General features: G+C 36.6%; 1 protein-coding gene, 3 long non-coding RNA genes and 1 pseudogene across 4 annotated transcripts; all 5 read left to right on the plus strand.

Moving 5' to 3' along the window:
• The first annotated feature begins 15,887 nt into the window (after positions 1-15,887).
• Positions 15,888-17,347, plus strand: LOC145109946 (uncharacterized). Its single transcript, XR_013709355.1, has 3 exons — positions 15,888-16,328; positions 16,687-16,788; positions 16,894-17,347. It is a non-coding gene; the product is annotated as an uncharacterized LOC145109946 (long non-coding RNA).
• Positions 17,348-17,816: 469 nt separating this feature from the next.
• Positions 17,817-19,808, plus strand: LOC145109954 (uncharacterized). The gene is made up of 3 exons (XR_013709358.1): positions 17,817-18,223; positions 19,141-19,254; positions 19,597-19,808. It is a non-coding gene; the product is annotated as an uncharacterized LOC145109954 (long non-coding RNA).
• A 6,289-nt stretch (positions 19,809-26,097) lies between these two features.
• On the plus strand, positions 26,098-28,001 carry LOC145167723 (uncharacterized). The gene is made up of 3 exons (XR_013741387.1): positions 26,098-26,437; positions 26,557-26,715; positions 27,703-28,001. It is a non-coding gene; the product is annotated as an uncharacterized LOC145167723 (long non-coding RNA).
• A 5,995-nt stretch (positions 28,002-33,996) lies between these two features.
• On the plus strand, positions 33,997-34,794 carry LOC145130951 (uncharacterized). Its single transcript, XM_079065699.1, has one exon. It carries the CDS (start codon positions 33,997-33,999, stop codon positions 34,792-34,794), a length of 798 nt encoding a protein of 265 aa, XP_078921825.1.
• Positions 34,795-55,233: 20,439 nt separating this feature from the next.
• On the plus strand, positions 55,234-55,725 carry LOC145130957 (secreted RxLR effector protein 161 pseudogene; annotated as a pseudogene).
• The last annotated feature ends 16,364 nt before the right edge of the window (positions 55,726-72,089 follow it).

Raw genomic sequence — 72,089 nt, forward strand, 5'->3', positions numbered from 1 at the left:
AATGTAAGAGTAAAAGTGTCCTACTCTTGTACATTTGAAATTGGTAAGTTGTGATGTTTTGGATAAAACAAAGACCAACTAAGGCCAATTGTGTGAAGTGTTTGTCTTGATAAAGAATCTGCACTATCTCTTGAATATTTGGCAAGATAGTCTTATATGACAAGAGGATAGTGGGAGTCTTAATGATCCTAAAAAGAATTTCAAGAACTAATCAAGAATAAAACCTGAGGTTCTTCACTAGCACACGACTTGAGGTTTATAACCTATCGTGTTGACATATTCTGTGCCCATTCCAGTTAAAGTTGGCTTTGCATAGGAGTTCTGAAAGTTCTCAATTGGTTACATAACAACTTGGAAGCAATGGCAGGCCCTGTACTGCCAGGTGGCAAGAAGTTCAGATTGCATAAGTTCAGTCCATATGAGTTTGGATTTGTCATTATCCTTGTCTTGTGACTATGGTTTTGACGATTCACATGGATAAGAACACATACACCATAAAATCTAAGGGTCATAAGATTTCTCTCCGATTCATGAAAATGATGGTGAGGAAACACTTCCACCAAGTAGATTTGAAGCAGATGGCAAAAGGTCTAAACAATTGAGACTATGATTACGGCATCCCTTTTCATAGTTCTGAAATTTTTTAGACACACATGCATGCTATCTAAGGAAAGGTGTATGATTTTGATAAAGTTTTATCAAAGCATCTCGTATCAGAAATCTGAACTTTGGTAAGAAAGTCAATAAAGTATTGATTTCTAGAAGTCCAGCTGATTTTTGAGTACATGTCAAAGCTAGTGGGAGCATAAGTTTTATGCTAATAATCATCATGTTAGTGGGAGCATGATAATTATTGTTAGTGTTGCAAGTTAGCAATGTTAATTATAGAAAACAAAAGTTTCAATTCGTGAGGCTGCAGGGATTGAAAAAGTTGTTTTGCTATAATTAAGGGAGAGGATATACTTCATTTCAGTTCTAAAGGCTTAGATTGAGACCTTAATCATCTTTAGTCAAGAATATATATATGAATTTCATGTTGGATTGGTTCAACTTAAGGAAATTCTATATATTGCGTTCTCAAAATTCGATTATGATTACGGCATCCCTCTTCATAGTCAAATTTTGAAAACATTGCAAATAAAAATATTGTAGCAAAAGACTGGTCTAGAATCATGTCTTTATGTGAGACATCATGAATCGTGTACCATTTGCTTTGGGTACAGGATCGATTGCATGTGCTATAATATTTGTCATTTCTAAATTTTTCCAAATGCCCAGAGGCATTAAGAAGGGAAAAGGTCTAGAATTGGATATGACTAAAATGATTAAGCAATTGTCGAGGACAATCTGAGGTTTACCAAAGATTGGTTGCTCAGGGACAGTTGGAAGTATAGTGCTAATTTTGGAAGGACCATATTGACATATTCTGAAAAGAGGCATCTCTTATTCAGAAGTGATAGTCAAAATGAGAATATGGAGTTGTCTCCATAGGTGGAAGTTATCTATGTAAGATTAGAAAACTTAATGCAAGAAAAATGTCCAAAGCAATGTACTTTGAATATGAGACTTAGTTTCCATGGAGTTGATCTCCATTGGAATACCTTATAATGACTGTTGACAAGTCTTTGTGACTTTGTACATATTCATTACAGGAGGGTCAGTGCATATAAGTTTAAAATCTAAACAGATTTCGATAAATGATAGGAATTTGAAATTCTCATATTTTTCGATAAGGATTTGGGAGTGTGAAATTAGAATCATTGAAATTATGTTCAATTGGTTTATTTCACAAAGTAAGGATCATAGACAAACATAGAGTGCATACTTGGTGTATGGCAAAGCTATTGTTTAAGAAAAACATAGTGTACATGCTTGGAGCATGGGACAACTACTGTTTTTAATTCAAGTATAAAGTTGATAAAACCGAAACAATGAATAATGAGTAATCAATATGGTGATAAATAAAAGTGTTTATTTATATTCATAGGGTTTGATACCATATTTGATTCATTTATTCTTGTGTTTCACTTTGCATGTTTTGACTTCCAGAATAACTAAGTCGCTCTTCCTGAATGATTAAGTTATTCAAACCATCCACAGTCGGTCATATGTTGGAAGTAGATATGAATCAAGACTGTCATGGGTTGGTTTGTAGAGGTCCAAGTTGGTGGACAAAGTGGTGCTACAACACTCATGAGTGCTCATAAGTTCTAAGTATTGGACTCAACCCGCGCTCATTTGAATCACTTCATGGATTTTATCACGAGTGATCATGAGACGATAATATCTTATATTCTTCAAACCTAGAGATATGAGTTGTTACTATGAGTTGGTTATACATTGATTGCACGAAAACGCATTTGGTAACTCGATGTTATACAACGTGCCTTTGTGTATGATTCAACAAGTAGTAGAACAAGCCATATGAGTCGAAGTTTATCCATTCCTTTTACCTTCGGGATAAAAGCGATATATGTGGGCCCCTCGATGATTTAGCGATGACACATGTGAGTGCTTGGCCAAGCCAGGTCTGATTTGATTTGTTCAATCAATCAGTCATCATAAATCAAAAATCGAGAAACAACAAATGGACAGAGAGAATGATTATAATCCATGTCTCAGTCCATATGATATCTAGAATGGAGGAATATATGATCCCTTATCTAATGGACAAGTCATTGACAAGGTCAGAGTTCGACAGCGGCTTTAAGAGCTACGATTGCCAGTTAGGTTTTGAAGTCATACTCAATAATAGTTTTAGACTTATCCAAGTGGGAGACTGTTGGATTAATGTCTAAGTCCATAACTATATTTGGTATGTACTTGACCCGACCCGGCATGGTCTATTTGGGTTGCACTTCACCGGCACAATTTATATGCATAGTCTTTTGAGAATAGTATATTTATGATTTATATTAATATATTATAAGTTCTAATATATTAATATGGAATCATATTATTTAATTAGTATTGATCAAGAATTAATTTAGAATTAATTAAGTGATCAAAAAGAACTAATTAAATATGGACTCTTATATATATGGAATGGGCCAAGTTCATTTAGGTTGGGCTAAGCTTTCATGGATGGTCCATGGAGCTTTTAACCCATGGATCCTATGTAAATGAAAGGTCATGGGTATTAGGGTTTACATGGATGTAACCCTAATCCTCCATAATATATAAAGGGGTCCTTGGCTCACAAAATTGGCACAAGTGTGTGAAAAATAAGAGTGGGCCGATTTTAGTGTGCATACATATTCTCTCAAGTTCTTCCAAGGTGTTTTGGTGATTTGTGATTCCATTTGAGGCTTCCACACTATTGGGGCTAAGCTCTTAAAGCTTGAAGACATCAAGCTACATCAAAAGGTATGTCATCTAACTAGAAGTTTGTAGTATAGGTGCCTCATAATATGCTAGTTAGGATGAAACCTTGGAATAGTTAATATTTGCATGTATAATAGAGGAAACATAGATCCAAGGTTTATAGGGTTGCATGTACACCATAGGAGTGTTAGAATGCTCAAAACCCAACAGAACGGACCTTTCATGACAAAGTATATCGGCATGGTGAAGGCTTAACCAGTCCATACCGATGATGACATCAAAGCTTCTGATAGTGATCAGCATTAGATCGATTTGGAACGAGTGTTCATTTAAATCTAACGTGCAGCCTATGTACATATCGTTTGTGCTTTCTGTTTTACAGTTTGCCATTTCTACTGTAAATATCTTATAGAGTGCTTGGGGTTTTTGATTAAGTAAGTGTTTGAATTTATGACTCACGAAACTTCTCTCCGCACCACAGTCAAAGAGTATGCATGCATAAATGTTGTTGAGGAGAAACGTACCCGTAACCACTGTGGGATCGGCTATTGCCTCGTTCTGCCCTATAGCCAACACTCTTCCTACACCGCCAACATTCCTTGCCTTAGGGCAATCCCTCTTGTAGTGCCCAGTTTCCCCACACCCATAACATGCCTGGCTCAGTCCAGTACCAGGAACTTGGGTGATTGGTCGCGCCGGTGCCTTACAGAAACGGGCAGTGTGCCCTTTCCTGTCGCAGTTTTTATAGTGCATCTCCCGGCAATTCCCGTTGTGATGGTAATTGCATTTGTTGCACTTTGGTAGGTTCCCAGCATATTGTTTTGCCGGTGTAGGGGTAACAGGGACAGCAGTGGGGGCAGTAGCAGCATGGACCGCTACTATTTGTTTTTTGAGGGTTCTTGCGAAGTTTGACCTTTCCTCTTGTTCCAAAACTTCTTCTAGTTGTTGTTGTTGGCATTGCTGTTATTGTTGTTGCTTCCTTTGGTTGGTTCCGGGACGACGGTCGTGACATCTTGGCAGACCCCATGATCGACGAGGGACTGTGCCAGTTGTTTGGCACTGTCGAACGTCGTGGGTTTGGAAGCTAGCACACTTCCTCGAAGCTGGGGCGACATCCGCCAGACATACCTTTCCACCTTCTTGCTTTCTAGGGCCATCATCCCTGGGCAAAGTATTGTCAAATCACTAAACCTATTCGTATAGGTTGTGATGTCCGAGCCCACCATAGTCAATCCCCAAAGCTCCTGTTCAAGCTTCTGGATCTCGCCCCTTGGGCAGTACTCTCGCAGTAGCATTTGCTTCAGGTTCTCCCAACCCATGGAGTTTGCCACCACCAGAGTTAGTGACTTGACATGGCCATTCCACCACGTTAGGTCTCGTTCGGAGAAAGTGCAGGCGGAAATTTTACTTTGCTCTCTTCAGGGCATGAGCATATCTCGAAAACGGCTTCTGTTTTCTCTATCCATTGGGATAGAGCCATTACTCCCCCAGTTCCATTAAAGGGGATGGGTTTGCTGTTGGAGAAGTCCATATAAGTACATTCCCCGGAACGACCCTGGTTGTGGCCATTAGTAGAGCTATTTATTCCTCCTCCTGATCCGTTGTTACTCATTTGTGCCATTGCTGTAGTTACGGCAGCTGTTACAGCAGCCTGAAAAGTAGCAGCATCCATCGATGGAGGTGGTGGTGGAGGTGGTGTTGGTGCTCCTGTAGTATTGAAGCGTCGAGGATTCCTTCTTGGTGGCATGATTCTGCCATAATTTAAGATACGAATTCTTGACAAGTCTTCAGAAATGATTATGGAAAGTCTTAGTATCATATGCTTTGCGTTCCGAACATTACCGAAATTTGTAAGTAAATGGAAACTTTCAATAATAAGTATATGATTTCCTTAGTATCTTAAGAACTTAATGGTATGCTTAAGGAAATAACAAATGTGTGTCATTCTCATTGATATTAATACTTGATACAACGATCAGGAAAATTTGACCTTACATGGGTCTAGGGTACATCAATGATAAAGGGAAAATTTGACAGCATTCGGGCCCCCGAATTGTACACTCACAATCTGTCGGGTTTACATTTAAAAAGAAAGAGTAACGCCAACACTTAGTCGATAAGTATATATACATAGCGCCAAAAGTACGCGCTCTACTCCGAGCGGGTGGCACGCTGCGGACCATGGCATGTGGTTGTGGAAGTCTGAGCTTGGGCTACTTGACGTTCAGCCTCGATGATGCGCCTCTAAATTGCGGCTTGATTCTTACGGAATTCCCTTACTTCGGCTCTAGTAGCAGTAATGTCCTTCTGAAGGGAAAATGTGTGCTCTATTGTCCGCTCATGTTCTTCGTCCAGACGACGAAGACGTACCGCAGTGACAGCAACGGTGGCCCCAATATCCAAGAGTTGGCCGACATTCACTCTTGCTTGCTCGCCTTGGTTGGCAATGCGACGAACCATGACAGGGAGTGCCCTGTCAACCGAACCCCCGTTGCTGAGGTTATAAAAGCCTCGTCCCATGTCGTAGGGTGGTTATGCCCTTGTTCCCTGCTCCATCGCTTCAGATCCACAGCCCAGCGGGGCGCCGGGCCCTGGAAGTTCCTTTGGAGATTTGCTGCTCCTCGAGGAGGATTGTAGATCTCGGGTTCCGAGTCAGTGCTCCCACCATCTCCTTCCTCTTCTGACTCTTCATCTGGGTCTTCCTCGGGATCCTCTTTGGAATCCTCTTCTGGCTCCTCCTCGGGAATCTCTTCGGGATCTTCCTCTGGATCCTCTTCAATCCAGCCTCCATTACCCCGGTTAGGGTAGTAGGGATCCCCGGGAATGTGAAATCCTGCCATTTTGACTAGTCGAGAAATAAAGGCAAGAGAATTATATAAAATCTTGGGAGTAAAAAGGAAAATTTTTGATAAATAAGATTTTTATTTATTTGACGATTCCTAATTTTAACTAAATATCGAGGTTCGCACGATTATTATAGTTCTTATGGTTTTATAAAATACTCCTATATTATTTCAAATTTGTAAGTTTGATTCTAGTATTTTCTTTGGTAAGTTTTCGACTTGTTGCTCACTACGACCATTCCTCGACATACGTTGGTCACATCCAAGATAAATATAGTTGATCAGGCTATATTTATTCTCGATCTGATTACATACCCCGAGGCCTAATCGTAGTGTCGCAACTTGCCTTAATACTTTTGTAAAAGTTTTGCTATGATACGAGACCGATGCATGCGTGTATTTATACTTTTATATATAAAAAATATATATCATTTTAATTTATTAAAAGTATCGTTTATGAGAATATTTTGTCAGAGGGTTTTGGTCCCTTTGCATTTATAGTTTGTATATCTTATGTGGTTCGATATACTTAGTTCACTATAAACAATTCTCTGATACCAATCTGTCACACCCCCAAACCAGAATGGCGGAAACATTCGGGGGTGGATGACTTCACGTAGTATCATAACAGTTGAATATTTGTAAAGTAAGTAACCCCAACCATCATAAATATAATAAAAGTTACATCGTTGCATGTAATACATGTTTCAAAAGAATATTACAAATATGATGATTTAAAATGTTTTGATTACAGACACCTTAGCGTTCCTTCTCCAAAAGCTGATGGTTACTTGTATTACTGATTCCCTGAGAAATACAAGTAGTTTTCAAAAAGTGTCAACAATTAAGTTGGTGAGTTCATAAGCTTTTTTGTACTAAAATTTGTATGTCTTTCGGTAAAATAACTGAACGTGTTTTCCAGAAAATCCAATATTTTCTATGTATGTGTGATAGTTTGAAAAAGTACCAAAGGCTGGAATGCAATAGTATCTTTTATGCTAAAATGGTGAAAGTGGAATTATACATATATAATGTAACACTGAATGCATTTAAGAGTCTCGTAAATCAAAATATTTTGATATTCCATGTGAGATTTATAACCATGCTATTGACCCAGACTGCCTGTAACAACGTTCTTCAGGCGTTGCAGTGTTATGACGTTTGTCACCCCAGACCTGTCGGTCTAACTGTAGCTAACAGTTTAGGTGCGGGATTGTCAATCCCGTATAGATCTATACACAAGTATCACGCTCTCCCTATAAGAGATTATGGTTCATAATACAGGACTTGAAATGCGTACTTGAGAGTACGGTGAAGCCGGATGTCTCACAAAACTTAGTATCAATAGATTTATGGAATGAAAGGTCCACATTACTTGTAAATAAAAGTATTTCCTTTTTATCATGTTTATGTAAAGTTCTCATGAGTATTTCATAAACTATACCTATTATAGTTTTTCAAAAGTGTGTTCCATTTGGTGATAAATACATGACGTAATACCAACTTTGCATGTAAAGTGTAACGTGGGTATTAATGTTGTTTAACATTTATAAACAGGATGTAAGTAAAATATTCGAAACCATATAAAACGGTGCGTATTTGAACATAAGTTTTTCTCGTGTTTCACTTGTATTCCCCCCCCTAAAACATGAAAAAGATGTGAAAATGTAGGGGTATGAACTCACCTGGAAAGTGTGATGATTTGATGAAAACGAGACTTTACTCGGGTAGCGCTTCGACCGGGAAGTGGTAAGTTTCTTGGGATTCTCGGAGCTTCGGACCTTCGTCGGAACTTGGATATGTAATCAGGGTGTCGGGGTCGTCTCGGGATGCTAAACGTAGAGTAGAAGTGAGAGAGAAGAGGGAAATGAGCAAGGGAAGTCGGAACCCTCGCATCTTATTTATAGGGGTTGGACCTGGTGCGAACGCGGGGTGTTCCTGCTGGGTACGCAGGGCGTTCCCCTGAACGCAGCGCGTTCCAAAGCTGAATTACGTCATCACTTATGAACCTCGGATGGGATGGCGAAGAGTCAAGTCTGCGAGCACAAACGCGACGCGTTCCCTCGGAACGCAGGGCGTTCCCTTCGGACCCGCCTCGAAGTGTGTGCCCAAAACTTGTAAAATCCGTAACTTTCGCTTACGAGCTCCGTTTTCGACGTTCTTTATATGCACGAGAAGGTGAGAATATATTCTACAACTCTCGTTTAGACTTCATCGGCTAATTTTGACTTTATTTTTAATAATATATTTTTAACAGGCCGGGACTGGAAAAGTCCGTTAAAAATCCATAACTTCTTTATCCGATGTCCGTTTTCGTCTGTCTTTTTACCGTTGTACTACTATTGTCGAGACCTTCAATTCTCGTTTAGGTTGTGTCGGCTAAAAATCGCTCGATCTTTATTTCAAGTTTTTAGCTGTCTACTGTTGTTCCGAAGCTTAGAAAAATTATAACTTCCTCATATGAAGTCAGATTTCGGTGTTCTTTTTATGTACGTTCACGGTTTAATGATATCTACAACATTCGCTTAGATACCAAAGGCTAAAAAGTGTTTTATTGAGATTTCACTTTTTACGCTTAACGGTGTTTTACCGGTTGTGTCGCGGATTTTTGATTGGTCATAACTTCTTCGTTATAACTCGGATTTGAGTGTTCTTTATATTTCTGAAATACTTGACGCGATATCTAACACTTTCTGTATCCCAATTGAGACTTTAGAACACTTCATTTTTTACGCTATTTTATTACATCAAAATAGTTCATAAAATTTGAGTTTTTGAACATTACATTGACTCGAAATATCGGGTTGTCACAGTGATCTCCGTTGGAATACTCTGTAATGTCTGTTAACAAGTCTTTGTGACTAGTGTGCATAATCATTACAAGAGGATCAATGCATATAAGTTTAGAATCTAACAGATTTCAGTAAATGGTAGGAATTTGGAGTTCTTACATTTACGATAAGGATTTGGGGTTGTGAAATGAGAATCATTGGAATTATGTCCAATCGATCTATTTCACAAAGTAAAGATCATAGACAAACTTAGTGTGAATACTTGGTGTATGGCATAACTAATGTTTGGAAAAACATAGTATGCATACTTGGTGTATGGCATGACTAGTGTTTAGAAAAAACCATAGTGTACATGCTTGGAGCATGGGACAACTATAGTTTTAATTCAAATATAAAGTTGATAGTTTGAAACAGTACGCAATGGATAATGTGCAATCAATATGGTGATAAATAAAAGATGTTTTATTTATATTCATAAGTTCTGAGACCATATTTGATTCGATTATTCTTGTGTTTCACTTTGCATGTTTTGACTTCCAGAATAACTAGGTCATTCTTCTCGAATGACTAATTTATTCAAACCATCCACAGTCGGTCATATGTTGGAAGTAGATATGAATCAAGACTGTCATGAAGCTGGATTGTAGATGTCCAAGGTATGAGACATAGCAACACTTGGATAGACTAAATGAGAGAAAGCAAACAGTTGGTCTTGTTAAAACTCAACATTCTACTGTGATCAAGTGCTTTAGGTGTCACTTAGGGGTGAATATGTTGGATTAGGTGTCTAAGTTCATAACTATTCCTGGAATGTACTTGACCCGGTTGGCATGGTCCATTTGGGTTGCATGGCATTGCAATACTTGGATAGACTAAATGAGAGAAAGGACACTTAAGGATTATTAATATATTATAAGTTCTAATATATTAATAATATTATTTAATTAGTATTGATCCAAGAATTAATTTGGAATTAATTAAGTGATCAAAAGGAGACTAATTAAATATATGTGGTTGATTGTGTAAATCATCTATTCTTGTATAGTGGGCTAATGATCCATGGTTTGTATGGATTGGGTTAAAACCCATAAGGTGCTCCATGTATAATCCATGGAAGTTACAAACCCATGGATCATGGAATATGGAAAGCCATGACAATTAGGGTTTACATGGTGTAAACCTACTTGTGCCACAACTATATAAAGAACCCTATGCAAGCAAAATCGGCACTATGACTACTACTTGTACAAGAAAGAAGGCAAGCCGATTTTGAGGTGTAAGTGAACTTCTCTCAAGGTCATTCCAAGTATTGTGGTGTTGTGTGAGACATTTGAGCCATCACACTTGAGGTGCTAGGCTCACAAGGTTCTCAAGGAATCCAAACCACAAAAGGTATGCTCTTCTTCTAGCATTTATGTTTAAAAGTTCCCCGTGCTATGCTAGATAGTTAAAGAACCTTGGAAAATCAATTTTGCATGTATCTTAGGAAAACATAGATCCAAGGTTTCTAGGGTTGCATGTACACCATAGGAGTATTAGAATGCTCAAAACCCTTCATAATATACCTCTATTGATTTTACTCAGTTACTTGCTTCTGATGGTACCATACACCAGTCATTATGTACTAACACTCCTCAGCAAAACGGTGTGGCAGAACGAAAACATTGTCATATTGTTGAGACAATCCACTTATTGCTCCTGTTTACGCAGGTCCCTAGTGCCTTTTGGGGAAAAGCAGTCCTAACTTCTGTTTATGTGATTAGTTGTATCCCTACTCTATTGAATTCAGGAATGTCTCATTTTGAGAATCTATATGGTCACCTAGCAGACTACTCTTCTTTGTGAGTTTTTGGATGTACTTGTTTTGTTCTTCGTCTTCATGTTGAGAGGAACAAGTTGGGGCCGAAATATGTTATTTCTGTATTTTTGGGGTATGGTGTTGGACAGAAAGGATACTGTTGTTATGATCATGTGAGTCATAAGTTATATGTATCCCGACATGTCACTTTTTTGGAACATATTCCTTTCTACTCGATTCCTGGTACATCCTACAATGTAACGAAGTCAGATCTTCTGCATATTGATCCTTTCGATGAGGAGATAGAGGCTCCAGACCCATCTACGCCACCTGATCCTTCAGCTCATGACATACCCACTTCTTCGGAGAGTTGCTTGCCTCCTCCTGCTCTTGAGTCTGCCCCTTCGACTGTTGAAATTGAAGATCCACCTCCACCACCACCCCTCAGGAGGTTTACTCATCCTATCAAGTCCACCAAGCTTCCAGATTTTGCTTACTCTACATACTCAGGACCATTTGTTGCATTTATAGTGAGCATCCATCATCTGTCTGAACTTGAACTGTATAGAGAAGTTGTTTTAGATCCTATTTAGCAGAATGATATGGCTGAGGAACTCACTACTCTTCATCAGACTTATACATGGGATTTGGTTTCCCTTCCTCCTGGGAAACATATGATAGGTTGTCATTGGGTGTACAAGACAAAAAAAAAGTTGATGGGTCTGTTGAGCGGTACAAGGCTACACTTGTAGCAAAAGGGTATTCCCAATAATACGGTTTTGACTATGAGGAGACCTTTGCCCTAGTCGCAAAGATAACGACAATCCGTATTATGATTGTAGTTGCAACGGCTCCATAGTGGAAGATCTTTCAAATGGATGTCAAGAATGCATTTTTGAATGGTGGCCTCCATGAAGAGGTTTATATGTCTCCTCCCCTAGGAATTCAGCACCAATCGGGTGAGGTTTGTCGGTTTCGCAAAGCTTTGTATGGACTCAAGCAAGCACCTCGTGCTTGGTTTGAGAAATTCTCCCCAGTGATTACCTCTCTTGGATTTGTCCAGAGTAATCATGATTCAGCTTTGTTTGTTAGATGCTTAAGTGCAGGACAGATTCTTTTGTCCTTATATGTGGATGTCATGATTATTACTGGTGATGCCCATGGTGGTATTCAGTCTTTGAAGCATGATCTAGCTCATCGATTTGCTACGAAAGATTTGGGCTTGCTGCGTTATTTATTGTGTATTGAGGTAGCTCAGTCTAAGAAAGGGTATCTTCTTTCTCAAACTAAATATATATTTGACTTGTTTACATGGGCAGGCCTTTCTGACAATCGGACTGTTAATACTCCTCTTGAAACCAATGCACGGTACTCTCCTACTGATGGTGTTCCTTTGTCCGATCTGAATCTTTATCGCACTGTTGTGGGAAGTTTGGTTTATCTCCCAGTTACTCGTCCGAAGATTGCTCATGTTGTTCATGTTGTCAGTCAGTTTGTTACTCCTCCTACCTTTGTTTTTTGGGGAGCTGTACTCCGTATTCTGAGATATCTTCATAGCACTCAGTTTCAAACCCTCTTGTTTCCCTCGACGTCTTCTCTTGAGTTACGTGCCTATAGTGATGCTGATTAGGATGGCGATCGTCACGATCGTAAATCCACCACCGGATTTTGCGTATTTCCTGGAGAGTCTCTCATTTCATGGAAGAGCAAGAAACATGACATTGTCTCTAGATCTTCCATGAAGGCTAAATATCGTGCTATGGCTGTAACTACATGTGAGATGATCTGGTTACGGTGGCTGCTTGCGGATATGGGAGTTCAGAATTCTTCACCTACTCCCCTGCATTATGATAACAAAAGTGCGATACAAATTGTGAAGAAGTCTGTTTTCCATGAGCAGACGAAGCACATTGAGATTGATTATCACTTTACCCGTCATCACTTACAGCTCGGAACCATATCACTTCCGTTTGTTTCATCAACCTTGCAGTTTGCAGATATTTTTATGAAGGCTCTATCGGCTTCTCAGTTTCGGTTCTTGTGTGAAAAACTCTCAATGCTTATTGATGTGACATTGTGAGTTTGAGAGGGGATGTTAGCCTATATATTTTTAGCCCCACATGTTTGTGGGCCCTTAGTCTTTTATCCTTTTAGGATTTTGTCTTGCTAGTATTTATTATCCGCTTTATTCTTTGTAACCTTTATGCTTTTCATTGAGAATCTTATAATTGCTCTCTATCATAATCATAGGACAATGTTATCAGTTTAAAGACCTCAAAGCTTGACAAAATTTTCAGAAGACACCATAGTGGAATAACTAAAAAATGGAGTTTGAAACTAGTTTAAGTTGTCTTTATGCTTGCAATTTAATGTTTTTTTCTATTTTATTTTAGTTGTTTTTTTTTTAAATTATGTAATGTTTTTTTTTAAATTATGTAATTTTTTTAGTTTAATAAAAATCTAGTTAAAAAAACATGTTTTGTATTGTATTTGGATTTTGTATGTATTTTTGAATTAAGTTTAATTAAAAAAATGAGGTGGAATGGTATAATATATAGTGGTGGGTATTCCATAGCTTTAGTGGTGGTTAGTGGTGATAATGTAGCACCAACCACTATAATGGTTAATGATGGGTACAACGAATTGTCTAAATGGAAAATATCATGTGATGCATTTACTATTTACGATATGTGTCAACTGTCCGGATCTACCAAATTTTGTAAAAATATATGATTGATGATTAGGTTTTCTTACTATTGAAATTATAAATGATATGAAATTAATTTGTCTAATGCATATGGTGAATTATGTAAGTAATGTGCATCGATTGATGCTTTGATACTCTATTAGAATTGAAGTGGGTTTGTTATTTTATTGCTTCATTTAAAAGCTACACAGGTTTATGTGATACACTTTCTGAATGGATTTGGTTTTTTATTTCTTTCGTTATGTTGTGTTCTACCATTTGTTTATACGTTTTGTTAATTTACTTTTTTTACCCTAAAACTTCTTTTACATATGCTCATACCGTTCTTGGATTATCGTTTGGTTATTCAGATCTTTTGTCATTTTATTCTCCTCCCATCCTATATTGATTGCTCAATTATAAATAAAATCACTATTGATTTCATACGATTTTAGTCTCATCTGATTCAGGTATGAATTACATATCAATTGCTTAATGTTGTTTAACTGATCATCGATTTAAATAAAATGACTAATAAATTTGGTGATTGAACGATTTCTTATTGCCTAACAAGTGTTTGGCTAAATGTCTGAGAGATAATATGGAGAGACCTAAATTTGACAAGATGCTAAATGATATGACTGCTGATTTCAGGAGACTAAATTTGACAAGGTAATTTTTCTATTTCATTATGTTACATTAGTATCAATACCTCTATGATGAGCCTAATATTTTCATTTGCAAAATGTGTCGCTTCCTATGCAAAAAAATATATTGCCGGATATCATCATAGGTAAAACCATGAATTCGTTTTTTATAACGACTCGAAATGCATATATTTGCAAAATGAAAATTTAAAAAATTAGGTTAGTATTTGACCTGCTATAATTGCGATAGAATGGAATTAAATGACAAAAGTTCTCTTTTGTTGTTTGATGGAATGGGATAGATGTTATTTTTTATTAATATCATCGAATCGAATGATATATTTCAATACAATCCATTTTTATTTATTTGATTTTCTAATGAAAAAAATATTTAAAAAAAATCCACGTAATTTTAGTTATGTCACAATCTTATTTTTAAAAAAGTAACTAGAAAACTTATTTTTCATTGTAACCTTATTTGGATTTGTTGAGGTTTTAATCTGGTTAACATTTTTGTATCTTTGTAAATAATAAATTCATTGATTATAACTAATTAATGTATACAACAGAATTAAATCATACAATTTACATATAATATGAGAAATTTGTATAAGAACAAATTTAATTACTATAGGCCTACTAAAACATGCTAATAGAAAAATATGTCAATAGTTTTCTGGATATTGAAAACAAAAACTTTGCTTTCAAACCGCTGTCAACATTTTTTAAATTTTATTGGTTCCATGAGATTTTTTAATGACCAAAAGATTCAAAAGAATTTCATACTTTTAGTTATTTTGTAATACTATTTTCAAAAATATAACTAGAATACACATTTTCCATTGTAACCTTATTTGGATTTTATTGAGCTTTTAAATTGGCTATTTTTTATTTTAGTAAATAATAAATTCATTGATTATAACTAATTAATGTATAAAGCGGAGTTAAACCATACAATGTTACATATAATATAAGAAATTCGTATAAAGATAAATTCAATTACTATAGGCCTACCAAAACATGCTAATGGAAAATATGTCAGTTTGGATATTGCCTATTGGAAACAAAAAATTCACTTTCAAACCTCTGTCAACGTTATCTCAATTCTATTGGTTGCATGAGGTTGTTTAATGACAAAAAGATTTAAAAAATATTTCATACTTTTAATTATTTTACAATATTATTTCAACAAAATAACTAGAAAACACATTTTCCATTGTAACCTTATTTGGTATTGAGTTTTTAAATTGGATATTTTTTTTTATCTAAGTAAATAATGAAATCATTAATTATAACTAATTAATGCGAGTTAAACCATACATTATATTTACATATAATATAAAGTTTTTTGTATGAGAATAAATCCAATTCCTATAGGCTAACCAAAACATACTAATAGAAAAAATGTGGATTGTTTTCATGCAATTGGAAACAAAAAATCTTTGCTTTCAAACCCCTGTCAACAATTTCTCATTTTTTTGAGTTAACTACAACTGAAATAGATTAGCTTACAGTTTGTTAAGCTATTATTGTTGTGATAGATGCAAAAAACAACAATGTATTATGCTAAAATAATACGTAAAAAATAGAATGTTGTAATAGAAAAAAATAGAAACCAGATACTATAACAAACCAATATAGAAAAGCATATTGTAATTTCCAACATATAATCCATAAGGCTTAAATTTGTCATTTTTTTCTTCTATATATATATATATATATATATATATATATATATATATATATATATATATATATATATATATATATATACTAAATAAGTGTTTGGACTTTTAAAGTGACATTATATCCGCCAATTTGTATATAAGAAAGCCCAAAAGCTAGATACCATTCGTCAAATACTATATGCCTTAAAGGCTTAAACAACAACAATGAAAGTTTTCATTGTATTTGTCTTTCTCATAGTTATCATCAGCCGATCTGTTTTAGGTATTCCTCTAGCCACTAAATTTCAAACTCCAGGTAATTTTAAGCAGTACAACATATCGATCAACGATGAGGGACTTTGGGCACTTGGATTCGAATGTCAATTAGAAAGTGGTGAAGAAGAATTCCATCTGATTAATCCTGGAGATGAATCTATTATTGAGGTTCATGTTGAGGACAATGATGTTACGTCTGTTCCTTGCCTTTTCTATTGGTCTAAAAAGGATAGGAATGTTCATGTCTTTGACCAAAACCTAAAGAAACACTGTGGCGATGATTTGGTTAATACGTGTAAGTGGAAGATATCAAGTGATGCCTTTTATATTTACGATGTGAGTCAGGATCCACCAGATTTTGTAAAAATATATGATTGGTGATTGGTGATTTGGTTTTGCTACTGGTGAAACTATAAATGATATGTAATTAATTTGTTAAATACATGTGGGCGAATTGTATAAGTAATGTGCATCAAGTAATGTTTATATAATCTATCAAAACTGAAATGGGTTTGTTATTATATATTGCTCCATTTAAAAGCTACACATGTTTATGTGATATAGTTTATCCTTTTTGTGAATTCACTTTGTTTACCCGAAAACTTCTTTTACATTTGTTCTTACTGCTCTTCGATTATGGTTTGTTTATGCAGATTGGTTTTCATGTTGTTCTCCTACTTTCCTATACTGATTAATTTCTCAATTACAAATAAAATCACTATTGATTTTATACAATTTGGTCTCATCTGATTCAGGTATGGACTACATATCAATTGTTTAATTTTTTTTTAACTTATCATTGTTCTAAATAAAATGACTAATAGATTTCGTGAATGAACGTTTTCTTATTGTCTAACAAGTGTTGGACTAAATTCCTAGAAGATACTATTGACAGACCTAAATTTGGCACGATAAGTATACTGATTGATAGAGTCAAGATGCTAAATGATATGAATGTTGAAGTCGGGAGACTAAATTGACAAGGTAATTTTTATGTTTCATTATGTTACATTAGTATTGATGCCTCTATGATAGAGCCTAATGTTTGCACTTGCAAAATGTAAATAAAAAAAAATTTATATTGTTGGATATCATAATAGGTAAAACCATGAATTCTTTTGTTATAACCATTCAAAATGTTTGTACATAGAATTGGTGATAGAATGTAATTGAATGAGAAAAGTTCTTTTTTCTGTTTGATGGGATGGAATAGATGTTATTCTTTATTCCATCATTGAATTGAATGATAAATTTCAATACCATATGTTTTTATTTATTTGATTTTGTAATGAGAGCAACATTTTTATAAAGTCACGTATTTTAGTTATGTTCCAATATTATTTTCAAAAAAGTAACTACAAAGCATATTTTCCATTGTAACCTTATTTAGATTTTGTTGAAGTTTTTATCTAGTTAATTTTTTTTATCTTTGTAAATAAAAATTCAACGATTATAACTAAGTAATGTATAATGCGGAGTTAAACCATACAATATTACATATAATATGAGAAATCCGTATAAGAATAAATCTAATTACTATATGCCTATCAAAACATACTAATAGACAATAGTCGATAATTTTCTGGAAATTTAAAACAAAAAACTCCACTTTAAAATCTCTATCAATATTTTCTCAATTCTATTGGTTGCATGATATTTTTTGATGACAAAAAGATTAAACAATATTTCATATTTTTAACTATTTTAATATATATATATATATATATATATATATATATATATATATATATATATATATATATATAGAGGTAGGTTTAGGTATTTAAACTAATTATTGTGTTATTGTATACACCAATCAGATTTTAGATAAATCAAATTATTTAATAAATAATATAAGGGTATTATAGTAATCTTATTATTAGTTAATTATGGTAAAATAGATATATAATTGGATATTAGATGTATTCCTAGTAAGTCTCAAGAAGTGGCATCAAGATTCAAAACCCTAAATTGAAGCCAATATCGTTCCTGATCCACCGTTTTTATGGATCTCAAGCACATCTTCCTCCTCTGGTTAAGGAGGTAACATTTGATTGACCACAGTTACCTAAATCGCGGAATCACCAATGGTTCCCTCTGTATCAGAAAATCAACACAGCCGGCACCATCATGCGCCACTGTTTTGTTCAAGCAACCATCACCCTTTTCTTTCAAAAAAAAATTATGAAGGTATTTTAGTGTTATTCGATTCTAATGTAGTGTTGTTTATTTATGAATTTTTTATTCAGTTACAATCCTTTCGATTCTATTATAAGTTTTGTTTAATTAGTTTCAAATCACATGACAATATGAAGAGAATAGATGTTTATTGTGTTTATATAGTTTTCTGGATTTGTTAATAACAATACTTGAGAGATTGCTTGTGTAATTACCAATCAACTTATTCTATCTCTAAATACCCTCAAAATTACATTATGAGAATAATTTTGAGGAAAAAAATATGCTTACTGTTAATGTCTATTTTAGTTATCCTAAATCAAAAAGTAATTGATAACAGATTTGAATGATGCTTATCATTTTGACTTTTATGATGCCTATTTGGTTTGATTTCTTTTACATATATTTTATATATTTTAGTTAGTATTCGAATCGATGCAAACAACGTTGATTCTTGTAGAAATAAATCATACAAATTCACTAGCTTTAATTTTATATATTTATTTCTACATATATTTTATATATTTTAGTTGGTGTTTCTCCAAATTCACTAGCTTTAATTTTGCTTTATTTCCATTAAATTTGCAGAATATGAACAGCAAAGGATTGAACACATAGGGTTTAGATGTATTTGATTATTAATATTGTATATGATAAGTTTAAAACAGTGTTTTTCCGATGCCGAAACTAGGTACGAGTTAATAGTAAATTTACTTTGGCATTTGGCTTTTAGTCATTCAACTTTGAGATTAGGGTTTTGATCAAACTTTCGACTAGAAACTGTTCATATTATGTATTCATGCTGTGGCACTATTAATGCTCATCGTTTTTACTGTATTTATATTACGGATTCATAGAAAGTTCCCAGTAAGTAAACACACCAAAAGTATAGTCCGAAATTGTGTTATAAATATTTGTTTTTTGATTAGGAATCGTTAGAGGAGGGATTGGAGTAGCATCAAAACATTGAAAGGTTCACGGCCTTGCAAACATGTATGCATCTTATGCCACTAATCTTGCCATAGTCATCGGTTGCTGTTGTGGTAAACAATCAGTATTCACTTCTCCTTTTTGCTGTCAATGATCAACAATTGAGTAAACTACTTTCTAGTAATCCCTTAGTGGTTTGTCTATTTCGTACAATTCCAATTCTATCGGAATGGAAACACGAATTCAAATTCTATCGGAATGAAAACACGAATTCTAATTCTGTTGGAATGGAATATGGATATTTTCTCATTGATTATACATGTTCTACAATTTTTGGTTATTGGTTTTGGTGCAATTAACAAGTCCGCATATTTTTCCATAGGAATATAGTTTTTTATTTATCATTTGCTAATGCGTTATTGGATTCTAAACTACAATTGGATTTGTTTTCACAGAAGTTGATGCTTGAAGAACGGACAACAAAATTGAAAGTGTTTCTTAGCAACATTATTCTTTTAGAATGAATTAGTGTATTTGTTAGATTTTTGATTTTTTTTTCCCGATTTAAAAGTTTTTTTGTTTTATTCTTTTACAATAAATGTAATTCTTAGAAATTGTTACATGTATTCTATAAGAATTAATGTAATTTTTTGTTTTAATTCTTCAATTGATGGTTCGAGAATTTTGTTATTCTACAAGAAATTTTTAAAGTCATGATCAAGAAATATGTTCAAGAATATTTTTATTATTTTATGGTTCAAGAATATTTTTATTTTTGAACATACTCAAACATATTCTGTCAGAATGTCCGAATTAAAAACCTTATAATTCGTAAAATCGGATTTTTAAAATTAATAGAATGTATGATTCCTTAAAATATGCAAATTTCCTTTATTAAATCTATATTAATTGACTAAAATATCATTCTAGTTAAATTAGATGGTATTTTTCAATTATATTTAATTCAATAAATGTATTAATCATTTTCTTAAAATAAGTAAAATTAATTGACCCACATTTATGAATACAATAACACAATAATTATTTTGAATAGAATAATCTAAGCCTATATATATATATATATATATATATATATATATATATATAGAAAACACATGATTTCCATTGTAATCTTATTTGGATTTTATTGAAGTTTTAAATTGGTTATTTTTTTATCTAAGTTTTATTTTTTATTTTTTAACGACAAATCTAACATAATGTTAAACTACTTTTTAAATTCATCTATGTTAATGACGGGACTTGAACTCTCAACTTTAAAAAAAGAACAACTCCGGATACCGTTGGGTTAGAAACCTTTTGATTACAATAAATTCATTGATTATAATTAATTAATGTATAGAACGGAGTTAAACCATATAAAACATACTAATAAAAAATATGTGGATCGTTTTCATGCAATTGGAAAAAAAAATATTCTCTTCCATACCTCTTTCAACATTTTCTCAATTTTATGAGTTAAATACAACTGACAAAAATATACAAAAGCTTCTAGTATGCTAACCTATTATTATTATTGTGTTAAATGCATAAAACAAAAATGATTTTTGATAAGAAAAAACGTAAATAATAGAATGTTGTAATAGGAAAAATGGAAGCCAAATACTATCAAAAACAAATGTAGAAAAGCATATTGCAATTTCTTACATATGATCAAGGAGGCTGAAATTTGTCTTATTTTTTCTTATTTATAGATAAATATATTTTTGTCAGATCTTTAAGCTTCCTGCTTGCTGTACGGTTAGTCAAATTTTTACGCATTGCTCGAGTTCTAGAAATAATAAGGGAAATTGTCATAAAAGCCCTTAAGTTTTCCAAAAAGTGACGGTTTTACCCTTGGATGAGTTTTGGGGGCATTAAAGCCGGATACTTTCATTAAACTTATCAAATATCTCATATAACAAGTTGGACCCTTTGTAGCCGGTTACCATGTGCTGATTTGGCACTTAATTGACATGTCAAACAACGTGGGCCCCAACCCTCTCCCCACATAACCCTTCCCCACCCCCCTGTTTCTTGCATCCTCTCGCACGGCAATATCCCACGCAAAATATTCTCGCACGCAAAATGCCAACATCTTCTGCAAAATCAAGCTCGAATTCACATTCACGATTCAAGAAGAAGATCGAAGTGAAGTGTTGGTGTGAAGATTTATGCCCAGTGTTTGTCTACCTATCCATTCAGGAGTAACCATGCAGCCAAGTTTGAACTTCCTACCACAAACATGAGTAGCTTCTAAAGTCTTGATTTGAATAGATCTTTCATTGAACATCCATGAGGCATATAGTCTAAAAGGGCAACAATTATCCTCATTTCTTTTCCCACATCTTACAACTATTCTTGTACTGTCACACTTCTCAAAGTAGAGTTGATACCCATTGTGGACTGCGTAGTTTTGGATACAAAACTTCAGTTGTGTAACATTCTCAAAAATGTCACCAAGTTTTGGTTCCATTTTGTCCCATCTTGTTTTTGGATCATGTAATATGTACTTGTTTATCACCTGTTCTTGCTCTTCTTCCTCTTCATCACTTTGCAAGTCACCACGATGATACACTTGTGCTCTTACATCATTAGTCAAACTAGAGTTTCTAATATTTTCATCACTTAGTAACACATTAAGAAATGCATCCTTACACTTGTCCAGTGGAGTAATGAACTCTTCGTCTGGTTCATGATCCATGTAGATGCCATGAAGCTCAAAATCCATCTCATTAAGACCAGAGAAAGGCTCGCGTAAACCAAAAAATGGGTCTGTGTTACCTTCGTGTTCTGAATCCCAATCCATCATAACAACCTAAAAAAAACACAAACATATGTTGTCGTTATTCCTTAACCTTTGAAGAACAAAGAACTGTAATAACACAATCTTCAAAGAAATTACACATACCCTGTGAAATCGACTCTCTAATAACCTAATCTTCTTCAAAAACCATAAGCCCTAATTTTGAGATGAATGATATCGACTTTTTGAAGGATTCTGAGAAAGTGTACGTATATGTGCAAAAGGGTGAGATTAGTTGGTGGGTAAACGGACGTAACGGAGTAACGTCCGTTTTGACATGTCAATTAAGTGCCAAATCAGCACATGGTAACCGGCTACAAAGGGTCCAACTTGTTAAATGAGATATTTGATAGGTTTGATGAAAGTATCCGGCTTTAATGCCCCCAAAACTCATCCAAAGGTAAAACCGTCACTTTTTGGAAAACTTAAGGGCTTTTATGACAATTTCCTAAATAATAACTATAAAAAATTGAAGAAATAGTGAAAGAAATATAGAGCTGTAACTTTGATAATTAGTGGATGATGTGAACAAAATGAGCTCCATACCTTGATACATATGTGTTCATTATGGTTTTATTAAATTTGGTTATTACCATGTACATCTTTTGTTTGTTGGTAAATAAATTAGGGTCTACTCACAGTTAAATGTACGTATATAATTGTTTATTAAATTTGTTGTTTGTATTTTCTTGAAACTTTTCCACCTTTAGATGTTGGTTTAGTGTGAGCACTACTAGAAAACCTGGGGTTTTCTTACGGAAAATAGCTACGGAAAATTTCCGTAGCTAATTAGCTACGAAATTGCTACGGATCAGCTACAGAATGGGATGCCCTAATTTAGTAACGAAATAGCTACGGAATAGCTACGGAATAGCTACAGATGCTACGGAATATGCTTTCCGCTAGAATTCCGTAGCTAATTAGCTACGGATTTGCTACGGATTTTTCTTATTTTTGATTTTTCGGGCACCAAACGCCGTTTTTTTCGCTCCGTTTTTTTCACACCTCTATTATACATGATTATCTATATTTTCACCAATTTATAGCTATTAATATTATTTATAAAGGCGTGTATACATACGGGATCCATTGCTCGCTTAGTGGTTTAACACTATAATGCTTATGAATACGTTCACATACATCTCACAAACTCATATACATCATCATCATCATCATCATCATCATCATCATCACCATCATCATCATCACCATCATCACCACCATCACAACCATCATCATCATCATCATCACCATCACCACCACCACCATCATCATCATGATCATCATGATGATGATCATCATCATCACCACAACCACCAACACCATCATCACCGTCATCACCATCGCTATCACCGTCATCACCATCACCATCACCATCATCACCATCACCATCACCATCGCCATCGCCATCGCCATCGCCATCGCCATCGCCATCCCCACCACCACCACCACCACCATCACCATAACCATCACTATCACACCATCATCATCACCATCACACCATGACCATCATCATCACCATCACTATCACCATCACCATCACCGTCACCGTCACCACCACCACCACCACCACCATCACCATCACCATCACCATAACCACCACCATCACCATCACCATCACACCATCACCATCATCATCACCATCACACCATCACCATCATCATCATTATCACGAACACCATCACCATCACCACCACCACCACCACCACCATCACCATAACCACCACCATCACCATCACCATCACCATCACCATTACCATCACCATCACCATCACACCATCACCACCATCATTACCATCACACCATCACCATCATCATCACCATCACCATCACCACCACCACCACCACCATAATTATTATTATAATAATAATAATAAAACGGAAGTGTAAGTGTTCAAAAAGGATAATAGACAATGTTAGTATGGATGTGGCATTCCCAGCCTGATGGACATTAGTATGGTTATATTCGTGGATGAGCCGAGTTCGATTCCTACTGCCCTCTTTTTTTTTCTTTTTTTTTTTCGCCATCTCAGTTTAGGGTTTCACATCTCTTTTTTGTCCGCCTCCATTTTAGCGGGCTTGAAAATGAGGCGGCCTTGAAAATGTTTAATCTTTCGCTTCTCCTTTCCTTCATACGTTTCGTTTTCCCTATTCTCTTTCATTCGCACCTCCGGCTCACACCACCTCCGACTCACACCCTCTCCTTCTATCCTCTCTTCTTCATTTTCCAGCCGATGAACCGCCGGACTTACATCTTTCTGTCGCCGCTGACAATGGTGTACATCAAGTTCGCTGTCATCTTTGTAGGAGTTACTTCTTTCCGCTGCCGCCGGTGTTACTTGTCGTCGCCGTCATCGAGTTCGCTATTGTCATCACCGATTTGTCGTCGCCATCATTTGTTTCCCGTCGCCATCACCTGCTTGCCGTCGCCGTCATCTGCTTGATGACTCATCTATGTTTCAAGTAAGCTTTTTTTCTTTTGGTTTAATTCGACTTACGTTTTATTTTTGGGTTAGGATTAATTTTCAGTTTTTGTAACTTGCTTATGATTATTGGTTATAGAATAGAACAACGTTTTTGTAACTTGCTTTTTGATTATTTGTTTTGATTTAGGGTTTATTTTGATTTTGGTTTCAATATGATAAAATGGTTTATGTGATTTACAAACTTTGTTGAAAGTAGATTGTCAAAATGGTTATAAGATAATTAATTTCAAAGGGTTTTGACAATCTAAGCAATGGTTCTTCTTAAAAACAGGTTTGGCTATGAAAAAAATGAATCTATTTGTTGTAATAATAAAAGTTTAATATGAACAATATGTTTTAGGATTTAGAGAATGTATAGAAACAACTTTTGTTTAGGGTTTGAAAGTTATTAGGAGGATATAAACAACATTTAGTCACTTTGTTTAGGATATATAAACAACATTAGGTAATTTCCAAAGGCTTAAGAGTTTAAATTTTCTAATTCATTTATGTGTTTTCACCCTTTGCAAGCTGTTTAATGCAATAAAAAATGTAAATGTTTGCTTCAAAGAATCTTTTTTCTATATCATTAGGATTTAAAAGTGCTTGAAGAGACTAAAAGTTTAAGATTTTTTTTTTCTTCTTCTGTGTGCAGGGGCGTAATATGGCTTGGAATTCCTCTTTACAAATGCTTTCGATTTTCAAGAAAATACAAGTTCAAAAGACATTAGGTATGTTTGGTAGTCTTGGAAGGAAATGTGTTTTTATTTTTGAGCTACTTAAATGAAGATACACATGTTTATTATAATATCCTATTTTCATCTTGTCTTATTTAGTGTGTTGTACTTTAAAAAATGTTCCCAATTATTGCTATAATAAACAAATAATGAAAGTACATTGCTATATTTGTATTTTTGTTTTGTGATCATTGATTATGATGTATTTTGTGACCATCACCACCATCACCATCACCATCACCATCACCATCACGATCACCATTACCATCACCATCACCATAACCATCATTATCACCACCATCACCATCACCATCACCACCATCACCATCACCACAATCACCATCACCATCACCATCACCATCATCATCACCACCATCACCATCACCCCTATCACCACCACCACCATCATATCCGCATCGTCATCATTTATGCATCAGTTTGTTGTTGTTTATATTTTGTTTTAAGTTTAATAAGGATTACACTTAAATAGGGGAGGTTTGTTGGTGATTTTATATCATCAATATTATTTAAGTGTAATATGATTAAAATTGTTGACCAAAAGTGATCTTGTTGAATATTGAACAAGTTAGGATGTTGTAGGAGTGCACACTTTTTCAAGTTTTTCAAGATTTAAAGTACATTGTTATTTAGGGGATAAGTCCCTAAACGAACGGGGGTCTGGGGGCAGGGCCCCTGGGAGCGGGGTCCCAGGGGCGGCAGTCCCTGGCGGGGTCCAAGGGGCAGAGCCCCTGGCTGGGATCGAATTTTAGAAAGTTGACAATTTCTAAAAAGTTAAATATTCGTGTCTTAAATATGTAAGAAAATTTATCAAAAAAAAATTAAGACTCGAATAATAATAATAATAATAATAATAATAATAATAATAATAATAATAAAAAAGAAGTGTATATATTTAATTATAGGCCATATGAACATGGATGTGGCATTCCCACTCTTTTTTCCCTCACACATATTTGGAATCAGTTTTTATGTTGGATCCTCACGAAAAATTCCAATCTCCCCCCAATATGCCTCACAAAATTTTTAATCTCCCCCCAATATACCTATCTATCCCTAATTATCCCGCTTTCCCTTCCCTATGTTATCTTCTTTTTCACGAGACCCTCCATCTTCTGGGTGCCATCTCCCACGTCGATCCCAGAGACCTTCGGCCACCTCCAGCCCTCCGTTCGTCACCGCGTCCGACGCCGATCCCAGAGACCTTCCACCACCTCCGGTGCTCCGTTCGTTACCATCTCCGGCTTTCCCTCTTCGACCGTCGCACACAGAGGTACGTTTGCTTTCTGAAATCGTTTTTTTTTTATGGCTGGCGTCGACGGCTATCTCAAACACTTTGCCCTAATAGCTAAACTCGCTCCATAAAAATCGCATATCCACTCCACATCGCAGCACACCCTCCGACCTCCCATCTTCGGCGTGCCCGTTCGTCATCATCTCCGACTGTCGTTGGTGATGGCTGATAGCGATTTCGGTGTTGTGGAGGCTGGAAAAACACGAAGAAACAACCCAATCGTTATGATTTTCAGCTTGTGAACACAAGATGTGAAGGTAATTTCTATAAATCTAAGTTAACGTCGGTTTCGTTTGGAATTGTTGATTTCATGTTGAAATTGGTTGATAAATCCTAAAATTGTTTATGGATGGAAGCTTTTGAGGACATTAGAAACCTCAATACATGAATCGATTCTAGTTTCTTGAGGTTGAAGATGATGAATGATAGTAACATTGACTTTTCTGTTTTGGTCAAACCTGGATTTAGAGTAAAATAGCATCTAATGGTAATCATGAGCATGATTAAAAGCTTGAAATTTATGTAAAAACACAAATATGTTGCTATTATCTTCATGAACTTATAACTTGTTATTTTTAGAAACTTTGTTGAAAGTAGATTGTCAAAATTTGTATAAGATGACTAATTTCAAAGGTGTTTGACAACCCAAGCATTGGTTCTTCTTAAAAACAGGTTGGCATGAAAGATTCATGAAATTTCACTCTAGAACTGAAAGAAAACACATTCAGGCAAGTAGGATGCCTGAATGAGAAAAATGTCAAAAGGGATCACACCAAAAAATGGTTTAAAATATGCCTTGAAGTTTTATACATGTTTTGAACACTCTTTGTGTATTATTTAACTATATGACATGGTTTTAAACACATTAATGCATGAAATTGGAGTAAACTGTTAAAATTGGACAAAAAGGGTAAAATTGGCAAACTTGTTTATGAAGCTTCATGGAGCATAAATAATTATTAGAATATAGTTGAAAGATTGTTACAAGGACTAGATGAGCATAGTCATTTTGTTATATGAGAATTGAAGCAATATGCTTAGTTAAAGTCTACTGATAAAGAGAAATTACATTACTAAAATTGTGATTGTCAATATTGAAGGTTCAATGCAAATATCTTTTTATTTCATTATTAATTCCATTTGTTGTGTTTTAGGCGGTTACACTTATGTATACAATTTTTTGTTTTTTCCGTTTTTTTTAGTTTGTAATTAACTCATGTATTAAATTTGGGATTTTATTATAGATCTTCATCCAAGGGTTTAAGGGCTATAAAAAGTTATACTTCTGTATAGATTTGCTCATGTAAGTGGACATCCATTTGTATGAATTTTTTTTTTATGTAAATTAAGTACTAGTAATATCTTGTACAAAGTAGGATAATGCATTCAAGTGTATTGTATGTGTATGAATTGTATTGGTTTGTATTTAAATTACTTTTATGAAATAAATTGAGTAAATGCAAAGTACAATGCTTTAACCGACAATGTCTATTGTAATGTTTATTAGTTTTGTGGTTGAATAAGAATTTTATTATAAATTTAATGTATTGGGTTTTTTTTGTGCATGTTTAGCAGAAAAAATTTGATATATATATATATATATATATATATATATATATATATATATATACTAATTTAATGATAGATTTTTGATGGAAATATTCGTCGCTAAATAGGTCCGTAGGTATTCCGTAGGAAAAAAGTCAATTTTAGTCAAATTGACTCCCGTTGGTAATCCGTAGGAAATCCATAGCTATTTATTTCCGTAGCTATTCCGTAGGAAAAAGTCGAACTTGAGTCCCGTTGGTAATCCGTAGGAAATCCGTAGCTGTTTATTTCCGTAGCTATTTCGTAGCTATTATACCTACGGAAAAAGTCGTAGGTAATCCGTCGCAAATCCGTAGGTATTATTTTCCCACGGGCGTTTGTGCTACAGTCCATTTTCCATAGCAATTCCGTAGTTATTACCGTATACCTACGGAATACCTACGGATTGTGTCGTAGCTAAAGCCTTAGTTTTCTAGTAGTGGAGTGAAATATATAACACGTGAAATAAATAAAAGTACGATCTTGTTTCTTACATTTAGTATTTTTTTAAAATTATATAATGTAGGTTCTTGTTTCAAACCCAATTGAAGCTTTTTTCAAAAAAAGTGACAATCGATTTCGATGTGTTTGGCTATATAAATGGCAACAATATTATTACATTTTAATGGAATTGGTGTGATGTTGGGTACTTGTAGTTCATCAAGTATGCAACTCAGCCAAACCAATTCAGAACATACTCTCCTCATAGATCGGTATTCAACTTCGGCTGAAAAAAGAGAAATTGTTTGTTGTTTCTTAGATTTTCATGTTATAGAATTCCCTCTAAAGAGAATAAAGTAACCACTGACTAAATGTCTTGTTAAAGGACATGCAGCCCAATAATAATCACAGAAAGCTTCAACTTGGTATTCTTCATTATTGTTGAAGAATAAGCCTTAATGTATCGTGCCTTTGAGATATTGTAAGACATGAAGAGCAACTTGATAATGATCCTTGGTTGGTGTTTGATTGAATGAACTTAAAAACTGAACTATGAAGGACAAATCTGGTCTAGTATGCAATAGAAAATTTAGCTTTCCAACTAATTGGCTATATATAGAAGAATCTTCTAATATTGCATTTTTGGAAGAGAAAAGAATTTGTAATGGAGCTGAAACTGGCTTTGCATATATTAAGGAATATGTTGCTAAGAGTTCTTTTATGTATTTCTGTTGATGAATCACCATGCCAGTGCTTATATAATTGAACTCCAATCCCAAGAAAAAAAATTAATTTTCCTAGATCTTTGATCTTGAAAGTTGAATCCAAAAACGACTAGAGCTGTTGAATTTCTTCATTATCATCACTAGTGACTAAGATGTCATCAACTTAAACAACAATTGTGACAATATTTTCATTAAGTTTCTTAATGAACAATGAATGATCATTTAATGAATGATTATAACCTTTTTGATGTAGAGCACTCGATAATTTTGCATACGATTGTCTTAGGCATGTTTTAAGAAATAAAGAGACTTCTTTAATCTGCAAACCAATGAAGGAGAATCCACTGGAAATCTTGGAGGTGTCTTCATATAAACTTCTTCATGTAAGTCTCCATGCAATAAAAAGCATTGTTGAAATCTAATTTTTGAATGCCCCATCTTCTTTTGAAAGCAACTGCAACTATACATCTGGTTGTACTGAATTTTACTACTGGGGAAAAAGTCTCATGATAGTCTATTCCAGCTTTTTGTGTGAACCTATACCACCCGAAATCTAGAAGATCAATTGTGGAATAAATCCCCTTTACTAAGGACCAACTCGTCGAGTTAATGGTGGGCAACTCGACGTGTTGGAGGCTTTTGGGACACACGTTTTTATGGACCAACTCGGAGAGTTGGTGAAGGAAACTCGATGAGTTGGATGATGATTGAGAAACCCTAATTTTAGGGGTTTCCACCCTATTTAAACACTTTAAGTCCCATGTGTTGGCCTCATTCCCAGCCTTCATAGCTCCTAACCCTAATCTCGAAACCCTAGAGCCTCCTTGAGTGTTGTGAGCTCATTGTGGGTGTGTTTTGGTGTGTTTGAAGCTCATTGAAGGAAGAAAAACTTGGTGCAAGATGGTGGTTCAAGAAGGAGCTCTTAGATTTTGTTTCTCTACTCCATTTCCAGCACATTTAGGGTATAAAGTTCTAACCTTACTTAATTTTGGCTTAGATCTCTTTTTGGGTTAGTTTTTATGCTTTTAGCCATGTTTTCGGTGGTTGATGCGGGGTGTAGGACGTCGCAAGTACTATTCTCTCAGATCTATAGTCTTCATGAGCTCTTATGGCATACAGGTGCCAACTTTAAGGTCTTTAAGGCTTTATGCATTCATTAATTCCTTCTTATGGCTTCTTTTGGGCATTTGAGCTTCTTTTAGTCATGCATGACTGTAAAGTAGGAAACTTTACGTGGCCATTCAACTTTCAGGGACAGATCTACAGTTTGGAGTTATGCCTTTGGTGATTTAATGCTTAAGGATTAAGTCCTTACCCTTTTAAGCCTAGGGTTTGGGTTTTGAACCCATGTTGGTGGTTCTTGGGGGTAAAGTTGGAAACTTTACCCTTCTTGATGAAAGATCTAGTATGCTCAAGAGTCATATTAAAATGATATTGCTAAGTAACATATGATCCTAAGGGTCACACTAACAACAACTTGATACAAATAATTATTTATTAGAAATTGATTTTAATAAATATTCATAAACTCTTATAATAATTGGGAAAATATTTAATTCAAGGAAATATTTATTTTACAATACAAGTAACAAATTATTTCATATGGTATGAATATAATATGTCATGTACATCTTTGTGGACCTAATAAAGCTTTTGTCTTTTAGCAAAAAGACAAAGTTTATATCTTATAAACTTTGAGTTTATAAAATATAAACTCTTTACTTGTCTTTTCTTCTTGGAAACATGAGATGAAGAGAAAAGACATTTGCGTGCATTGGTATAATGCAAAAGAATCAATCCTAGGAAATGTTGAGATTTGAGCATAACATCATTCCTATGGTATACATGCAACCCTAATTGCTTTGGAACTAAGTTTTTCTCTATTGAACATGCAAATACAAACTCCAAAGCAATAACCTTATGACTAGCATACAATTTTCGAAAATCACATATGATTAGGGTTAGAAACTTTACCTTATTTTTTATGTAGCAATAACAAGAATAATCCTTCTTGATCTTGAATTCTGAAAGCTTAGTTCCCCAAGTGTTGCACCTCTAATGGAGTCATAAACACTCAATGCAACAAGATGACTTGGAGAGGGAAGGATTTCGGTTAGGGTTCTCTTAGAAGCTTGTATTGGCCTAAAATCCATACATAGGGGTTCTTTATATAGTTGTGGCTGCTAGGGTTTTCAGGTGGAAACCCTAATACCTTGCTTAGGCAACAAGCAGCCCATAAACTCCTTCCTTAGAGCCCATGGACGAAATCTATAGGGCTTCCTTATAGGATTTCATCCATTCAACTCTATGGAGTCCATCAGCCCAATTATGCAACTATCAATGATTTGCACAACAGCCCCTCTATTATTAATCAGTTCCTTTAATCCTAAAATTAATATCAAATTAATTTCTGATTAATAACATAATAATAATATGATTTCCAAATAATATATTAATCTTGTAATATATTAATAAAATGATTCTGAGTACCAATTTATTATTCATATAATAAATCCTACTCTCTCTCCTCTTGTCATCCTATCAAGTTGCATGAGTGAAGGCAACCCAAAAGGACCACGCTCATAGTCAAATCAAGTACATACCAAATATAGTTATGGTCTTAGACACCTAATCCAACAGGAAGATGTGTTCATGACATAGGGGACAAAGTTGTCTAATGGTTAATAACTCTTGGATCATAATTCCATTATAAATAAGAGGTGAGTGCTCTCATTTTTCTTCATTCCACTCTCCTTGGCCGACAACTCTTTCTTCTTCCCCATCTTCTCTCTAAAGTCTTGAACTTTGAAGATTTTGTTGCTTGCATTCTCTCTTTAAGTCATAATCTTGTTTTGGCTTAAAAGCTTAAGAGTTGTAACTAGCATTACATCAAGTTGTCACATTGTTGGTATCTCAAGGGTTCATCCTCACTCCATCAACTTCCAAGCCTCCCCTAGAGGACTCAAAGTGCTTCAAAGGTTGTTACCACTTCTTTCTTCTATGGTCATATTTTAAATCTTTCCTTTACTTGCAAGATTATCCTTGGTGGGTGATAAAATGTTTATGTTATTTTATAAAACTCAAGTCTTCCGTTTGCCATTATTTGTAGTTTTTGAAACTAGTTTTTTTAAATAAAACCCAACAATTGGTATCAGAGTCGCCTTGCAAGTTTGGTTAGATTTTTTGATTTATGGAAATCTTAGTTTTTGGAGAATATGGATAAGTTGTTTTTGTATAAAAACAAGTTCATACATATTTTCTTTGACAACTTTATAATTGTTATTTTATGTGACAAAACTTACATGCATTTTTGTCACTTAAAGTTGTCTTAGAAAAACAAAGGTTGTTTTATGTTTAAATGTATTTTAGAGAAGCATAAACAAGCCTTGGACCATTTGTGTTGTTGTTTGTGTGATTTGGTTAAAAATGGTTTGTAATATTCTTTTATTCTTAAAGTGTGTAATAAAAGTAACTAGTTTTTATTCTTGTTATTTTTATGTAATAGATTAGTTTTATACTAGATTTATTTTATGAAAAATGTAACAATATGAAGATGGAGGCCATTTCTTGAAGAACCGTCGAGACCCACGGTTTTATAAAGATTTTATAAAATTTTATAACTTTTATAAAAGGTTTTATAAAATTGCAACAAAGTTGGTTGTCATTGCAAGTGGGAGCTTGAATATCACATGAAGAACAAGTTGTAATATTTGGTCCCCTTGTCCCTTAGGAAAGGACTTAACACTTTTGTGTTGGCTCACAAAAGTGTTATATAGTTTAAGGCTTGTTTATGTCAAATGCATGCTTGTGTTGTTTATTTTTCAAGTAAATATTTTGTATGGTTGATAATTTAGTTTTTCACAAACTCAAACTATTTTTTGACAAAATAAACATCACATGGAGTTTGGATTTCAAAATGTAAAATATGGTCATTAGATGTAACATGTTTTAGCCATAAAATAAAAACCGGTTTTATAAAAATTGTTAATTACGACAACTTTTGAAATATTGAATTATTGTTGTAAAAAATCATGTTTTTATAACTTATTCAAACTCCAAGGTATTATTTAATGAAAGGAAGTTTTATTAAACAATATTAAAAGGGTTCTACATGGCTCAAACACAAACTTAATACTAGTTATTAATTTTAAAATTGAACCAAGCCGAAATATAAAAACCGGGTTTTTTATAAGAACCTTAAAAGTGATTTTTAGAAAATTGACACCATGACATATTAGATGCATGTAATTGTCATGATATCAAATGTTTTAAATAGAATAATAAAACATACAAAATCCCTTTTTCAAAATGCAAGTCTATACCATCCAATTTTAGAAACATTTGCATGTCACTTATATAATGCTAGTGGGATAAAGGATACCTAACCATTAGCATTATCTTTTGATGGCCAAAGTATTTTTGTGATTTCTATAACCAAGTTATAGGTCAATTGTACAAGTTTCTCTAATTGGATGACTTGATTGGAAACCTCTTGTGATAAAGGTCACCTAAGCAAGAGTGTTCCAAGGCATAGATTAGACCAAACATGTCAAATTAACAAATGGATTGTTAAAGGGTCTCATAAATCTAGGAATTACAAATGGTGTAATTAATACAAGTTATTTACCTTGTTAAAATTGGGTAAATGGGATAAAGGATACCTAACCATTTATTTGATTTGTAACTTGGATCCTAGACTTTAAATAAATAATTTTTTTGGAAACAAAAGAGTATTATTTTTTAAAGAATTAAATACTAAAGGAAAACATTGTTATACTTTTTTAGATGGCTCCACCAATTACTGTAACACATCACCCAATGAACATTCGGTCAATTCTTGTCAAAGAAAAACTAAACCACTCCAACTTTTTGGACTGGCACAAATATTTAAGAATCGTTTTGAAACAAGAAAAGAAAGACTATATCCTTGAAAACCAAACTCCTGATGAACCACCTTCTCTCCCAAAGGCTGCACATGATGCATGGCTAAAGCATGTTGATGATTCAATTGATGTTTCATGTCTCATTCTTGCCTTTATGGTTCCCGATCTTCAGCGGGATTTGGAACACTACATTGCCAATGAGATGATTCAGCTCAAGGAGATGTTTGGAAAACAAGCTAGAACCGAAAGGTTTGACATTGTGAGAGCACTTCATGCCATGAAAATGGAGGAGAATGGGAATGTGAGCACACATGTTCTCAAGATGAAAAGCTACATGGACCAATTGGAGAGATTGGGATCTCCATATCCACAAGACTTGGCTACAGATATCATCCTGAACTCTTTGCCAAAGTCTTGCAATGCTTTCATCATGAACTATAACATGAATGGGTGGGAGAAACCAATCTCTGAGTTGCACGGGATGCTAAAAACTGCAGAGAAGAATATCCCAAGTAAAACTCCCCAAGTGCTCATGATTAGGGAAGGAAAAGTCAAGAAGAACAAAGGCAAGAACTTAAAGGGAAAGCCACAAACTGGCAAGGGCAAAGGGAAGAAAGCTGCTCAAAACCCACTACCTAAGAAGAAGGAAAAGGTTGCCAAAGATGACACGTGCTTTGAGTGTGGAGTTGTCAGACATTAGAAAAGGAATTATCCTAAGTACCTTGCAGAGTTGAAAAACAAGAAGGTCGGGTAAGGCCCTTTAGGTATATCCATTTTCATGATTGAAATGAGATTATTTACTTTTTCATCAAACACTTGGGTATTAGATACTGGTTGTGGAACACATATTTGTAATTCGTTACAGGGGTTTAGAAAGAGTAGGGAACTAAAAGCAGATGAGATGGTATTGCATGTGGGCAATGGAGCACGGGTTACAGTCTAAGCAATATGACATTTTAATTTATGTTTACCATCTAGTCTATATTTGACATTAGACAATGTGTGTTTAATTACTTCTATTACTAGAAATATCATTTCAGTTTCACGGTTGAGAAAAGCTAGTTATGATTTCAAATTGGTTGATGATAAGATTCACTCCTTCCTGAAAGGAATTTTCTATTTTGAGGATAGACCAATAAATGGAATTTATGAACTAAACCTAGATAAAACCTCAAACAATAAGTCCCTTTATCATGTTAACACCAAAAGGCTCAAAACAGATATAAACCAAACATATCTATGGCATTGTCTCCTTGGACATATAAACAAGAAACGCATATCTCAACTCCAAAAGAGTGGACTTTTGGGGGCAAATGACACTGAGTCATTTGACATATGTGAATCTTATTTATGTGGCAAGATGACAAAGTCCTCTTTCTTTGGAACAAGTGAAAGGGCAAGTGTTTTATTAGGCATCATACACACTAATGTATGTAGACCTTTTAAAACAATGTCCAGATATGGTGAGAGATATTATATCACCTTCACTGACGACTTCAGTCGTTTTTGTTATGTGTATTTGATGAAACATAAGCATGAAGCATTTAAAAAGTTTAAATTGTTTCAAAGTGAAGTTGAAAATCAACTCGACAAAACAATAAAAATCCTCTGTTCGGATAAAGGAGGCGAGTACTTGAGCCAAGAGTTCCAAGACCATCTAAGGAGTCGTGGGATCATCTCACAACTCACTCCACCTAGAACACCACAACTTAATGGTGTTTCTGAGAGGAGAAATTGGACCTTACTTGATATGGTTCGATCTATGATGAGTCGAAGTACCCTTTCTTTATCTTTTTGGAGTTATGCTTTATTCACCACAACCCGTATCTTGAATATGGCACCAACTAAGTGTTGGATTAATGTCTAAGTCCATAACTATATTTGGTATGTACTTGACCCGACCCGACATGGTCCATTTGGGTTGCACTTCACCGGCACAATTTATACGGATAGTCTTTTGAGAATAGTATATTTATGATTTATATTAATATATTATAAGTTCTAATATATTAATATGGAATCATATTATTTAATTAGTATTGATCAAGAATTAATTTAGAATTAATTAAGTGATCAAAAAGAACTAATTAAATATGGACTCTTATATATATGGAATGGGCCAAGTTCATTTAGGTTGGGCTAAGCTTTTATGGATGGTCCATGGAGCTTTTAACCCATGGATCCTATGTAAATGAAAGGTCATGGGTATTAGGGTTTACATGGATGTAACCCTAATCCTCCATAATATATAAAGGGGTCCTTGGCTCACAAAATTGGCACAAGTGTGTGAAAATAAGAGTGGGCCGATTTTAGTGTGCATACATATTCTCTCAAGTTCTTCCAAGGTGTTTTGGTGATTTGTGATTCCATTTGAGGCTTCCACACTATTGGGGCTAAGCTCTTAAAGCTTGAAGACATCAAGCTACATCAAAAGGTATGTCATCTAACTAGAACTTTGTAGTATAGGTGCTTCATAATATGCTAGTTAGGATGAAACCTTGGAATAGTTAATATTTGCATGTATAATAGAGAAAACATAGATCCAAGGTTTATAGGGTTGCATGTACACCATAGGAGTGTTAGAATGCTAAAAACCCAACAGTGGTATCAGAGCCATGGGTTGTTTTCTGTTATATTGATGCAAATGTTTTATTTTCAAGTTGAAAAAAAAAGGAAAAAAAAAACATGACGTTTGTCAAATTTTAAGATAATTACTTGTTTTGTGAAAAACGAATTATTTGTAAAATTTGAATCATTTGTTATATGAGTTGAATTAGGTCAAATTTAGTAAAAGATAAAATGATTTGATTATTTTATTAGTTTTAAAAGTTTGATCTAAATGTTTTAAGGAGTTACATATTTTGTCATAAAATTTTGGAGCTCAGAAGTATTTTTTAAAGTTGTGATCTTAAGGGTTTTTGAAACTTCCATAAGTTATGGATATGAAAGTTTTTTTAAAAAAAAAAATAAAAAAATTTGATTCAAAGTTTTTATGGAGTTACAAAATTTGGTGTTAATGTTTTAAAGAATTCCATAACTTGTTCTTAAGTTATGGAACATGGAAAGTTTCATCATAAAACACCATTAATTCCATAAGTTATGGAATCCAAAGGTTTTCAAGAATTACAAAACTTGCCCTCAAGTTTTGGAATTTGAGAAAAGTTTTTTATAAAAAAAAAGAATTGAATTCTAAAACTCTTGGGTTCATAACTTAAACAATTAATTAAATGGTTTTAATTTTGAGTTTAATAATTGGAATTATGATGTTTTGTTGAATAGTTCAAATTAACTCTTATGGACTTTATTAATAGTTAATTAAAGCGTTTAATTAAAAGAGTATTATTAAATCCATAAATATATGGTTTGAGTTTAATTAAATTAAAAGTCTAGTTTAATTAATAGATTAAACCATCAAGTATTTTAAATATCTAAAATACACCCTTATACTATTATAATATTAAAAGTTTAATATATTATATGTATAAGAGCAAGTCGTCTTACCATTAGTAGGCCTCATTCACGACGCCGATCTATAAGGGGGGTATAAGGTTGTTGCCTATAAAATGGCAGCTTAATGGGTGTCCACTCTCACCCACCGCTTCCTTGACTGGTGGAGGGTCGTTAGCCGAATAGGTAGGACAAGGACTATAATTCTCCCTTCATTAAAAGTATTAATGATAAATACTAAGTAACTAAACCTTTTATTAATTCCCAATCTTAGTTACTTAGGAAAATGTGAATAAGGTGCTAATCCATGAAATTACACTTTGCACTTTGTTTAAACCGTTAGTGGAGCGTGTGTGGTTAATCGGCACACTAACCTGGATTTAACAAAGTAGGCAAAGGGTAACTTAATATTTATCATAGTATCGGTGGAGCTCGTGTGGTTAACCGGCACATCGATTGAGGGGTAAATATTAAAGGTACCAAGTATATTTGCATGGTTACTTCACACTTTGTTTTGTGATCCTCGGCATCCCAGTCACAAAATCTGAAGGGCACACTCGATATTGAAATATGACATTGAAAAGTTCAATGAATCTCAAAAGATCTAGGAGTTTCAAATCCAAGTAAAAAACCTAATTAAATACATTTCGTTTATCTTGGTGGAAATTGGTGAATCGTCATTCACCTACCTTCAAATATTTTATAGCTTGGATTACGGCATCCCTCTTCCAAGTTATAAAATAGTTTGTTGGGTCCTAGCCTTAATATATCATATTGGGTGTTATATTAAGGACTTAAATCAACTTTACGTGAATTTCTCCCATTGTTGATGTCTGGTTTAGACAACAATGATCTTCCCAAACCAAGCTTTCCTAATGAATATGACTTCCCGAGTTTGGCTCATGGAAGTCATACTTCTCTTCCTCCACCTCCTCCAATTATTCTCCCTAACCCACAAGTTCAAGGTCACTCAAGCCCTAATGGCAAGCAAGGTCTATGCGTGATCACATCTTAGAGATGAAGTCACATATTAACAAGCCGGGAGAGTTGGGTTTCAAAGTCTTGAGAAAGTTGGATGTTCAATCACTTTCTAAGTCACATAGTGAGTTCCTTTGGGACTACTATGATACAGACTATGACATGAACCTTAATGATCATATCTATTTGCTTGGTGCTGTTGAATCAGCAATGATTTGGAACGATAATGAAGCAAATTTGATTAGAAGATCAACTTCCCAAAAACTTTATGGACAGTGACAATGGTGACACTGGAAATCCAGAAAAAGCATTCTCTTCCCAATGGAAAGGGATTGACCATAGTCAACCTGGTTGACCAAATGGTAAAGAGAAAGGCTAAGTATGAGATAGTCCCATTACCAAAGGGTCCATATGTTTATTTTGCCAAAGGAAGGGGTGTTGATTGCAAAGCTGCCAAATTTACCTAAGGATGTTAAAGTCAATAAGTTTGACTCTACATTAGGTAGAGCCCATTATCTAACTTTGTTAAGTTCTATTCTGAGATCCTCATTACATGATATGACTGGGTCACATGTTGATGTTTTAAGAATCAAAGAATAGAGATAAATCTTAAAGGAAGTATATGCTGATTCTGATCGCAAAGGTGGATTTCGATCGCATCAGAATTTTGAGCAGTTGCTTAAGAAGTTATGATATATTGCTAAGGAATAGATAACAACAATTTTCCATGTGGATTGTAAGGATAAGTTTTTCCGCAAAGTTTTAAAATAAAAGAAAATTGTTTAATTTTGTTTATTTGAAGTATCCTTACAATGGCATTTGTGGAAAATTGTTGCTTATATGATTCCACTGACAACAATATTGGAAAATGGATTTGATTCTTTTATTTGTGGTAGTGTCTAAATTTATCAAATCAGGAAAGTTCCTCATCACCCAAGTTTCAATTGGACCGAAACTTGGAATCATGCAAGTTGAATAGTATGATGAATGAGAACTTTCAAGCATTGGAAAATCAAGACTAATTACTTGTTCACATGGATGTGTGAGTCAAGTGAAGGACTAAAGGGATCGAGTACACATTCTTGTGCACTGGTCATGTCCACCACAAAGCTCGTTAAGACTATTTGATTTACTAAAGTTTAGTAAATATGGTTATACTTACAAGTTTAAGTATAATTCTGAAACATTGGAAAAGTCTCAATGTATGGCAGAACGAATGGGAAGAATCAAATTAGGCAGAAAGATAAAAGTTTCTCAAATCTGAAAAGATGGGAGAGTACTTTAGTATCATGTTTGTGATCATCTTAATGATTTAGAAATCATATCACAATTAGTCCTCTAAAGGTCATCTTAGTGCATTCTTATGACTAAGAAGAGGAGTCATGAATTGTTGAAATGGTTAGATCAGGAAGATGAGTCATACTTCGTTCCAAAACAATTCTTAGAGTCATACTCAAAGATTGTAACTTGAGTGACATATCTTAAAGAAAGGTTTAAAACACTTGTCAAATGTAAGAGTAAAAGTGCCCTACTCTTGTACATTTGAAATTGGTAAGTTGTGATGTTTTGGATAAAACAAAGACCAACTAAGGCCAATTGTGTGAAGTGTTTGTCTTGATAAAGAATCTTCACTATCTCTTGAATATTTGGAAAGATAGTCTTATATGTCAAGAGGATAGTGGGAGTCTTAAAGATCCTAAAAAGAATTTCAAGAACTAATCAAGAATAAAACCTGAGGTTCTTCACTAGCACACGACTTGAGGTTTATAACCTATCGTGTTGACATATTCTGTGCCCATTCCAGTTAAAGTTGGCTTTGCATAGGAGTTCTGAAAGTTCTCAATTGGTTGCATAACAACTTGGAAGCAATGGCAGGCCCTGTACTGCCAGGTGGCAAGAAGTTAAGATTGTATAAGTTCAGTCCATATGAGTTTGGATTTGTCATTATCCTTGTCTTGTGACGATGGTTTTGACGATTCACATGGATAAGAACACATACACCATAAAATCTAAGGGTCATATGGTTTCTCTCCGATTCATGAAAATGATGGTGAGGAAACACTTCCACCAAGTAGATTTGAAGCAGATGGCAAAAGATCTAAACAATTGAGACTATGATTACGACATCCCTTTTTATAGTTCTGAAATTGTTTAGACACACATGCATGCTATCTAAGGAAAGGTGTATGATTTTGATAAAGTTTTATCAAAGCATCTCGTATCAGAAATCTGAACTTTGGTAAGAAAGTCAATAAAGTATTGATTTCTAGAAGTCCAGCTGATTTCTGAGTACATGTCAAAGCTAGTGGGAGCATAAGTGTTATGCTAATAATCATCATGTTAGTGGGAGCATGATAATTATTGTTAGTGTTGCAAGTTAGCAATGTTAATTATAGAAAACAAAAGTTTCAATTCGTGAGGCTGCAGGGATTAAATAAGTTGTTTTGCTATAATTAAGGGAGAGGATATACTTCATTTCAGTTCTAAAGGTTTAGATTGAGACCTTAATCATCTTTAGTCAAGAATATATATATGAATTTCATGTTGGATTGGTTCAACTTAAGGAAATTCTATATATTGCGTTCTCAAAATTCGATTATGATTACGGCATCCCTCTTCATAGTCAAAATTTGAAAACATGGCAAATAAAAATATTGTAGCAAAAGACTGGTCTAGAATCATGTCTTTATGTGAGACATCATGAATCGTGTACCATTTGCTTTGGGTACAAGATCGATTGCATGTGCTATAATATTTGTCATTTCTAAATTTTTCCAAATGCCCAAAGGCATTAAGAAGGGAAAAGGTCTAGAATTGGATATGACTAAAATGATTAAGCAATTGTCGAGGACAATCTGAGGTTTACCAAAGATTGGTTGCTCAGGGACAGTTGGAAGTATAGTGCTAATTTTGGAAGGACCATATTGACATATTCTGAAAAGAGGCATCTTTTATTCAGAAGTGATAGTCAAAATGAGAATATTGAGTTGTCTCCATAGGTGGAAGTTATCTGTGTAAGATTAGAAAACTTAATGCAAGAAGCATGTCCAAATCAATGTACTTTGAATATGAGACTTAGTTTCCATGGAGTTGATCTCCATTGGAATACCTTATAATGACTGTTGACAAGTCTTTGTGACTTTGTACATATTCATTACAGGCGGGTCAGTGCATATAAGTTTAAAATCTAAACAGATTTCGATAAATGATAGGAATTTGAAATTCTCACATTTTTCGATAAGGATTTGGGAGTGTGAAATTAGAATCATTGAAATTATGTTCAATTGGTTTATTTCACAAAGTAAGGATCATAGATAAACATAGAGTGCATACTTGGTGTATGGCAAAGCTATTGTTTAATAAAAACATAGTGTACATGCTTGGAGCATGGGACAACTAGTGTTTTTAATTCAAGTATAAAGTTGATAAAACCGAAACAATGAATAATGAGTAATCTGTATGGTGATAAATAAAAGTGTTTATTTATATTCATAGGGTTTGATACCATATTTGATTCATTTATTCTTGTGTTTCACTTTGCATGTTTTGACTTCCAGAATAACTAAGTCGCTCTTCCTGAATGATTAAGTTATTCAAACCATCCACAGTCGGTCATATGTTGGAAGTAGATATGAATCAAGACTGTCATGGGTTGGTTTGTAGAGGTCCAAGTTGGTGGACAAAGTGGTGCTACAACACTCATGAGTGCTCATAAGTTCTAAGTATTGGACTCACCCCGCGCTCATTTGAATCACTTCATGGATTTTATCACGAGTGATCATGAGACGATAATATCTTATATTCTTCAAACCTAGAGATATGAGTTGTTACTATGAGTTGGTTATACATTGATTGCACGAAAACGCATTTGGTAACTCGATGTTATAAAACGTGCCTTTGTGTATGATTCAACAAGTAGTAGAACAAGCCATATGAGTCGAAGTTTATCCATTCCTTTTACCTTCGGGATAAAAGCGATATCTGTGGGCCCCTCGATGATTTAGCGATGACACATGTGAGTGCTTAGCCAAGCCAGGTCTGATTTGATTTGTTCAATCAGTCAGTCATCATAAATCGAAAATCGAGAAACAACAAATGGACAGAGAGAATGATTATAATCCATGTCTCAGTCCATATGATATCTAGAATGGAGGAATATATGATCCCTTATCTAATGGACAAGTCATTGACAAGGTCAGAGTTCGACAGCGGCTTTAAGAGCTACGATTGCCAGTTAGGTTTTGAAGTCATACTCAATAATAGTTTTAGACTTATCCAAGTGGGAGACTGTTGGATTAATGTCTAAGTCCATAACTATATTTGGTATATACTTGACCCGACCCGGCATGGTCCATTTGGGTTGCACTTCACCGGCAAAATTTATATGGATAGTCTTTTGAGAATAGTATATTTATGATTTATATTAATATATTATAAGTTCTAATATATTAATATGGAATCATATTATTTAATTAGTATTGATCAAGAATTAATTTAGACTTAATTAAGTGATAAAAAAGAACTAATTAAATATGGACTCTTATATATATGGAATGGGCCAAGTTCGTTTAGGTTGGGCTAAGCTTTCATGGATGGTCGATGGAGCTTTTAACCCATGGATCCTATGTAAATGAAAGGTCATGGGTATTAGGGTTTACATGGATGTAACCCTAATCCTCCATAATATATAAAGGGGTCCTTGGCTCACAAAATTGGTACAAGTGTGTGAAAATAAGAGTGGGCCGATTTTAGTGTGCATACATATTCTCTCAAGTTCTTCCAAGGTGTTTTGGTGATTTGTGATTCCATTTGAGGCTTCCAAACTATTGGGGATAAGCTCTTAAAGCTTGAAGACATCAAGCTACATCAAAAGGTATGTCATCTAACTAGAAATTTGTAGTATAGGTGCTTCATAATATGCTAGTTAGGATGAAACCTTGGAATAGTTAATATTTGCATGTATAATAGAGAAAACATAGATCCAAGGTTTATAGGGTTGCATGTACACCATAGGAGTGTTAGAATGCTCAAAACCCAACACTAAGAAGGTAGAGAAAACACCTTATGATATGTGGTATGGAAGACCTCCATCCTTATCTTATATGAAAGTTTGGGGATGCGAAGCTTAAGTTAAACAAGAGACTTCCAACAAACTTGATCCTAGATCTACCAAATGCATCTTTGTAGGATATCCTAAAGATTATTTAGGAGATTACTTCTACATCCCTAGTGAGAATAAGATCTTTATTTCACGAAAGGCTAAATTCTTAGAAAGCAAGTTTCTAATGGATGAGGCAAGTGGGAGGCATGTGGAACTTGAAGAAGGTCAAGAACCTGAATCCGATGCATCTTTAGTTGGCACTAGTACTGAACAAGAGGTTGTTGAAGATGAAGAGATCACTATCCTTCAACCTACTAAAACACAAGGCATTCACAGATCTGGTAGAATTCGTCATGAACCTGAGAGATATGGATTTCTCATTGACGAGTGCTTCGTAATGACAAATGCTGATGAGCCGGTCAGCTACCAGTATGCAATGACAGATCCTGAATCTACCAAATGGATTGAAGCCATGAAAATCATGTATGGGACTTGGTTGATCTTCCTCCTAATAGCAAGACTGTTGGAAGTAAGTGGGTCTTCAAGAAGAAGATTGACATGGATGGCAACTTACACACATTCAAAGCAAGATTGGTTGCTAAAGGATTCACTCAAACTCATGGGTAGATTATGATGAAACCTTTTCACCAGTCGCTATGATTAAATCAATTAGGATACTACTTGCCATAGATGCATATTATGACGATGAGATATGGCAAATGGATGTCAAAACCGCTTTTCTTAATGGACACTTAGAAGAAGATGTCTATATGGATCAGACCGAAGGTTTTGTCGACCAAAAGCATCCTAATGTAACATACCGACTCTCAAGTATAATATTTATTTATATTTTTAGGATTGACTGAGTGACTTGCCGAGTTGGATGACCAACTCGTCGAGTAGAGACGGATTGGCAACGTGGGTTTAATGACCAACTTGACGAGTCAGAGAGCCGACTCGCCGAGTTGGCGCTATGTGAGGAAACCCTAAATCTCTAGGTTTATGTCCTATTTAAAGGGCCTTAAGCCCTCATTTCCACCTCACTAGCCACCCAACTCCCCTGTGTGAAACCCTAATCGCTTTAGTGAGCTAAGAGAGAAAGAGAAAGGCTAATCTTGTGGTTTTAGTGTACTTTTGGAGGAGAAGTGAGGAGCATCAAAGCTTGGATCAAGAGGAAGCTTTTGGATCCCGAGAGTCTTCAGAGATTTGCTTCAGTTGGAGGTAAAATAATGCTAACTTGATCATTTCCTTATGAGATCTTGATTTAGGGAGGTTTTAGGGTTTCTCCCATCCATATTGTCCCATTGAGTCATTTGAGCATGGTTTGAGGTTGGAACCTCAGATCTGGACTGTAGGAGGCCTTGTGAGTCCAAAGATCCAAGCTTTATTGAGATAGAGGCAAGCTCTTGTGCATCTAACCCTTATTGGAGCTTGTATTGGCATTATGAGCCTAATATGCCATGCATGAACGTAAAGCTCGCAGCTTTAGGTGACATTCGACCCTTGGGATGCTAGATCTAGAGTTTAGAGTGGTAGATCTGCTTTTGAATGTCTGAACGAGAATATAGACTGAATGGACTCGCTGAGTCAATGAGCTGACTCGACAAGTCGGCTAGGGTTTTCCCGATGAGTCTGGACATGAGTAGCTCGGCGAGTTGATGAGACGACTCGAGAAGTTAGGCTTGGTTTTCGTGACTTTTCTGAAGGAACACGGGGACTCGAAGAGTCACATAGGTGAACTCGACGAGTCGGGTCAACATGGACTGTTGACTCGAGTGTTGACTTCTGTTGACTTTAGGGTTTGGTCAAGACAGGGACTATTGAGACCATGGAGGGGTATAATGGTCTTTTACCCATTTCAAGAGTTAGAGAGAGAGAATAGCATTTAGTTTATTTAGAGTTATGATTGGAGTGTTAACTAGAGATAATTATCATATGTATCAGGTGGAGGCTAGATCGGTGATTCGTGTACGAGATTCATTTGCTTGCTTACGAGGTGACTCTTCTCACTATACTTACCTGCAGTGGTAATTTGTGTGACCGGAGGGTCTTATATGCTTATATTGAGTATTGTGATATCCTGCATTATGTCTTTGTGATTTATGTTGTGTATTATTCTGAACTTTACTGAGTTAGGACCGGAGGGTCCACCCGAGTTGTGGGACTGGAGGGTCCCACGGAGACACATTGACCGGAGGGTCTTATTTGAGTTATAGCCATGAGAGGCTAAGGATATATGTGTGGTATTTTGGGGAACACACTAAGCTTCGTGCTTACTGTGTTATGTGATATGTGTTTCAGGTACTTCTCATGATCGCGGGAAGGCGCCGACTTGATTTTACACACACACTTGAGATGGAGTTTATTTTTTGTGGATCCTGGATTTTATCAAACGATTTATGATATTTGTGTTTTGACAATTTGACACTTGTGGTTTTTGGAACGTGATAATGAGAATTATATGTTTTTTAAAATGAAAAACTTTTTTGAAAATTTACGGTGTTACAAGTTGGTATCAGAGCCTTTGTTTGAGGGATTGGGATATACCTTCGGGTGTGTCTGGACTCAAACTGAGGATTTGAGAAAAAATTTCAAATGAAATGATTTGTCTAAAAACGAGCAAGAGTTTTAAGAGAAAACAAGTTGGAGCAGTGTGTAATATAAGCCAGAGCCCGAACGATGATTTCCCAAAATACCCTTACTTATTTGTGTTATGAGATATTTATGAGATGTTAGGGATGCAAGCTAGATGATATGCTAGGTATTTCATATTTAGGATTAGCGTCGCCTGATTTGTGATGCCTTAGCCTAGGAGTTGCTGCTACCTGTTATTTGCCTTGAGTATATGATGTGTAGGAGTATGTAGCAGGAAATCACTTAGAGAGAGTGTTCTGAGTTAAGGGATAACCTAGGAGAGATGCCTAGATGAGCATATGAGAGGTCTACTGAGAGAGTAGTCTGTTATTCGTGAGAGATAGAGTAATTGTGAATCGGGATCCTAGGAGGAGGACTTGGGGTGACTATAGGTTGGTATGGAAGGTAGTATTGGGCCCGTACTACTGGAAGCACCGGATCTGTATGCAACCTAAGTAAGCATCTTTGGGATACTAAGGAGCATGTAGGGGCGGGAAATCGAGTGTGAGTATGCTCGAATGAGTTTCTGATTATTTTCGTGTTGTGTTTCAGAGACATTATGGTGGGTACACGCCACAACTCCGACGGCACCAGTGGTACCAGTGACGAGGAGATCCGCATGATCATCCATGCTGAGGTGGGCGCAACTATCTGAGAGGCGATACTGGAGATGTTTGGGTCTATTAAGACCATGTTGATTGAGACCTTCGATGAGCGCTATGCTGCTGTTACTAAGGTTGCTACTGCCGCAGCCACTGCAGACCTAGCTGCTTCGAGACCATAGGGGGTGACTCGTTATTGTTCCGGGAGTTCAGCAACATGAACCCACCAGAGTTTGATGGGACACAGGATCCGATTGCTTCTATGAGATGGATCTATGACATTGAGGGATGTTTTTACACATGTTCATGCCCTGAGCACCTGAGAGTTCAGTTTGCAATGAACCAGCTTCGCTTGGGAGCGAAGGACTGTTGGAAGTTTGTGACTACCAGCTTTACTCCTGCAGATCATGTTGCAGTCACATGGGAGAGGTTTACACAGCTGTTCCGAGATGAGTATGTTCCCCAGGTGGAGAGGGAACGGTTGGCCCAGAAGTTTCTGTCTCTCAAGCAGAAGATAGAAACTGTGACAGAGATCACGAGGATGTTCCATGAGAGGGCGCTGTTTTTCCCTGAGCATGTGTCTACCGAGCAGGCACGTGTGAGCCGATATCTGAGCATACTGAGGAGGGATATACGAGAGTTCGTGGCGAACTCATCATACCGAACATTCGCTGAGCTTCAGACCAATGCTAGGTGTAGGAGATTGAGCTAGAGTTGGGAGAGTCTCAGGGGAGAGACCGGAGACCAGTACAGTCGCAGCCGGCGACGAAGCGGGCAAAGCCCGCTGATACGAGGGTTGGGGGCCAGAAGGGCCGCACTTGTGGCAAGTGCGGCAAGAGTCACGAGGGATCGTGCCGGACAGGTATTTGCTATAAATGTGGCAAAGAGGGGCACCTGGTGAGGGATTGCCCCAAGGGGTGTGCAGTCTGCTTTCACTGTAACCAGACCGGCCATCGGAAGGTCGAGTGCCCTCAGCTCATTCAGGGATCACCCTAGGGCTTTGCACCTGCTGCTTTGCAAGCTACTGATAGTCGAACAGTGAAGGTCGAGGCACCGAAGGTGTAACACCTGTTCCAGGAATTGCTTAATGGATGCAAGTTTTTAGGGTTTTGGTGCCGGGACTCAGCGAGTTGGGAGCTCCAACTCGACGAGTAGAGTCATTCAAAGGATCGCGAGATTTCGACCCTACTCGACGAGTCGGAAGGCTCCGACTCGGCGAGTAGGCGCTGTAAAGGAAACCCTAAACTTTAGGGCTTGGTACCCTATTTAAAGGACTTATGTCTCATTTGCAGCCTCCCTTATTTCCCCCTTTGTCCAGAGAAACCGTAGTTCGTGCCCTACCTCTCTTTAAGTGTGTGTGTGAGCTTGGAGAGTGATTCTTGGTGCTCTTTTGGAAGGAACTTGAAGCTTGAAGAGGTTGTACTAAATGGAAGGCAGTAGATCCGGGATTTCCTCCAGTGTTGCAGCTACCTTGAGGTATAAAGTCGAAACCTTGGCTTTTCATTGCTTAGATATCCTTTTATGAAAGTTTATGGCCATTATTAGCAGTGTTTGGGATCATTCTTGGATTTGAGCTTGTTATGAGCACATGGCTTTAGATCTGGATATCTCAGGGCCTTTGGGGACTTAAAGTTGCCAAATTTATCAAGTCTTGGCTCCTTTATGCTCTAAGTCCCTTGTCAAGATTTTATTAAGTGTTTCTAGCCTTGGATGCTTTGCATAACACGTAAATTTTGAAACTTTACGTGGTAACTACACCATAAGTGGTTGGATCTGTGATTTGGAGCTTTGGTTTCCACTATAAAGGCCGAAAACGAGTAGGACTAAAGGGACTCGCCGAGTTCTTTAATCAAATCGGTGAGTCGGCCAAAGGGTTTACGGCCAAGGAGTCGGCCAAGGAGTTTACGGCCAAAGGGTTTACGGCCAGGGGTTTGCGGTTGACGGTTTACGGCTGCAAACATTAGGGAACTCGACGAGTCATTCAAGTGACTCGGCGGGTTGAAAAGTTAAGCAAGAACTCGACGAGTGGCTGGCTATACTCGACGAGTTGAGGTCAACATGGACTGTTGACCTTGACGGTGGACCTTGACTTTGTCCAGGGTTGACCTGAGGGTATTTATAGGATTGTGTTAAGCTAATCACTTGATGATTATGGGTAGTTGAGAAGGAGTAGCGTGTGGGATATATCTGACTTCAGCTTACCATTTCAGTATTTCAGAGGTGAGTCTTCTGACCATACCAATGGGTCTAAGGCACCAAGGCCGGCCCATTTTATGATAGTTGGTATACTTGCTATGTAGAGTTGTGTGATATGCATTTATGTGTGATATGCGGTAGAGATAGCCTTTGTGGGCAATGGTAGAGACAACCTTTATGGCTGATGGTAGAGATAGCCTTGTGGCTAATGGTAGAGACAGCCTTTATGGCTGATGGTAGAGATAGCCTTGTGGCTAATGGTAGAGATAGCCTTTGTGGCTAACGATATAGATAGCTTGTATGGCTAACGGTAGAGATAGCTTGTATAGCTAAATGATATGTGCCAATGGTAGAGATAACTTTTATAGTAATGTGATATGTGATATGCGGCAAGAGTAGCTTATATAGCTAATTGATGTGTGCTAATGGTAGAGAGAGCTTTTATAGCTATTTGATATGTGATACGTGGTAGAGTAGCTCCTATAGCTGATTGATATGTGATAACGGTAGAGATAGCTTTTACAGCTAATACGATATGTGTTATGTGGATTGTGTGTGGGGTATGCTCTGGGGGACTCAATAAGCTTTGTGCTTACGGTTTTTAGTTTTGGTTTCAGGTTTCATCGATTGGGAAATGAAGGGATCGGATTGATCGCAGTGCACACACCTATGATATCGCAATGAATGATTTTGGGACGAACTCTGATAAATGTTTCTGGTTAACACTATTTTGGAATGTTTGGAATAAATGGTATCTATGTTTGGGTTGTATTAAAAATGAAATTTTTACCCCTGATTTTTGGGTCGTTACAGAAGGCTCATGGGAGAGCTTTTCAGCTGACAGCGAATGAGGTCCGTTCAGCACCTGATGTCGTGACTGGTACGTATTTCCTTATTCCTATTATTTTTACATTGTATTGCTTATACTGTGCTGTATATAGGTACTTTTCTTGTGATTTCTATACCTGCTTTGGTGTTATTTGACTCGGGTGCGACTCGATCCTTCATGTCTTTAGCCTTTAGTCGAATCAGTATTCGACGTGTGGCGTTGAATCGACCTCTGAGGGTTTCTATAGCCAACGAGCATGCGGTTTTCGCTACTGATGTATTCCGAGGATGTGTACTAGAGATTTTTGGTGTTGAGTTTCTGATAGACCTGGTGCTCATAGGCATGGGTGATGTCTGTGTCATAGTGGGCATTGATTGGTTTAGTCGGTTTGGAGCTGTGATCGACTGTGAGCGTCAGATGGTGACCATACGAGACCCTAGTGAGGGAGTGCTTACGGTGTATGGCGAGGGTACCAGATCTGGATCAGCTTTTTGCCCTGCTGCCAGAGCGAGACAGAGTCTACAGCAGGGTTGTATGGGCTTTTTGGCGTATGGGTTGCTACAGAGAGGCCGAGTTCTATCTCTGAGGTTCCGATAGTGTGCGAGTTTCCAGATGTTTTTCTCGACGAGTTGTCGGGTGTGCCTCCCGAGAGGCAGGTGGAGTTTCAGATTGATTTGGTTCCGGGTGCGACGCCTATTTCTAAGGCACCTTATCGCCTTGTGTCGCTTGAGATGCAGGAGTTATCCTCATAGCTACAGGAGCTGCAGGGGAAAGGTTTTATCAGACCGAGTAGATCCGATCCTTTTTGTCAAGAAAAAGGATAGTTCACACCGGATGTGCATCGATTACCGGGTGTTGAAAAAGCTGACGGTCAAGAATCGTTATCCACTTCCGACGATCGACGACTTATTCGATCAGTTGTAGGGAGCATCTTAGTTTTCCAAGATTGTTTTGAGATCCATATATCATCAGATGAGAGTTTGCGAGGAGGATATCCAGAAGATGACTTTTAGGACTCGTTATGGGCACTACGAGTTTGTGGTGATGCCTTTCGGGCTCACCAACGCACCGGCGGCGTTCATGGACCTCATGAACCGGGTGTGCAGGCCTATGTTGGATCGATCGGTGATCATGTTCATTGACGATATTTTGGTGTATTCGAGAACCAAAGAGCATCACGAGGAGCATCTTCGAGAGATTGTTGGAGTATTGAGGTCGGAGAGCCTTTATGCCAAATTCTCTAAGTGCGATTTCTGGTTACGAGAGGTCCAGTTCCCGGGACATCTCGTTAATCAGAATGGGATATTGGTCGACCCGGCCAAGATTGAGGCATCTTTGAGATGGGAGGTGCCGAGATCCCCGTCCGAGATCAGGAGTTTTCTGGGTTTGGCCGGTTACTATCGGAGATTTATTAGAGATTTATCAGGGATGGGAGCTGTGTTGATGCAGAGGGGACACGTGATTGCATATGCGTCGAGGCAGTTGAAGCCTCATGAGACGAGGTATCCCACCCATGATTTGGAGTTGGGGGCGGTGGTGTTGGCCCTCAAGATCTGGCGCCACTATCTGTATGGAGTCCAGTGCACCATATACACAGACCATAAGAGTCCGAAGTACCTCATGGATCAGCCCAACCTGAATATGAGGCAGAGGAGGTGGTTAGATGTAGTGAAAAACTACGACTACGAGATCTTATATCACACATGCAAGGCTAATGTGGTAGTCGATGCCTTGAGTCGTAGAGCAGAGAGTGCTCCGATCCGAGACGTGTGTGTGAGGATGACAGTGATGACTCCAGTCCTAGATATCATCCGAGAGGCTCAGGTGGAGGCTGTGAGGCCGGATAACCTCAAGAGAGAGCGAGTGATCAGACAGGTTTCCGAGTTTGAGACGGATAGTCGGGGGCTTACGACTTTCCGTGGGCGGATTTGGGTGCCCTATACAGGTGGAGCTCGGCGTATACTGATGGAGGAGGCACATAGATCGAGATTCTCGATCCATCCAGGAGCCACTAAGATGTATCTGGATCTGAAGAGAGATTACTGGTGGCCCTGTATGAAGAGGGATGTGGCATGGGTTGTTGAGAGGTGCTTAACCTGTCGCGAGGTTAAGGAGGAGCACCAGCGTCCGCATGGTTTGTTGCAGCCTTTAGAGGTTCCCCAGTGGAAGTGGGAACAGATTTCCATGGATTTTATCACTAAATTACCAAGAACCGCGTGAGGTGTCGACGCGATATGGGTGATTATTGATCTGTTGACGAAGAGTGCTTATTTCCTTGCTATCAGTGAAAGCTCTTCCGCAGAGAAGTTGCCTGAGATTTATGTGAGAGAGGTGGTGGCACGACATGGAGTGCCGACATTAATAGTGTCAGATCGGGATGTGCGTTTTACTTCCAGGTTCTGGAAGAAGTTCCATGAGGAGTTGGGTACCCGATTGCACTTCAGTACCGCATACCACCCACAGACAGACGGGCAGAGTGAACGGACGATTCAGACGCTTGAGGACATGCTGCGTGCATGTGTTATGGACTTGGGAGGAAGTTGGGACACCTATTTGCCCTTGGTTGACTTTTCTTATAACAACAGCCATCATTCCAGTATTGGAATGCCTCCCTTTGAGCTCTTATATGGAAGGAGGTGTTAGACTCCCATCCGTTGGGGATAGGTAGGGCAGAGAGTGATGGGTAGCACTGAGATAGTGCTCAAGACGACTAAGCAGATTCAGCAGGTCAGACAGAGGCTACTGACAGCTCAGAGTCGCCAGAAGAGTTATGCAGACCGACGACGATCCGATCTAGAGTTCCAGGTTGGAGATTTTGTCCTCCTGAAGGTATCCCCGTGGAAAGGGGTGATCTGATTCAGGAAGCGGGGAAAGTTGGGGCCTAGATATATCAGTCCTTTCAGAGTGACTGCCAGAGTATGGATGGTAGCCTATCGGTTGGAGTTACCTGCAGAGTTGAGCCAGATTCATAACACCTTCCACGTGTCTCAGTTGAGGAAGTGTGTAGCCGATGAGACAACAGTAGTACCCTCAGAGGACATTCAGGTGGATGCTAGCCTGAATTACATGAGAGACCGATAGCAATTTTGGATAGAAAAGTAAAGACCCTGAGAAACGAGGAGGTGCGACTGGTTAAGGTGCAGTGGGAGCACTACAGTAGATCCGATTGGACTTGGGAGCCGGAGTCCGAGATGCGCGAGCAGTACCCAGAGTTGTTTCTGGAGCATACTTCGAGGGCGAAGCCTGATTCTAGTGGGGGAGAATTGTAACATCCCGACTCCTAGGTATAATATTTATTTATATTTTTAGGGTTGACTGAGTGACTCTCCGAGTTGGATGCCCAACTCGTCGAGTAGAGACAGATTGGCCACGTGGGTTTTATGACCAACTCGACGAGTCAGAGAGCCGACTCGTCGAGTAGGCGCTGTGTGAGAAAACCCAAAATCTCCGAGTTTGTGTCCTATTTAAACGGCCTTAAGCCCTCATTTCTGCCTCACCATCCACCCAACTCCCCTTTGTGAAACCCTAATCGCTTTAATGAGCTAAGAGAGAAAGAGAGAGGCTAATCTTATGGTTTTAGTGCACTTTTGGAGGAGAAGTGAGGAGCATCAAAACTTAGATCAAGAGGAGGCTTTTGGATCCAGAGAGTCTTTAGAGATTTGCTTCAGTTGGAGGTAAAAAGATGCTAACTTGATCTTTTCCTTATGAGATGTTGATTTAGGGAGTTTTTAGGGTTTTCTCCCATCCATATTGTTCTATTGTTTCATTTGAGCATGGTTTGAGGTTGGAACCTCAGATCTGGACTGTAGGAGGCCTTGTGAGTCCAAAGACCCGAGCTTCATTGAGCTAGAGGCAAGCTCTTGTGCATCAAACCCTTGTTGGAGCTTGTATTGGCATTATGAGCCTAATATGCCATGCATGAACGTAAAGATCACAGCTTTACATGACATTCGAGCCTTGGGATGCTAGATTTAAAATTTGGAGTGGTAGATCTGCTTTTGAACGTCTGAATGAGAATATAAACTGAATGGACTCGCCGAGCCAATGAGCTGACTCGACGAGTCGGCTAGGGTTTTCCCGATGAGTCTGGACATGAGTAACTCGGCGAGTTGATGAAACAACTCGACGAGTTAGGTTTGGTTTCTGCAAATTTTATGAAGGAACAAGGAGACGCGAAGAGTCACATAGGTGAACTCGACGAGTCGGGTCAACATGGACTGTTGACTCGATTGTTGACTTCTGTTGACTTTAGGGTTTGGTCAAGACAGGGATTATTTAGACCATGGAGGGGTAGAATGGTCTTTTACCCATTCCAAGAGCTAGAGAGAGAGAGAGAGAGTAGCCTTTAGTTTATTTAGACTTGTGATTTGAGTATTAATTAGAGATAATTATCATATGTGTTAGGCGGAGGCTAGATCGGTGATTCGTGTACGAGATTCATTTGCTTTCTTACGAGGTGAGTCTTCTCACTATACTTACCTGGAGTGGTAATTTGTGTGACTGGAGGGTGTTATGTGCTTATATTGAGTATTGTGATACCCTGCATTATGTCTTTGTGATTTACGTTGTGTATTATTCTGAGCTTTACTGAGTTAGGACTGGAGGGTCCACCCGAGTTGTGGGACTGGAGCGTCCCACTGAGACACATTGACCGGAGGGTCTTATTTGAGTTATAGCCATTAGAGGTTAAGGAGATATGTGTGGTATTTTGGGGAACTCACTAAGCTTCGTGCTTACCGTGTTATGTGTTATGTGTTTCAGGTACTTCTTAGGATCGCGGGAAGGCGCCGACTTGATTGTACACACACACTTGAGATGGAGTTTATGTTTTGTGGATCCTAGATTTTATCAAACGATTTATGATATTTTGACTGTGGTTTTTGGAATGTGATAATGAGAATTATGTGTTTTTTAAAATGAAATTTTTGTTTGAAAATTTACGGTGTTACACCTAATAAAGTGTGTAAGCTCAATAGATGCATTTATGGGTTAAAGTAAGCATCTCGTAACTGGAATCATCATTTCGATGATGAAATCACAAAGTATGGTTTTATTAGAAATAAAGATGAATATTGTGTTTACATAAAAACTAGTGGGAGCTCGGTGACATTCTTGGTCCTATATGTGGATGACATAGTAATCATCAGAAATCATATTCCAACTTTACAAGATGTAAAGCCTTGGCTAGGAAAGTATTTCTCAATAAAGGACCTAGGTGAGGCACAATACATTCTTGGAATCAAAATTTATAGAGATAGATCAAAACGATTAATAGGTCTAAGCCAAGGTACATATATTGAGAAAGTATTGAAACGGTTCAATATGGAAAACTCTAAGAGAGGATTTGTACCCATGGCACATGGCACTGTACTAAGTTCATCTCAATGTCCTAGCACAAAGGTTGAGCTAGACAAGACGAAAGATATTCCATATGCTTATGCAATTGGATCCATCATGTATGCTATGAATTGTACAAGACTTGATCATGCTTATGCTATGAGCATGGTAAGCAAGTTCCAACAAAATCCAGGGGAGAGTTATTGGAGATTTGTGAAGAACATCCTAAAGTATTTACGAAGAACTAAGGATGTGTTCCTCGTCTATGGAGGCGTGGAAGAAATCTTAAGTGTAAAGTGTTACACTGATGCTTCCTTCACAACTGATCGAGATGATTGGAAATCGCAATCAGGATATGTGTTCATTATCAATGGGGGTGCGGTATCTTGGAAAAGCTCCAAGCAAAGTGTTGTTGCACAATCCACTACAAAGTCCAAATACATTGCTGCTTCTGAAGCTGCACAAGCGGCTGCCTGGATGAAGAAATTCATTAGGTATCTAGGGTAGTCCCTACCATTCAGGACCCCCTATACGTTTTCTATGAAAATGAGGGTGCTATTGCTTTGGCAAAAGAACCCCGAGCACACAAGAAGATCATGCATATTAGCCGTAGATTCAACTTCATCAGGAATAAAGTTGAAGAATGAGAAATTAGTATTCGCAAAGTTCACACTGATCAAAATTTGGCGGACCCTTTCACGAAGCCTCTTCCTCAACCAAAATTTGAGGGACATGCTCGAGGAATAGGACTTCGCTATTCTAGTGATTGGATTTGATCTATGTATTTGTATTGAATATTAGAACATTATATAACATCATCTATTGTAATGACTATGATATATATGGCATATGATCTTTTCATTAAATATTTTTTGTGTTCTTTATTAACATGTTTAATCCTTGAGTGAATTTATTCACTCTAAAACTCCATAGTCAGTTGTTATTGTGGGAGAAATAATGAAACAAGACTACTATGAAATAGGATGGTCGACAAAGCGTTGTAACCAGTTTCATAGATACTTACTAGAGAGTAAGTATTGGAGTGACCCGTTTAAGATCACTTCATGGATCGCTGTCACGAATGATACTTGAAAGAAGGTAATATCTGTATATCATTATCACCTGAGATACATATTTGGGACTTGAGTGTGGGGAACGTTATGCTTTGATGTAGTCAAAAGCTGTTCTTTTATTAGGAAGTTATAAAAGCTAGTACTAGGCTTGATGTAAACCATGCAAGAGGCTTATGTAGTCAAGATGGGATTTGTTCCTCTTATTCGTTGAGAGTTAGACATCTAAGGCCTGATGTAAAGTTGAACACTTACATGAGATTGACTGCGATCCATATCTCATGTTCAACATGATGTCAGTAGCAAAGGGATAACCGATAAACTTACCTTACTCACCAATTGTAGCCTTGGGGCTTTTGGGGAATTGGGTGTTGATGGAATGGCACTATATCATATGTTGTTGGTGGTAGTGAAATGTTGCTAGACGTTCACCACTGTCTATATCAGTTTGATATGAGTCTTGCGCAAGTGGGAGATTGAAAGATCTAGTATGCTCAAGAGTTATATTAAAATGATATTGCTAAATAACATATCATCCTAAGGGTCACACTAACACAACTTGATACAAATGATTATTTATTAAAAATTGATTTCAATAAATATTCATAAACTCTTGTAATAATTGGGAAAATATTTAATTAAAGGAAATATTTATTTTACAATAAAAGTAACAAATTATTTCATATGGTATGAATATAATATGTCATGTACATCTTTTTGGACCTAATAAACCTTTGGTCTATTAGCAAAAAGACAAAGTTTTTATCTTATAAACTTTGAGTTTATAAAATATAAACTCTTGACTTGTCTTTTCTTCTTGGAAACATGAGATGAAGAGAAAATGCATTTGCATTGGTATAATGCAAAAGAATCAAACCTAGGAAGATGTGCTCATGACATAAGGGACAAAGTTGTCTAATGGTTAATAACTCTTGGACCATAATTCAATTATACATAAGAGGTGAGTGCTCTCATTTTTCTTCACTCCACTCTCCTTGTCCGAGAGCTCTTTCTTCTTCCCCATCTTCTCTCTAAAGTCTTGAAATTTGAAGATTTTATTGCTTGCATTCTCTCTTTAAGTCATAATTTTGTTTTGGGTTAAAAGTTTAAGAGTTGTAACTAGCATTACATCAAGTTAGCAAATTGTTGGTGTCTTAAGGGTTCATCCTCACTCCATCAACTTGCAAGCCTCCCCTCGAGGACTCAAAGTGTTTCAAAGGTTGTTACCACTTCTTTCTTCTATGGTCATGTTTTAAATCTTTCCTTTACTTGCAAGATGATCCTTGGTGGGTGATAAAATGTTTATGTTATTTTATAAAACTCAAGTCTTCCGTTTGCCATTATTTGTAGTTATTGAAACTAGTTTTTTTTAAATAAAACCCAACACTTGAGGCCATTTCAGTCAAGATTTGAGTTATGAAACTCTTAATTTTGATAAGGTTGGATTAATGGACTAAGATGTTAGATTTCTGGTGAACTCAGCGAGTTCATGGATCAACTCGGCGAGTTGGATCGGTTCCTTCTCGACTTTGCAGACTGATGGAGAAACTCGACGAGTTGAAGGAAAACTCGGTGAGTTGAGTGAACTCAGGCTATTGACTTTGACTTTTGATTTATGTCTTTGACCAAGTTTGTCCCGAGGGGTGCTTGAGGTAATCTGAATTGTATCTAAGGAAAAAATGGGCTTAGGATAAGGGCCATCTGGGATTGGGCCCAATTTGGAAAATTGGGCCATTAGCGGGCCTTTCTCGATCCTTTGGTTTTTGGGCTTGAGAGTTTGAGTTATTAATGGGCCATCAGAACACAAAGTTCTGGACTAGAGAGAATGGTTGGGCCTTAAGGCAAGGCCATGTAAGGGGTTGGGCCTAATTTGGAAAATTTGGCCAATGGTTGATTTGTGGTCCTTTGGGCCTTTCAAAGTGTGGTTGGGTCATAAAGTTGGACATGGTTAGGTAGGGGTAAAATGTTCCTTTTACCCCAGACATGGAGTAGTGGTTTGGATTGGAACTCAATTGTTAATCGGGTGCCGTTTTGTTATTAATACTTCGGGATCGGTCAGCCTGTAGCCACGAGTTCTCTGTAAGATTCAGTAGTGCGAGGTGAGTCTTATCACTATATCCATGGGTCGAAGGCACCAATGCTGGACCATTATGTGTTATGTGGTATGCTAGTTGTCTCTGTGATACTTGCATGGAAGACCCCGGGGGGAGCCCGTGGCAATTTGATGTCAGACCATGAGGGGAAAGCCCATGGCATTCTAGGTAAAGACCATGGGGGGAGCCCATGACATAATAAATAAAGACCATGGGGGGAGCCCATGGCACCTGTATGTATGTGTGTGAAAGTTTATGATTGTATGTGGTATGGTATTTTGAGGAACTCACTAAGCTTTGTGCTTACGGTTTTCAGTTTATGTTTCAAGTACTCTAGTTTTTAAATGGAAGAGCTCGGGATGATTGCAGAGCATACACCACATGTTTCCGCATATTGTGAATTACTCTGGCTAATTGATGTTTTGCTAAATATTGGTTACTCTGGTTTTATGAAAACAATCTGTATTAGTAATTTACTTATTTAAAAACAATTTTTTTTGTGTCGTGATTTTGGCTCGTTACAGACACTTTTTCCACTAATCTGGCTTTGTATCTTTCTAGAGAAACATTTGCTCGATATTTCACTTTATAAACCCATTTGCAAGAGATTGGCTTATTTCCTTTGTGTAAGTGAACAATGCCCCAAGTGCCATTATTTGTGAGTGCAATAAGTTCTTTTTTCTTAGCTTCTTCTCATGAAGGATTACCTTTAGCCTCATTATAAAATGCAGGTTCAAAAATTGAAGCTTGTGTATTGAATGCAAGTGTTGCATTTGTGTAGGAATGGGAAATAATGGAGGAAGTTTTCAACATTCATGCATAGATTCTGTAACCGTATGATTACAAAAATGCATAGGATCATGAAGATAACTATGGTTACATATGTAATCTTGAAGATGATTTAGTGGATCAGAAACTCTAGTGGATCTTCTCAATATTGTTGATGGGGTAAAGGAGGTTCATTTGGTGACTGAGTACATGAATTATCATCACTAATTGGAGTTGAATTAGTAGGTGATGAGCTATTAATGTGAGTATCCAAAGAATTTATAGGTATGAAAGAGTTTTGAAAAATAATGGGATCGTTATTTTTCATGTGATGTAGCGGAAAAGACTCTTCATAGAACTTCACATTTCTTGTAATGAAGATCCTTTTGGTAGACAAATTCAAAACTTTGTATGCTTTTTGACAATGAGGATAACCTATGAAAGCACATGATTGAGCTCTTTCCATGAATTTGTCCCTTCCAACAATATTAGTACTCACAAAACACAAACAACCAACACTTTTCAAGTAAGAAACATTAACTTTGGTTTTGTGAAGTATTTCAAAAGGAATCTGATTTTGAAGAACAGTTGAAGGCATTCTATTTATTAAACGAACTGTTGTTCTTATGCATTCTCCCTAATAAGCATTTCCCAATCCTGATTGAAATTACAATGCTCTTGCCACTTCAAGAATATGTTCCTGTTTTCTTTCTACAATCCCATTTTCTTGTGGTGTGTAGGGTGTAGATTTTGATGTGGAATTCCTTGAGATGAATAAATTGAACTCCTTGTTCATTTGATCCCACTTCATAAGAATTGTCAATTCTGATGACTTTTATGGTCTTCTTGAATTGAGTTTGAATCAACTTGACAAAAGCTTTTATGATGGAAACAGTTGAGCTTTTATCAGAAAATAAGTGGATCCATGTGTATCTACTAAAATCATCCACAATGGTTAAGAAATATTTGTATACATCATGTGAAATATGCTTATAAGGTCCCAAATGTCCATATGAACAAGATCAAATATTTATTTTGAATGAGTTGTGCTGTGCAGAAATGGTAAATGATGTTTTCTAGATAGAGCACAAACAATAAAAGGAACAATAGAATATGATGAATTAGATTATATAATAGATTATTGTTGTAATTTTGATAAAGGTACATGCCCAAATCCTGTATGCCATAACAAGACATCAGAATTTGACATAGAAGCAACACTACTGTTTATTAAAGATGAAAAGACATAAAAACTGAAGGACAAAGTTGTTCTAATTGACCGATGATCAAAGATATACACGTCTTTCACTCTAGATCTATGAACCCTAAGAGCAAGATCACTCTTATGCAAACGGTCCTACAATAAATATTTTGTGTCATTGAACATAACAAATGTTTGTAACTGAGATGTAAGTTTGGTGACAAACTAAATTGTCTTTGAAGGAAGGAACATACAAAAATCTATGATGAGTAACAAGATCATGAAGTTGCACATCACCATAAAAAGAAACAGTAGAGTTGTGCCCATCAAAAAGACCAACCAAATGTGGCTGGTTGAGTTTTATTAAAGAAGTGAATAACGAATTATTAGAACACATATAGTCAGTAGCTACTTGTAACTTTCCAAAAATATCAAGTAAAATTTTTATTTTAAATAAGTCAAAACCATTCATTCATTATCCCAAAAGACGATCAGAGTAAAAGTATTCTCAAAAGATCAGAGTAAAATCATGAACAATCATTCCAGAATAAATTTTCAGGGGATGTAGTGCGATCAAGTTGGGCCCTTCCTTATGAAACCAAAAGTACCTAAAAATATTTGAACACAAAACCGTAAGCATAAAGCCTAGTGAGTTCCTCAAAATACCACATGCCATACAAATCAGTGGGCCCAGCCCTATCGTATATTCCAACCCAACATATAATCATGGGCCCAACCCTGGGGTATGTTTCGACCCGAACATGCAATGATGGGCCCATCCCTAGGGTTTATTTCAACCCAAACATAAAATAATGGACCCAACCATAGGGTGTATTTCAACCCAATCATACATGCAAGAGTCACAAAGTGTAATAACTCATGTCAAAATAAGAATATATATATATATATATATATATATATATATATATATATAATCATATTATTTTATATAAAAATGATTAGTTTTAAATTAATGGGTTAATTTTTTTTGGAAACGGCAAACGATTCAGCGGAAGCTTCTACCCAATATAATATTTCAGAGTAGACCCCGAGTTCGAGCTCCGCAAAGCGGGCAAACCCAGCCCCCAAGGGGATTTACAGGGAAAATTCCCCCATACATGGGGCATAATTGCAAGAGGCGCACAAATTGTGCTTTATCGGGTTTGAAACCCCGACCTCAAACCCACATTAGGCCTAGAAACCGTCATCCTTGATTAGGCCATAAATTCGAGCAACTGAGGGGATAGTAACTGATGAGACCTTAGGCAATATATAGAGCTCGGAATTTCTGGTGGAAACCCCACTGGAATTGCAACAATCGACTGAGAATCAAGAGAGAAATAGGATGTGGAAGTTCTTGAAGATTTTCGGAGTATTCTTGAAATTAAGGTATGGTTATTCGATTTAAGCTTGATATAGTTTCTTGGATAGATCTATATGCATGCCCAACATAGTTTGGTTCAACCTCTGCTCTCAATTTGATCCAACCAGCAGCAAATTGACATAAATATGAAGAGTGTAATTTTAGTATAATAAAATCTGAAATTTTGTGTGGTTATGAATAGATTTTCAAAATTCGTAATGGGAATGTGTTAGTAAGGGTTGGAGTGAGAGCTAGATGTGATTTATATATTTTAATTGGTGGAAAATTGAAGCTTTAAAATACTCATCAATGGCAGAAAATAAGATGCCCGGTGAAAAAGAAAGTAAATTCGGGTATGGTATATACGTGGGTTAACTTTTATTTTACTTTTTTTAAAGAAATTTTTATTAATATTTTATTTCCTACGATGACTGCTTAGAAAAAAAAGTAACTGGTGTTTGAGATACTTTCATGTTACCTGCTTTCAACTCAAGAATGTGTCATTTTTCTTTTCCAAGTATTTAGAAAATACAGATTAGCCCCTAAACTTTTTGAAATTATTTATTTTAAACTATGATAAAGAAATCCAATATTTCAGATATAGCCCTTGAGATATTATGACTTGCCAACTATTTCAAAGTTATGGAAGTCGACGTACTACGATTTTAGCCCTTGTACTTCGTGTTCTATGGTTAATAATATTTTTGAGTTTTAACAAATGGTACCATAAAACAGATAAGCTTGAGTTATTAATTTATTAATTTATTAATTTATTTTGGAGTATTGTTTCTAAGGGATGTGTTACAACATAATTGCTATTAATTGGTTGGATGAGACATGAGGATGGTTGAACGAAAAGATTATATAGGATGTTTTATTAGGATTGTGGCCTTAGAAAATCATGTTGGTTAACTGTAGGGTGCGCATAGCGTGACAAACTTTGGTTAAAACCTAACGCCAACAATGTGAGTTTCGTGTGAATTTTGTGGTTGCTTGCATGAAAAGTCGATTCTATTTTATTTGCAATTACAAGTTACCGTTGTTATTGCTATGAATATTTGTGTGAATTTTATGAACTATTTCATGTAAAAGGGTGAAAAGGGTGGGTGACATATATATAGGGAACAAGTGTATTAACTACACAGTCTTATTATTAGTCATCGTACTGGGTGTCAGTACGCGGCGGAGAGCTTACACTCTGAATAATTAGTCGTAAGCATATTTGTTGTGCCCGGCAGAGGGACTTGTTCCTTGGAAATGACAGTAGTTCCATAGTGTGTCACCGAGGGTGGAAAGAAAAAAAAATTATATTTGATTGATTGTTGCATTGTTTTTATTTTATTGACGTCAATATGCATGAAAACCACGAACTCACTAGGCCCTAGGCTTAACCATTAGAATCTTTAAATGCACGCAACCCATGAAATAACGTAGCAAGTGGCAGCGGGAATGGAAAGGATAAAGCTTAGACTTGAAGAAGGCGACAAGTTTTGAGGAAGACGTAGCGCACCAAGTGTTTACTTAAATTTCTATTTGCTTCTGCTATTATTATTAATAATGACATTAGTATTTAAATTTTCAAATTTTAGAAGTTTTGAGATCATGTTAAGTTAGTATTGGTATTTGAAATTTGGGGCGTTACACAAAGACAGCTAGCATTCTGCATAACACAATCCAGTGGTTCGACATTAGTGCCTTCGACCCACAAGTACAATGAGAAGACTCGCTTGAACTACTCAACAGAAGCCCAACAACTACCTTAGTATCAAAACAACCAACCCACGCTTCCTAAAATGAAACTGATACCAACCCTTTGTCAAAAACTCAATTATACCCAATTTTGACCAAAGTCAAACTGGTAAAAAAGTCAACGATTAAAGCTAAGATCAAAATTGCCAACAATAGCCCTCCACTTCGTGGCCTTCCTTAGCCATACAAAATGCCAAAACAGTCAATGATTCCCCAGTCGCCGCACCGTGGGGACTATTCTGAACAACTCAAATGAGCTTAATCCATTTTCTTTCGATTTTAGGAGCTCCAAATCTCAAATCTAATTCTTTCCAAGGTCTTAATGGATAAATTTTCTAACTTTATCCACTCAGAAGGTCCAAACCATAAATAAGTAGACTTTAAGTCTCAAAGGGATCCAAAAATGCATCTTTCTTAACTCAATCCATTAAGTCCAAGTTTCCATCCTTCAGATCTGAATTAACATGATGTTTAGATGGATAAACTTTCCAACTTTATCCATAACAATGTCACAAACTTTCAAGATCTAAACTTTCATAAACCAAAATGACTTAAAGGACGAAGATAACTTGCATGGTTATAAGGGAAGGCAAAAGATCACAACTTTCCTAGTCCATGAGGTCCATGAAGCATTCTAAACTAGTCAAAAGAGCTTGAAGTCCACTCAACCCTGAGATCACCATAAAATGGACCAAAAGTGCCAAAAACCCCAAATGACAAGATCTAAAGAACTAGATAGCAAAAATAGAACTTTATACCTACAATAGTCCAGAAATGTAGTGTCTTTCATGGATCTAATCTTGAAGCATCATTTCTTGCAACCAAAAGAACCTTCTTGATCTTTAAAATTCATCATAATATCATAAAAAGCACCCAAAAGAGGAGACATGAGAGAGGAAAAGCTCAAATCTTGAAGATGGAGGCTAGAGTTTCTTCCAAGGGGTTCTGGAGGTGATGGAGGCTGAAAAAATGTCCAAAACGTCAGAACCTTATACTTAAATACATTGAAAACCATAAAAATCAAGGGCTTCGGCCTGACTGATCATCGTGTCGTGGCCACGCTTCGTCGTGCCGTGGCGACTGCCACACCGTGGGCTCTAATCCCTCACTTTGTGGCAATGGATTTCCACCCAAATCCATTCCAACGATGTTTTCGGCGATCTTTATATTCACAGAAAGGTATTGACAAGCCACAACTCTATCTAATTACTTTTTACTTAAAACACATCGAACTAAAATCCTTAATTCCTGAAAGAAGTATGAAACATCACTTTTCCCATTTTACTCTTTGACTCCAAAACACAAACCAAGGGCTTAGATCACATAACCAATATTATCAACATCCAATAGGGTCTAAACCGTATTCCCTTCAAGCCCAAGGCCTTTACTTGATCCATTTGTAGTCCACAATCCTGAAATAAGAAACTTCTAGAAATAGGACGTTACAACTCGAAATCCGTCTTGGTTTGGATCTCAAATAACATCGCCAACATATTCCATAAGCTTCCTCTAACCATTTTTGAAATCATGACATCTTGTAAAGAAAACTCGTGAGACCACTCAGAAACCCACAACTACCAACAAGAAACCCAACAACTTGAAAATACTCAACCGAAACCACTATGCGTCTCTCCTTAAATATAAGGCCCAACTCCCAGTGAAAACTACTCAAACCGGGAAACTTCTCAAAAACTGGAACTACAACTAACTCCATCAATAAACCCCCAAAAGATACCATGAAGAAACCCCCAAAACATACCATCCAGGAACCGTACCTTAAGAATGATGGTTATCCATTCAACATACCTACCTCTAGTCCCTGATTAGGAACACCACGAACCATGCAGAAAGAAAACTCAAAACATACCGATTGAAAATTTCAACCAATCCCAAATCCAAAAATTATGCCCAAAAACCTGGAATACACACTTGACTTCATGAGAAGTCATCACCAACCCACTGCTACCACTAGCATAATGAGGGTCAATCCAAGAATCACTCGTTGCATCGAAATCCCTCATCAACTCAGGTGTACATCCACCTGAAAAATCACTTGATACATTTACAATGAACTTCATGACTCGATATTTCAGAATCGATACTTAACACTGGTAACCAAACTCCTAATAAACAACCCACAAGAAAACGGAGTTCATAATGGAAAGATTCAGCAAGAGACTTTTGATGCACATATAATACTCCCGACAACCTTTTACTACCGATCTGATCCAAACCAGCTGGTCATTGAGTCTCCCGACTCCCAACAATGCACTAACACCCAAACATTCCAATAAGACTAACGATCCGAGACCTAAGAGTCTCAATCAAGTGACTACTTGGTCCCACCCATATGAATCATACAACCACTAGTTCATGGTACATCATGACACCCTCTAACCACTAAAACAATAAGCTCATGGTACTACGCCGATCTTTCCATCATTCCATCACTGGCCAGAAGACTCACGAACGACACCACATGGCCTAAAGATATCAACCATCAATCCACTAACTTGCAAGAACCTAATCAACATCCCTCTAAACGCTAATCGAAAAAAATACGAATCATACCCTTCTATCTTGCATAATTCCTTTCACAAAATAGGCTGCTACCAATGCAAAATCAGACGAAAACATGGTCGCACACATCCAACGAATGAGATAGGCGGTAATATTCTTGTTCCAATTCAAAAGCTATAAACTACATAAGAACTATACCGATAAATTCGGACCAAGTTTTTTCATGCAGTCTCACTCAGTCCACATACACCCCTCATAACCATATTTGAGTCACTACCACAATATACACCCCCAAGGAGAAACACATAACCAACCCTAGATATACTACATTCCTTCTTCCTCACAACCTTACCCAAAGGATGAGGTACCATTAGACTAATCGAAATGAAGAACCTTAACCGCTAATAGAAACATCCTCACGAATGGCCGAAACAAGGATCTCACACCTTGATTGAAACTGAACAGGTACTACCAATACGTAACTAGCTCGATAAATCTTCTAAGGTTATCCAAAAATGTTGCTAAGACCCTGGTCAGGTCAATCGAAAAACCAACCTTGCCTACACTACATGCCAAAATTGGATCCTGAGAAGACCCAAAGACACACCTGCAAAACCAAACAACACTGCTCCAACGTCCGAACTTCCAATAACCAAGGACAGTTGCCAAACCCAGGACCGCTATGGACAATACTCCCATAACAAAAAATTGAGGGTACCCATACCCAGAAACCAAAATGTCCAATGTACAAATTTTTATGATAGTTTGATGCATCCATTGAACTTTAATTGATAAAGCTCTAAAATTTCGAAGAACCTCAGCTATTTACGATGGACGATATGACCAACGATCGAGAAAGAATTGAAAACTAATCCAATGACCCAATACACCATTGAACCACAACCCATGTGGAACTAAACATACTAAACTCTAAAGCTGATGTACCGATCAACAACTGCCCAACCTAGACTATAGATAGCAATCTATACAACGAGCTGACAAATCCCTCCATAACCAATACTCAATCTGAATAAACCAAACGCCTCTTGATCTATTCATCAGCATCCCGAAATGAACTACTGGCTACAACAAGCTCCTTGACCAACAACTTCCTGCCGCGAAGACAACTCATGCATTCCTGAGCACATACATATGATGGAAACTTGCTCTGCACCCCCGACTAGACCAAATTTTGAACCAAAGTCTCGCATACTCGAACAGTAGGTTCCTATGACCCATTATTTCGAAACCATAAACTCGATCAGATCAATGATCCTCCATGAAGAATAATCAATTCTCCCCCACTTAGGATTTTAACCACCACCAACTGACGTTGCATCAAACCAATACTCAAACCGACTCAACTGGATACATATCATCCCTAATCCTCAAAATAAAGACTAACCAACCTTAAAGAGATTTTGAACCTCAGATGGAGACCTCGGAAACTTCCCAAGCATAACCGCATCTAACACCAAGAGTCACTTGCAGGTGCACAAGCAATAATTCTGCTAGTCTATTCATAGCACCGATTCTTTATCAAGAAACAAATAGACTACCACACACCTCGTTTACAAATCCTCAAACATCAGTTCATCGCAAGAATTTTTTCATAAATATAAGTGGCATCATTCTCATAGTCAGGATACATCTGAGACAACAAAGTTGTCGTTCCCAATTCACTTCCTTGCTCACCTGAAACAATCAGCTAACACCTGAACTGACTATATTTAAAGAAAACATATCCTTGATCGCATCTGAAGGAAACCATACCACATGAATCCTTTTACGCATTCCCACACTATCATACTTGTCACCAAAAACCGCAACCATCTAGCCCCATGTTGGGTCTACATCAAAACTCTAAAAATCGTATGTCTTCTATTCATTTCCTCCGAACAACAGAAGCTGGAAGAATATGAACCGAACGATAGGTAGTGACATCCTAATCTATCTGCCAATCAGTCCGCCTCCGGCTACAAACCTCAAGCCGAACATCACAATTGCTTCCTTCTTGAGTCTCGTGACTCAACTGGTACTACCTCAAGCAAGGCCCTCGGGACCTCAAAATCAACTAACTCACCTAGGTCTGCACCATTCAAACCCAAACTGACATGGCCACCAAGGCCCAAATAATCACCATACCCATCCTCAGCTTGAACAACCATAACCGATAAACTGAATAAAACAGAAACACATTGCAATCGAATCATGGTGCCAAACCATGCAATATACCCTCAATTTGAGTACGGATCATGTGCTTTCAGTAGTACGGGCCCAATACTACCTTCCATACCTATCGATACTTTTCTCAAGAATCGTTTTGGGTCCTACTTTCAAATGAATACACACCATCCAATCCGATCAGATATACCTACTTTCAAATGAATACACACCGCTAAACAACACACCAATTACTCTAAGTCACTTCCTAGGCTCTCTACTAGGATCCCCACCTCACCCTGCCATCAGCTGCTGAAGAACTCCTACCAATGTCAGCTAACTACGTCATGAATATAATTACATGTAATAAAGCTTAAATAATCTTTCTAATAAAAGACCCAAACCTACACCGGTTAGACTTATACGAGAGTTGCGCAATAGAACCAAATCAATCATTCTAAAATTATTTAACATTCGCAGCATGTAACTAAGTTGTAACACCCAGTTTCCAGAACGAATCATTTTTGCGCTTCAAGGAGTCAAATGCATGGTTTTTGGGTACAACTAGGTGTCTCAATGTGAGACATATACGCTCACGATGTGAGAAGTGATAAAACGGAAATGATGATCTAAACTGAGCTCACGATGTGAGACTTATGAGCTCACGACTTGAGATGTGTTGCAGCCCAAGCCAATAATCTTTTAGTGTTTCCTTCGTGTTTAAACCCCATAAACTTCATTTTAGGGTTCCTTAACAGCCTCTCTCATCCTCTAAAGCAGAAAAGCCCTAGCTCTAGCCTCTCCTTGAGATTCTTGAGCTTTTGATGGTGTTTTGGGTGGCTTGAAGAAAAAGGGATCACCATTTGTAACAACCCGTTGTTTCAAGTCAATAAAAGTCTAAACTACAACCATGTACAAGTAAATTCACAACATAACTTGATGCAATAAGAACTTTGAATGCCTTGAGTGCATGTTTATTTAATTTATATGCAAGTATATATGGAAAACCATGTTGAAGTAGGCTAGTATAAGCTAAATACTAAAAATAAAATCACAATATATCTTAATATACATATATATGGATTTCGGTGTAGGGAATCTTATCCCAATGCAAAACCGAAAACCCTAAATGATGAAAAGCTTGACCGAAATATCTTTTCCATTTGACTAAAAACCGAAAACTCTTTGGTCTTTGACTTTAAGACCGAAATCACTTCCTTTATGGAAGTATAGGACCGAAAACACTTTGTTTAAGGCCCACTAAGGCCGAAAACTACCCCTATATATAAGTGTTCAACCGCAAACTCAATTCATTTTTCAATTTCCAAACCGTAAACACCCTCAATTTGCTCTCAAAACTCATACGAAACCTTCATATCTTCAAGAGATTTCTACCCAGATCATCATAATTTCACCAAGAACACCAAGAATACCAAGAACACCAAGAACAATCTTCAAATCTTCAAGTTTTCCTCAAGACCACCAAGAACATCATCAAATATTCATATCTCACACCGAAAACACCCAAGAACACCGAAAACGCCAAGAATACCTTCAAATATTTCCTAAGGCTTTTTGTAAGTATTTCTTACATAATTTAGTGTTGTTTAACACTTTAATTATTATTTAAATTAATATTTTATTAATTTAAATACGATATCATGTATAATTATTATTAGGATACGACTATTCACACGGGTTCTAACCCAAGGATCACCGCTACGACTTCGTATCCAAACGAGAACACGCATTCGAGATGAGTTCATACCCCTACGTTTTCACTATTTTCCATGTTTTTTTTTGGGGGGGGGGGAATACAAGTACAACACAAGGAATGTTTGTGTTAACATCCAAACGATGTCAAACGTTTCAAACTATTCTAAATTGTTTCAAGCTATTCTAAATTATTTCAACTGTTTCTACTATTGTTTTTACCAAAACATATATATATATATATATATATGAGATTCAACGGGCTTAGTTGTGACAACCCGAAATTTCTATTCTGTACAACCATTCGACTCAATAGAAGTCAGAACAGTTTCTACTAACTTTTAAGCTTTTTGGAAAAAGTTTGAGCGTTTTAAAGTTAGTACTTCAGGAGATAACAAGAGAGAAGATGCCCTAGGGTTTATTGTGCAACAATAATATTCCAAAACTCCAAGAGTTTGGAGGTTACGGCCTAAACAAAGGTGTTTACGGCCGTAAACCCTAAAAGGGGGTATAAATATGACACTTAGTCATGATTTACCACTTTTCACATTTTCAAGATCCAAAACCCATTTCTCTCTCAAGTATCATCCGACTTTTCTTCAAGATCTTCAACTTTGTAAGTGTTTCTATCCCTAAAAAGTTGATATCTTACTTAATCTAGTGATCTTACATGATTCCATCCATGAAATCATTCCAAAAGTGTAGATCTTCAAGTTTCACCAAGAACACCAAGAACACACACTAGTGTTCTTGGACTTTTAGCACCTTTTCAAGCTTCTACCTAGTAAGTACTTCTATCCTAGTGTATTAGAAGACTTGTTACACTTCTAATCATCTAGGAAACACAAGGAATCAAAGGATCAAAGGTGTTTACGGTCCAAGAACACCTTGGACCGTAAACCCTAAAACGGGTGCCAAAGTGTGCCCTAGTCCCTTACCAAGCCTTGGAAACTAGCCTAGACCCTTCCTTGATGTGCTTCGTACTTGAAAACATCAAAAGACCATAAACCATTTGGGTTTACGGCCGTAAACCCAAAGAGAAGTGGTCCAGGGACCGTAAACTCCATAAAGGAGTGAAATGGTGCCCTAAACACCTCCTAAGGCTTAAACATGAAGAAGGAATGCTTCTTATGATCTTTAAAGCTTCAAAACTCAAAATGGTCAAAGTACCATGAGTTTACGGCCGTAAACTCATGGGTTTACGATCGTAAACTCATTGAGTGATGGTCACAAAACCATAAACTCCAAGGGAGTTTACCCTTGAACCCTAAACCCAATAGCAATGTCCTACAACACTTTGATGCAATCCTTAGCACTTATAACACTTAAATAAGGTGTTTTGCATGTCCTAGAATGTCTTAACTTTGTTAATTAGTTGTTTTATGACTAATTGGATACATATATATATGTTATTATATGTTAACTAGGATCCTTGAGTGTGTTCAAGTCTTCACTTGACACTTAGCATCCTATACATTCCGTTCATCCAAACCACTCACTGCAGGTGAGTTCATACCCCTTAATTAACCTTTTGAATGTTTTTAAATGCTTTTATGGGGGGGATACAAGTTGAAGAATTATAGTTATTATATCAATCACATGTGATTAATAATTACCAAACAAGTGGATTTCGTACTTTCAAACTGTGTTACCAAACTGTTTTACTTCAAACTGCTTTATAAACTCTTTTTCATATTAAATACTTTTATTAAACTCTTTTAACTTATATTCTGTGTATCTATGTAGATATAGTTATATAAGTAGGATTGAAAGGACTTAGGACTAATAACTCACCTTACTTCCTGTTCCTTCTTTGGTTGTGGACTTAGGGTATTCAGGTTATTTGTCCGAAGGTCGTTCGAATCCTAGTTATATATCATGTATATGTGTATAGATATAAAAGGTTACTTCATTCAGTTCAATACCTTTGGGTAGCAAAGGTACACAAACATGTTCATACATTCAAACAACATTACTAGTAAACTATAATAGGTATAGTTTAGGGAGATACTAATACTATTACTAGAACAGGGAAACATACAATGAGTCAGTTCATACATGAGTCAATAACAAACAAACAATAGATACTATGATGAGAAGCAAACAATATAATACTATGATGAGAAACAAACAATACATGCTAGACAGGAAGAGAACACACAATACAGCTAGCACATACATATACTAGAACATTATTACATTTATGTGAGCCACGTAACGGGGCATGACAC

The sequence above is a fragment of the Lactuca virosa genome, chromosome 1 (assembly GCF_052849685.1).
Source record: "Lactuca virosa cultivar CGN04683 chromosome 1, Lactuca_virosa_CGN04683_v6, whole genome shotgun sequence".
Taxonomy (NCBI): domain Eukaryota; kingdom Viridiplantae; phylum Streptophyta; class Magnoliopsida; order Asterales; family Asteraceae; genus Lactuca; species Lactuca virosa.

What these genes read in the sequence shown, in the direction of transcription:
- LOC145130951 (XM_079065699.1), top strand. Translation starts at nt 33,997, where the DNA reads ATGGCTCCACCAATTACTGTAACACATCACCCAATGAACATTCGGTCA.